This window comes from Photinus pyralis, unplaced genomic scaffold (assembly GCF_008802855.1).
Source record: "Photinus pyralis isolate 1611_PpyrPB1 unplaced genomic scaffold, Ppyr1.3 Ppyr1.4_LG8, whole genome shotgun sequence".
Lineage (NCBI taxonomy): Eukaryota > Metazoa > Arthropoda > Insecta > Coleoptera > Lampyridae > Photinus > Photinus pyralis.
This window is the reverse complement of record NW_022170819.1, coordinates 28758709-28830797: the sequence shown is the minus strand read 5'-3', so window position 1 is coordinate 28830797 and position 72089 is coordinate 28758709. Positions and strand designations below refer to the sequence as shown.

The 72089-nt window shown below is 36.5% G+C and overlaps 3 protein-coding genes across 3 annotated transcripts in view; all 3 read right to left on the bottom strand.

Annotated features, from left to right (window-relative positions):
- LOC116179307 overlaps positions 1-309 on the bottom strand; it is a 596-nt gene extending 287 nt beyond the window's left edge. Inside the window, exons 1-2 of the mRNA XM_031499064.1 lie at positions 131-309; positions 1-85 (exon numbers count right to left, since the gene is read on the bottom strand). The exon at positions 1-85 is cut by the window's left edge and continues 44 nt beyond it. Of these exons, the coding sequence (XP_031354924.1) occupies positions 1-85; positions 131-197 (152 nt within the window). The 5' untranslated portion in view covers positions 198-309. The remainder of the gene's footprint in view (positions 86-130) is intronic.
- A 30955-nt stretch (positions 310-31264) lies between these two features.
- On the bottom strand, positions 31265-31933 carry LOC116179513. Its single transcript, XM_031499310.1, has 2 exons — positions 31916-31933; positions 31265-31864 (listed from the first exon to the last, which is right to left on the bottom strand). The coding sequence occupies exons 1-2, from the start codon at positions 31931-31933 to the stop codon at positions 31265-31267; spliced, it is 618 nt and encodes a 205-aa protein (XP_031355170.1).
- Positions 31934-36890: 4957 nt separating this feature from the next.
- Positions 36891-37558, bottom strand: LOC116179512. Its single transcript, XM_031499308.1, has 2 exons — positions 37541-37558; positions 36891-37484 (listed from the first exon to the last, which is right to left on the bottom strand). Exons 1-2 carry the CDS (start codon positions 37556-37558, stop codon positions 36891-36893), a joined length of 612 nt encoding a protein of 203 aa, XP_031355168.1.
- Positions 37559-72089: the final 34531 nt, after the last annotated feature.

The following is a 72089-nucleotide window of genomic DNA, read 5'->3' as shown; positions in this document are numbered from 1 at the left end:
CATTGCTCAACTTCCATCTTTTCGGGAACACCCTTGGCGCAATCGCTATCTGGCGTACCCTTGCATGTGTAGCACTTTACGGCATCTGAAAGACATATTTTAATTTAAATTAATTTGCAAAAAGTGCTACCTGTTACGAATACTGATGCCATCATCAGAGTGCCAACCAAAACAATTTTGTAGTGTTCCATCGCCATCACTTGACCATTTGGATGGGACGTTGGAGTTTATATAGTTTTGTAGCAAAAAAACTGATCTCGTTTCAAGGAATAAAACCGTATGCGTGTTATTTATCTATAGATAGATATTTCTTAGTAAACCATTGTAAGTAATATACATTTTCCAGGAGGTGCTTGTAATTCAGAGCCGGGTAATGTTTTATACTATAAATTGTCAAATTGGGGATAACGGTTTGACCTCGGATTTGACGAGTTGTTTTTTCGCCCTTCGTAAGTTTATACCTGAAAGTTTGTAGGTTGTGTAGGCCACAGAAAGATAAATTGGTTCAGTAATTCTATTTGGGAGACCAAGTAAAATTCCTGAACCAATTTATCTTTATTTGACCAGAAGTACACACCCTACAAACTTTCAGGTCTAATTAAGAATAACAATCGATTGTTTCCATTAGTACCTAATAATAACCCTACAACTGGGATCGAGGTACCCCCCATAGAATGAAAAATCATCTGCAGGCCGAGGAAGGGGCTCCTGTATCTGCTCGACCCACTATTCTTTTATATGTTTTCAGCATGCATTTCATTATTGTTAACGTCAAAAGTTGGCTGTAATTTGAGATTGGACACAAGATTCGGTCATATTTGTTGTATTAGAGGACAATGTTAATTTTGTCTCCGATTTATTTGATTTTGAATAATTGTTTTGGCGATTGTGAATTTAAATGACGTGTAAAAAGACTAGATGTATTCAGTTAGGAATTATGTACGTAGTATTCGTAAAAGTTTATCTCATGTTTTTCTCCTGTCGTAGATAAGATTTTTTTATCGCTGCGTAAGCCAACTAGTTTCTAGAGAAGCACGTATTATCGCCGAAGTTTTTAAATAAGCGAATGGACGTTACTCGTGGCTCTTTTTTGGCGGATGACGTGAACCGAGTTTTTTGGACCTTGAAACGTAGCTGTATCTGAGCGTAGCAAGTTGTGGTAATCGAAACTGTCGGTCTTGTTCAATGGTGAAGTTTACGAAGAAGTTGGTTGTAGTGCAAGAAGAAATGTATCTAAATACGTCGTTATTTAAGTGAACGTTAAAAGTCGAGTTAAGCGGATGCGTGTTTAACGTTTACGAAGAAGTTTCCCAGTACCCGTTAAAGGGAGAAAGATAAATTATACAGTCCTCCAACAGTGCGTCGGTCTTTCCTAGTTCATACCTGGTAAAAAATATCGAAAACCTTTTGTGCAAATGTCAACTATAGATGGTTGCGCATCTACAGAAATTATTTTTGAATGCACAGGGTGTCCCATTTTTACGGTGTCAATACACAGCGGATTGTTTTAAATGGAACACTATATTTTTAGCTGATTCGAGGTCATTTTTTAACCTCCGCATGGAAACCTATTCACTATTTGGTTTTGTATCAATTTTGCCAAATTATGAATTTTTTTCCGAATAATTCTCTATGCGACCTTGATTTTAAACCTAAGAAATACATTTGATTAATAATGTGAATCTGAATAAAAGGCAACCTTTTTGGTAGTGATTGAGATGAATTTAGTGATGTAGGGTGTTAAAAAAAAGTAAAATTTCCACATTTCAAAGTGCCATAACTATTTTTTTTCAAACGGGTCTACCAACTACCTGGTAACATTGACAAAAAAAAACAAAAAGTGAATAGGTGTCCATGTAGAGTTTAAAAAATGACAATCGAAACAACTAAAAATATACAGGGTGTTCCATTAAAAAAATCAGTTGTCTATTGACACCGTACAAATGGGACACTGCACATTCAAAAATAATTTCTGTAGATGCGCAACCATCCATGGCTGACATTTGGTTTTTTGATATTTTTTACTAGGTATGAGCTAGGAAAGACCGATGCACTGTTGCAGGACCCTGTATAATACCGACTGAAAAATTTTTAAATCACTTTTACAGAATCTCCTAATAGCTTTGGGGGGTGTTAGGAATCTGCGAGAAATTCTACCATCAATTCTTGAAGAATTTCATATTGGTTTCACTTAGGAATCACGTAGGAAAGGTTACCTATTCATTTTTTTAGCGCATTTTTGTAACAATTAAATAATTGTGCCATTGCTTGCGTTTTGCCCGTTCGTCCGGACCCACTTCTGCGGTTTTGAACTATTCTTAGGGGAATTGTCCTATAGTCCTCGAATTTGTTGCAATAGGTAGCCTTGATTCAATGCTGTGCCTTACCTTACTGCATGTATTCAATTCTTTTTTGGTTTTGGTCTCCATTATTCTTCTTGTAAGTCTACATGGTTCCATCTTTACTATATGCGCGATCCAGTTCAGTTGTTTCTTTTTTATTTTTTCGGTTATTGGTTCTTGTTCTGCTATTTCTCTGATCGTGCCATTTCCTACCCTATCCCATTTGGTTCTTCCAGCAATTCTTGTGAGATGTTTCATTCCCATAGCATTTACTTTATACTTTCATCTTTTTTCCTTAGTGTCCAGTTTTCACGGGCGTATGTAATAGTTGGTGTTGTTATTACATTATGTATTTTTCTGTCCATACTCATGTACTTTTATGGTACTCGGTACTTTTTTTATAATGTACTCGTATTCAACACTGTATTTGAATTATTGTACTCGAGATTATACTGTACTTTTACTTATACTCGAGTACATTCAAAGTACTCCGAGTACATTGAGAGTACTTGGACACATTCACTAGAGTAGAGTACTTCTTCGTTACTCGAGAATATTTCTGCAATGCAGAATTACAGAGAATAGTTTACTTTGTTATTTGTTATGCAAGACTGGGAGAGGGGGATTTTTATCTTTCATGGTATTCTAATTACAAAAGGAACTGTTTTCTACCAACTATCGCAATTCTTTCTGTCTGTACCTAGGGAGTGCCACCCATACGATACGATACGATACGATCTGTACTCCAGAATTTGTGATACCGTCGCGTCGGTTTCTCTAAGGATGCCTACGCTAAACGCGTTAGTTTTACGTTAATGAAAACTTTATTATATTGTTTACTGACCGATCGTTAATTTGTTCTCTTTCCTATTAGCGAATATGTGAATCATTTCCAACAAAGGTTTTGGAAAAAACCTGTAGCACGATATAGCTCATAAATACAGGGTGAACCAGCGAAATATGTTCTTAATTTGGATCGGTGTTAAAACTCGGTTTCTTTAACTTCATGTTCAACGATACCCAGACAGCAAGTTTCATCGAGATTTAAATTTATATCGCACTTCGATTTATGCAGGTGTGCTTCTATCCTGAGGCGAGAATTTTGCAAATTTTTTGTAAAATCAAGATGGGGAAATCTAAAAACCTAAAAAAATGCGTTAATTATATCCTCCTAAGTGCTCTGGTTGCTAAGAAAAAATTAAAGAAGAAATACGGACCTTTAGGGGGATGTTGCTAGTACATTTTTAAAATTGAGGTTACGATTCTTGAACACCCTTGGACCCAAAGAATTTTGTAATGGTGCACATTTTAAGATTTTTTGAAAATTGGTTCGATTTGATCGCGAATTTATTTTTTTTAATTTTAGAAATCTGACATGAGCGATGATGTCAGGCCTGTGACTTAATCTGTAAATTCATTTAATCTCAAAAGTGCTCAGGTCTATTTGGTATCCATCCATAGCTCAACAAAAAAACAATCTTCCTCGAAAGTACGAAACACATTGCCATAAATGCCGATTGATCAAATAAAGACAATAAAATAAAAGATAAAATATTTATGATCAATACTCAACTACGATTTATTACCAATTGTCAATAGCCTGTAATAAATATGTTTGCACAAGCACAATCAGTAAGACATTCAGTCAGTTTTTCGCGATTTTGTCGCTGTCATTCAAACATGTTTCGTAATTACCGAATCAATCAGCAGGGAAAGTTCCTTCAGTCTCAAATTGACAACGTGGATGATTCCCATTGTATTAATAAATTGATGGAGGTGGTCCGAACGAGCTAATCTCAAAGACCGTATCCGATTTATACTCGCTGTGACTAATTTTACGATTAATCTATTGTTAATCATGAAACATTATTTGCAGAATTTTTTTTCCGCTTTTACTACCTTCGTTTATGGATTAACGACCTTAAAAGTTAAACGGTGCGAATCTGCATATTTCTCCGAGGAAATATGTAGCAGACGTAGGTAAATCCTCTCAATTTTCCTTTTATTCTATTAAATCTTCTCATAAAGGATAATCTCCGAAAGTATGTAAATGTAGAAAAGGAAGATTCAAATTTCCTTATTACTTTGGTCGAGATGAATGAATACATTTTTTTAACATATCCGGTTCGTGATCTATTTATAAAACGATTTGAATTTCAGATTCGATATTGATTTCTAATATTCCTAATTGAATTATTCGAATTCCGGACGCAATATTATTTGTGGAACGTTCACATATTGATATCGAGCTATTAGCGTGACGTTACCATAATTAGGGGTGCGAATTTATTGCCGGGTAAATTCATTTAACGCCAGATTCGCGCTCTGAGGGGACACGGGGATTTATTATGTATGGATGTCAAGTTAATAAAGTAGTAAGTGAAATACGGTGGAAATTGTATAGGTCGACGTCGAACACACTTTTTAAGGATCGCACGATCTTCGAGAATGGCTTTCACGCGGAGTCGATTTCATGTTTGTAAAACATTCAGAATTAGATTTATGGAATTTGAAAGAAGTCTATAAAAATCTTTTTCGTTTCTCTCCGACATTTAGTTTGGCAATATGCATTTCCGATTCGTGCCTTCTATAAGTGCATTATGGAAAGTCTGGCCGAAGGAGGCGCAATTACCTCGCTAATTTCGTTAATGGTAAACGTAAATTGCAGACTTATTTATACTTAAGCGTGTAAATGGAGGTAAGCTGTAATATATTATTCCTGCTCGCTTTCCGTTCATATCTTAGGAACGCCTGATTATGGAAAGAAGTGAACGCTAATTTATAAATCCTTTTTTTTGTTCTTGGACGCCATTAATTCGTTAATTTCAATTTGTTAAAATTACGTGCTTGTCGGGTATTAAACTATGCTGGCAGTTGGTGTTAGACTTTTGACAGTAAAACGTCGTTTTAAATTGCACAATTCATTAATTAGTTCGTTCTGTATTTAAAATAATAGATATAATTGATTGTAGAATGATGATGCTTGAAATTTCATTTATGATTAAAATTGTCCTCTGTTAAAAGAAGTGAGCAGGTAAGCTACACTCGAGTTAGTTGTAATATTTTAAAGAAATCAAGTAACTATCTAGTAGATGTACCGATGATTTGGTTCTTTTTTCTTCAATTCACAGTTTCTTTGCTAATACAGCGAGAGTATGTACAGTGGGAGGCACCTGAGCAAACGATGCTGAATGCCTCCAATTTGATCCTGTCATAGGTACGAATCCAATGATTCTTGGTGACGTGGGGATTTTTCAACAATAATTAGTAATTGTATACAACTATGGAGTTAAAGTAGCCGAGCCGAGAGCCGAGCCTTAGACGGCGACGTTTTCTGTTTCTTGGGAAAAGTGGTGGTTCATCTTCAAGGATCTGATCGGGTCACTGACAGATTGACGACTAAATAATGAATTAAGAACAGAAACTAAAAGGTCGCGAGCGCAATAGCTGCTAAATAAATGCAAGGAGATAGAAGAGCTCGATGGAATAGCAGGACACGACATCGTGTTTTGAGAAACACGGTGTGGGATAAAGGAAAAACTCAAAGCAGGATAGCTATTAGCATCGAAAGCGACGATGGAAAGGTGCTAACAGAGGATAACGCAGGTACTAAAGATGGAAAGTTTCATAAAGTAGCAAATGAGAAACTTGAACGAATAAATATCGAATATCGAAGAATCAGAAATATCAGAGGAAGACAAGGGTGGGAGTATTTTGATATCAGAAATAAGAGATAGGAAAAATGGTAAGACTGCTGGAAGAGACGGGATGCCGATATCGTGTTTAGAAGAGGATGTCGAGAAAGAAGGAGTGATGATACCGAGGGATTTGTGTAATGAGATTTACGGGAGTGAAGTGTGGCCCGCAGACTTCTTTAGAACCGTTATGACAAAGAAGGAAACAGAAATCCGCGAAACACAGAAACGACTGTAAGAAATGGAAGAAACGTATGGATTGAGAATTAACCACAAGATGTCGAAGGTAATGAGAGTTGGAGCAGAACGTAAGTAATGGATGTAAGGGTAAGGGGAGAGAAATTGGAACAAGTAAAAACAAGTAAATATTTAGCCAGAGACGATTGGTTGAGTGAAGTGAAGAGGAGAGAAAGGGAATGGCTGAGACAGCGTATATGAGGAAGATAGTGGTGCTTAACAGTAAGATGGATGTAGAATTGAGAAAAACGCTGGTGAAATGTTTAGTTTTGTTGATGGTATTAAATTGAATAAGTAATTATTATTAACATTAAATTATTAAACATCAATATGAACAACGTTTTTTATTGTATCGGTTTCTAATGACAAACTCTAAATTATTTATATAGCAACAAACTACTACCTTAGATCAAACATAAATGAATTATTTAGTTTAAAAATTTTAGTACAACACTTCCCCTCAAACTTTAAACTTTCATTTATGTTGCAATGACAATTCAACTCATGTATAAAAAATCGCATAAGCCGCAGTGCAATTGTCACTTTGACAGCGGCAAAAGTTACCTGCATCTTTTCCAGCGACAAATGCACTATAGCGCGTCCAAACCTCCAAATTCAGTATGGGCTCTTATGGAGTATACACCTCCTTTACTATCTTTAGCGATTCCCAAATAACACTATCCTTGTCCTACAAGGCAACGTTGTCAATTTCATCAGTCGTATGTCACCTGTCACATTTATATTGCTCTTGTTTTTCTCCGTGATTTCTTAAATTCTCGTACCGCATTTATTAAAAAATCGTTCTTTTCAGAACGCATAAATCATTTACATTTTACAAGCGTTTTTAAGGTAATGATGGGTTTTCCTATGATTTTGTCATTGAGGTTAACTTTGTAGAGTTTCCAATAATATGGAAGTATTTGTACAAGGAGATGAAGCTGGACCTAGGCAATATTTCAGCCGTAAAGAGAAACGACTCATCGTTAATGTTCTGAATTATTTCTCCTCAACAATGAACACCATATTAAGATGAATAACACGACATTTAAGGTAAAGAACATGCAAGAGTTAATCAAACTTGGTTATGAAAAAGTCACGATTGAAAACTTGCAACATTATATAAATCACGTAAAGGGCATTGAAAACAACATGTGGATAGCAGATAATCTTCAAGACGATATTCAACCTTTTGTAATTAACGTTACGGAATCTGAATGATCCAGATCCAGAATACGAGTCCAGTGACAACTGATGAACAGATATAATATAAATTGTATTGGCAATGTTAAATTGTGATATAAACCATTAAATTTTCGTAAAATTTTGTTTTCTATAATCTTTACCAGAGATATGGAGTAAGCATGCATAATTTGTATTTTGAGATTGAGGTTAGGAAATGTGGTTGTTATACCGTAAAAATCATCTACGGTAATATAAAACTACAGGCACTACATCAGTAACATATGTTTGGCAACCATGTACTGTTTTCCCATAAGCTCCATACTGAATTTGGAGGTTTGGACGCACTATAGTGGTTTTTTCACTATTCATTTTCGAACCAATTATCGCATTATCCTTTCCCATATGACTAGTTTGACATCTGTCAATAATTTATTAGTTTCGTGAATTTCTTGTTCGTTAAATTGTCCTGCCGAATTACACTCGAGGTTTGTATTTAAACCGAGTAAATTTGGGTTGTTGCAACTCAAATCTGTTTCCTTTTAGCAATTCAACTCGAAAAACTGTCAACCTAAAAATGCTCCACCTGCGGTGTCGCATTTTTATTAGTTGACAGTTTTTCTCGTCTAATTGCTAGGCAACAGATTTTCATTACCTAAACAACTTAGTTAAAATATCCGCAACTTGATCTTCACTTGCAATTTACAAACACGCCAACTTCCATCTTGATAACCTTCTGATTGATCCATGTAAATTTCTTCATCAATTTTTCCATATAAAAATGCAGTCTTGACGTCAAATTGAGCAAACTTCAATTTTTCTTTCGCTGCAATACTCAAAACTATCCGAATTGAATCAAGTCGTGCCACAGGACTAAATGTCTCATTATAATCAATACCTTCTCGCTGACTGAATCCTCTGACAACTAAACGTGCCTTAAACCGAGAAACATTCCCGTCAGAATCCCGTTTCACACGATATAGCCAGCGATTAGAAATAGTTTTTCGCTTTTCCGGCAGTTCAACAATTTTCCACGTCGAATTTTCTTTCAATGATGCCATTTCTTCGTTCATGGCGGTCACCCAATTCTGCTTTTCTGCCGATTTTATGGCCTCGTTATAACTTTTTGGTTCTACAACTTCCGAAAGCATTGCATATAACAACCTGTTTGGTACTTTGAGATCGTTCCGATTTCTGAGATGTCGTTTTTCCAACATTTCTTCCGATGCTTTACACTCCAATTCCTCTTCTTGAGTTGGTGTGCTCATCTCTTGATCGACCAAAATCTTCTTCATGACCTTGCAAATTCCCTTGATGGATATAATCTACGATGCAAAATTCAAGGTTTGGGACAGGGGAGATCGTGCAGCAAATCAGATAATTATTAAATCTCTAGAATCAAAGGTTATGGCGTTGTTGGTTTCATGTGAAACGGCACGGGAAATTTGGCTCAAATTGCATTCTATTTTTGAGCAACAAACCAAACAAGCTGCGCATACTGTTCAAACTGAATTTTTTAATTTTAGGAAAAATCCTGCTGAAAATATGGTGACTCACATTGCTCGTTATGAGGAGCTGGTTCTGCGCATGCAGCAGCTGAATGTGAAACCGGACGAGTCTTCACTCGTAGTAAAGATGCTCGATTCTCTCTCAGATGACTATGAGGGCCTTCAACAAGCTTGGTGGGCGAGATCTGAACAACAGCAAACATTTGCGAATCTGGTTGAAGTGTTGACATCGGAAGAAAAACGTCAGCAGCAGAAAACAGGAAAACATGAGGAGTTAGTCGCACTTTTTTCTAGTAAGGCCTACATAAAAAAGAATCGGAACCACGCTCTGCTACCATGTTGATGGTATTAAATTGAATAAGAACTGCTATTAAACATCAATAAGTTTGAAGTGTTCTGTTTTATGAGTGTGAGCTATGGACATTGAATAAAAGATGACTGGGAGCATGCGGGATGTGGACTTGGAGGACGTTGTTAAAAGTAACATGGAGTGATGAGGTTTGAAATGAGGAAGTATTAAGAAGAGCAGGAAAATAAAGACAACTGTTAAGCAATATTAAACAGAAAGAGAAACTGGGTGGGCCACGTGTTGAGAGGACATGTGATGTTGAGACACGGAAGGTGGCGAGAAACGAGGAAGAAGGAAAAGGAAATGGATTGATGATTTGAAGAAGAGAACTAGCTATGAGGGGTTGCAGAGAGAGGCAATAGACTGGCAGTGGTGGCCGAGAGATGTCACCGAAGAACCTACCAACTGGCAGAAAACTTAAAAAAATCAAGGATGCTGGAATCCAAGACTGTTCTGGAACTAAATTGGCAGGGTTTGCGGAAAGTTGGAAATTAAACAAATACATTTTGTAAAGTAAAAGGAGGAGTCTAATACTTTAAGAGGTGTTGGATTCTAAAGGTTTCCTGTTCCAGTCTAATGGAGGATACTTCTGAGTTGCAAATTTAAACAAAATAAAGGAATCTTAGTGTTTTGAGAGAGCCTACATTTAAAAGCTTCACTGTTCCAGCGTAATCAAGAACGTTACAATGGAAGACTATTTTGGAACGAAAATTGGTGAGAAATTCATCTGGGGCAGGGATGGGAATTTCCTTAGATAAGTTTCGAGCATGCTGCCGGCTACTCCGAATTAGGTCTTCCTGCAATTTTCGTAATTCGTATGGTAAATACCGGAGAAGTATATAACAATTAAAGACCCTCTGGGGCATCCCAAAAAGCATTATGCGGCCCAGAACAAGAGGGACAAACAAATAAATAAATCTAAGGCTGTTCTGGGTCTAAATTGGTTTAGATTCTTCCAAGTTAGATAATAGATAAATATTTAGGTAAATTCTGTGAAGTAAAGGGAAGGGAGAAGATCCTGAATGTTAAAGGGACCCTGTTCGAGATTAATCAAGGATCTAAGATCTAAGACTATTCTGAAACTCAGTTCGGATATGACTAGAGTAATGGATTGCTGCATGCAATGGCAAATGGTCACTAAACCATCACAAAACACCTGTCGAACTAGCTCAATTAAATAAAGTTGATAATAAATTTCCCAAGATACGTCCGCCCTCCGCTATAATGAAAAAAAATCTCGATGATGTCTCTTAATTTTATTCATTTAGGAATCTCGACAGCCTTGATCACATTCAACAATATTCCAAGGGAGGAAATGTTCACCATCACCGAATATAATTCCCGTGCCAACAGAAAAAATTAACACGAAAACTCCAATTTGGGTCGCACTTTCGGTTTGATTAAACACACAGATACTTGATCGGCAAAGACATACAAATTAAACACATAAGTTGAATTAAAGATAGCCTTTAAGAGCCAGATTTACAAATCCCCCACATGCAAGCGATCGATAGAAAGTTAATTAAAGAAACTTCAATTACAGTTTTTAAATAATCCCATAAACTGGCCATTCAGTGCGATTTCCCGGGGCGCAAAGAAACAAAACACTCGCTAACAAACTCATAATTTTCTCCTTCTTCTTTTATTACTTTTACTACTAGATCTTGATAACACGAACTGGCTTGTGGCTTTTCGGATGACGGTGGAATTTAGTTTTAACGAAAAGAGAACCTTGTAGAAAAGCTTAGCTGTGCTGCTTGGTCGACACACACTCGTTTTCCGAATACAAATGGAACGCTTTAAATCTCTCACGAACTTCATTAACTGACTATGTGACGTTGTAAATTAAATCTCTTAGAAAAATTGATTAAACTTCCTTCTACAACACTTTATTAAGATGACGAAATTCGTCTCCACATCCCAACGGTGGCGATTGTGAAAAACGCGCACACTCTTGGATCACTAACAAAAAAGAAACTCGGATATGCGGCAAAACATCGCGCCAAGGACTCTTTTTTCGTTAAGTACACGTATTCAAAGGATCTTCTTTCTTCAATCTTAAAATTCTCCTTTAAGATTCCGTAAACAAACCGCGAATTATCATATCACCAAATGTGAATTACGCCAGCTTCAAAATTATCTGCACACCTGTTGTTTTCTTATCGGCGATAACACACGCTTATCTTGAAACTAATTCAATTGCACCTTACGCAACGCGATAACAAAATAATGGTCTTATCGCATGGGCCAGATGAACCTTCAAAACCAAAAATACTGAAGTTCAAATTCAAAATAAAACGATGTGTAACCCACCAGATGTAACTTAAAGAATTGAAATTAGTGGACGCGAACTCGACTCGGCTCGAAAGCTCAACTGGAAAACGATCCGAGCTTTCGAGTCGAGCTCGACTTATTTCATTCGCAGTACCGAGCCGGCCTCTGTCTTTTTCAAGTCGAGTCAATCTTCCCGATTCGAGCAGCTCGACTATTTATTTTACCTATACGAGTATGTGTAATCTTTATCCTATCAAATATGATGTAGTCTGTCGTCTCCACTTAGGGTCATGTTTTGAACGGTGCGGTCATTACAGCGGCCAAGAAGATACATATTTTGAAATGATGGAAGTATCATGAACAAAAATCCAGTGCCCAGTTTAATGGATAAAAACTTTTGGATTCTAACATTAGCAAATCCACCCCCGAGCGATTGTTTTCGAGAGCTGATTTGGTGTTACGGAAGCTATTATTTCCTCCTCTCGAATTTGCCTTAAAATTAGCAACAAAATGTTAAAAGGACCTAAAAAGTCTTTGGAATTGTAGATACTACACTGAGTTCAACTTTGAAGGTTTCTGAAATTGCGAAGGATTCAATTTCTAGGGGTGCTCTCGGAATTGCTGTGAAATTAAAAGAATTCAGTCTTAAATGACAAAGCAGGTTCTCCTTTTTCCATTTCCATGTCGCATTTGCATCTATAGTACGTTAGTCAAACTGAATTGTATACACATTTCTTAATTGGTATCCACGTATGCGGTGTTTTTTTGTTTAAAAATACTATAAAACAGGACCGTTAAAAAAATTGGCGAGACAAAGTAATTATTACCTCTAGACAAGTGCTAAACAACTTTGCCGATTCATGATATGGAAGTCGACACATATCCCGATTGAATTAATTATGATACGTAATTTACGCACTGCAGTGAAACTAGCAGCTTTGGTTCATAAATGAGTTGAGATAGATTCGTTTTCTACGGTGCGAGTTCACCGGTTCAAACATGTGAAATAGGAGTGATCCCTATGGTGGCCCCTGAGGAACACCGTCTAATGGAATTCTTTGCACAGTTTTGTTTGTATTAAAGCAGTAAGTATGCGATACTTTTTAACCTTTACGTAAACACAGGTGGACGTTACATAAATACATTATTATGATTGTACTGTTATGTCCTCTCTGTAACACGAACACGTATTGTGTTAAACATTATTTTATCCGTATATGGATATCCATCACACGCATTATGACGACTTTTACAATTAACTTCAGGCGGAGATGTGGAGCAGCACGCCCGCCAAAAATGCCGCCTTCGTCGGCCGTAAATCGAAGGTGCCCATTTTAACAATTTAAAACGTTCATTAAACTCGCGCGGTTATTATTATTGCAAGACTCGTTTCTGTAACAGTAAAGGTACAATTTTCTATCATGAAGCTTTGTATTAAGTTAAAAGTTCGTAAATCAAAATGTAAGAAGAATTTTATAATAGCTTTAGTAACCTCCCTTTTAAAGACGTTCAATCTTACGAAATCAAATGAAGCAAAATCGATGGAGCATCCGCGCGCTAAAAGGGAAATCGGAAGACGTCTAGAGGAAACCGGAAGAAAAATCGAAGAACGAATTTGGCTGCGGTAGATTAGGTCGTGACTTGTGCATTTTGTGGTTTCAGATTCAAATTGCACTTGTCCCGGCCTGCCTTGCTTGCAGCAGCGGCGATGCACTTATTCGATGGCAATAACCTTAAGAAGTGTATTTTCGATAAGTTTAATTGCTGAATACCAGGAAATGTTAAAACACGTTCATCTAATAATTGTCAATTGAATACTGATCGTTTATGTCACACTTTTAGTGCGTATATGCTGTGCGTAGGTGATATTAATAATAGACGTATCAGTCCATCTACTTTACACCAGCCATCTATTAATTTTTATAACTGTTCAAAACTTACGTACGTTGACCTCTAACTGTGAGTACACATACCTCTGATGAATCGTATATACGAATACTATATAAACTGTTAATAACACCATATAATTCTGTCAATCAAACGGAAATTAATGCACGAAGGCAAATAAACTATTCGAGAGGATCGCCCATCGCACGTCTTACCAAACTAATTAGTCTACGGAAGATTTTTTTCTGGGAGAATTAATACATCAAAATGTTCACGAGAAAAACAATTGTCGGAACATTAAAATTCTCAGCATGATCACCAAAAAATGTCTTGTGAAATTTTAATCATCTTTGCGGCAAAAATCGTCATAACCTAGGTATTTGCTTACAGTTTAATTATTATTTGCAGTGGTCACGAAGGCGGACTGTGAAATTAGGTGGAGTTGATGGACTGTCGAGTATCCTAATCTTATTATTAGTACCATTTATTTAACTACTTTTTTATACTTTTTACTGTTAGCTACCATTGTGCTTTTGTATGTTTCTTTATTCTACACTTTGTTGTCTGTAATTTATACTTTTATTGTTGTTATTTGTTGCTATTTATTATTTGTACGTATACGTACTTAACATATCCTGGTTGTGCTGTACTGTTTTACTGTGGGATTATTGTTACAAGAAAGACATATTAAAAAATTTGAAAATTCGCCTTGTCTTTTTTGCCTTGTTGAGGTTCATTTGTTTAATGCAGATCCGAGTGCAGATCCCCGCGAGAACAGCAACCAATTACTATAAATTATGTATATTTTACGCCAAATGGCACAAAGAAATAAATCAATCAATCAATCAAGGGTAGCAAGCCATTTTGCCGAAGTTGGCCAAAGATCACGGAGTTTATAAGAAATGCAATGTTAATTTTGTTGCTAAAAGTGCAGAAGTGCAGTTTTAAAAAAGAACGCTGGGAACCCTCTGTAGTTTTTAGGAAAAATACATGGAAATGTTTTCATTGTTTGGTATGCGCCTGGTAGTTTCCTTGGACCAGGTGTCATGATAAGGATTTCTAAAAGTGTTCCTCAATTGTAAGATTTCTCATACCTAATCCCTTTATATCCCTTATGGAATGAGGAGATGGTTAAATACGAATGGAACGTGGCTGTCTCTCGGAGTGAGATAAAGACAAAAGTTATGGGATACATTTTGTGTACCGCGTGTTCCACAACTCGACTGACAAACTTATGCCATACATTCAGCGATAAAAAATGTTACATGACCCTATAGGTTTCTTCTTTGTTTCCGAAATATCGAAGGAAAATGTTCGTATATTAAATTCCGAGTTAAATTCCTTTGGTGTTTCCTTCAAGCTTCGCATAAGTTTCTGTTAAGCCAAGTTCCCACCCATTCTTTCCACGTTTCTATCAAATTCTTCAAGTTTTGTTCAAATTATTCTCACGTTCACTTCCTAGTTTCTCCTGCAATTGCTCCCTAAGCGAAGTTCATTTCAATCTCTTTAATTTTCCCTTCAAACTCCCATAACATTCTTCTCTGTCCCTTTCAAGTTCAAGTTCGTTCTACAATTCGTCTCGAGCCTTTCGCCTTCACCTTCTTAAGCTGAATTCAGATTTCCTTGAAACTTCCTCCAATTTCTTCTCTGAAGTGGCTTTCAACTTCCTCTCATATTAGTAGTAAATTTTTTTCATGCTCTCTTAAAGAGCATCAAAAGTTCATCTTCGTAAGTACGTCTGAGGTTTTGCAATTCCCTTCAGAATGCACTGCTTGAGGCACTGCTCAAATTCTTCCCAAGCACTTCTTAAGTTCCTCCGAGATTCTTTTCTCACGCGGCTCGCAAATTTCCGTCAATATCCCTCGCCCATTCCGGTCAAATTCCTCTCCAAGTACAACTACCTTCAAACCAGGTTTCCATAAAATGTTCTCTATTTAAAGTTTCTCTCCTACAGGAAGAGCAAGTTTTTATCAAATTCTTTTTATGTTCTACTCAAATTCGTTTCGTGCTCTCAAGCTTCTATCAATTTCCCTAAAAACCACTCACATGTCCCAGGTTCTCTCAATTTCTCGCCCAGTTTTTCTCTATTTCCATTTAGGTTTTCTTTGAAATTCACACAATATCAATTCCACCAAATTCCTCTCAAGCTCCCCAACCGTTTATTGCTCTTTTCATATTTATTTCAAGTTACCTTTTAGTATTCCTCAAGTTTCATGTAAGCTCTTTTCCACCAGCATAGTTCGTACTAGAGAACTGCGAGTTATTCGGTACCTACCCGACAACAAATCCTGAGGAAATTGAGGGTATATTCATGTAGGTTTGTTGAAAAATGTAGAACATTTACAAAGCTTGCGCTAGTATGAATAAGCAAGAAGAAAGGTACTTAGGAAGCTTTAAGCTATGGCTGTGGCGAAAAATGGCACAAGTAAAGTGGGCAGAAAGAGTAAAGAATGGGGATGTTTTGTGAAGGGCGAGAAACGAAGTTTTTTAAGATCAATGCGAAGATCGAAAGGAGTGTGAATAGGTCATATTTTGAGGCGAGAAGCAATTAATTTAAAACTCCAAATAAATTTGTTAGCCTTCCCAAAAGAAAAAAATAGCATTGTTTTTAAGTTGGGCACAAATAAGCAATTTTGAGGTTTCATTAGTTAATAAATTGATTGGTTAAAATTAATCAAAAAGTCATCGAAATTAAATGGTGTATAATTGGAATGTACATGGCGAAGGCTACACAATTTTATCTTACCATCTTTCGAGTAAAGCAATTCATAGATAGTAAATGCGTTATCACCAGGTGGCGCTACCTAACTTAATTCTTTAGAACACCCTACTTTTGATTACATTTTTGAAATTTACAACATATTTGTGATAACTTTACTTATAAGTGCTACCAACCTCTCGTCTACTTTTCGTATTTTTTGTAAATTTAACATCTACCTAGTTGCCTATACAAATGCTTAAACAAAATCTAATGGATGACGATAACTCAATCAAACGTTATGGGCAAAAAACCAATTTCGACAAAAAATTCAAAGGGCTGTAACTTTTGATCTAGTAGCCCGATCTTGGAACTGTTCGAAATTATGGATTCTACAGGCCAGATTCTATAAGAAAATGTTTTTTCCCGGTCGATCTGAGACAATTTTTTTTTCGGGCCTCAAAAAAAGGCAGTGTATAACCTTCTCTTTTTACCAAAAATCGACTTCACCAAAATTTCTCGGGAAAAAACTTTTTCATATTAATTTTGGTGCGTAGAATCCACAACGATTCGTACTTTTTCGATTAGACTCAATCAAAAGTTATGGGCAAAAAACCAATTTCGACAAAAAATTCAAAGGGCTGTAACTTTTGATCTAGTAGCCCGATCTTGGAACTGTTTGAAATTATGCATTCTACAGGTCACATTCTATAAGAAAATGATTTTTTTCGGATGGATCTGAGACAATTTTTTTTCCGGGCTCAAAAAAAGGCAGTGTTCCTTTTTTATCAAAAATTCGACTACACCAAAATTTTTCGGGAAAACACGTTTTCTTATTAATTTTGGTGCGTAGAATCCAAAACGATTCGTACATTTTCGATTAGACGTCTCAATCAAAAGTTATGGACTAGAAACAAATTTCCAAAGAAAAATCAAAAAGCTGTAACTTTTGATCTAGTAGCCCAATCTTGGAACTGTTTGAAATTGTGGATTCTACAGGCCACATTCTATAAGAAAATGTTTTTTCCCGGTCGATCTGAGACAATTTTTTTTTCGGGCCTCAAAAAAGGCAGTGTATAATCTTTCCTTTTTTACCAAAAATTCGACTACACCAAAATTTTTCGGGAAAACACTTTTTCTTATTAATTTTTGTTCGTAGAATCCAAAACAATTCGTACTTTTTCGATTAGACTTCCCAATCAAAAGTTATGGACTAGAAACAAATTTCGAAAGAAAATTCAAAAGGCTGTAACTTTTGATCTAGTAGCCCGATCTTGGAACTGTTTGAAATTATGGATTCTACGGGCCACATTCTATAAGAAAATGTCGATAAATTTTATATCAAGTCAATGATAAAACATTGTATTCTGTAAATATAATACAGATACAGGTATTTATGGGGGCACCTAGGTAATGTTAAATTTAGAAGAATTGTCATTTTTCCGAAAAGTAAACGAGATAGGTTGGTAGCACTTACAAGTAAAGTTACCACAAATATGCTGTAAATTTCAAATGTGGGGTATTCCGTTTTAACAGAATTAAGTTAGGTAGCGCCATCTGGCTGAAACGCATTTAATTAAAACAACTTTTTATCACAATATACGGCCCTAGATTACATTTATAACCAAATTTAAGAATTTTAGAATCTGCATTCGTTTCCGAGATATCGCGCTGCCCCCCATTCCTCGCTGAATAAAAAGACATATTTATGGAATCCGTACAAAATTGAAGGAATTTCACTAGAAATCTTTCAGCAATCTTGTTAGTCAGAATCTTCTTGTAAACCTTTTTAATAATTTTAGGAAATTGTTACATGCCACACAGCCTCTTTACGAATTTTTTTGAAAGCTAGAAATAGGAATTTTTGCTCGAATTTTGATAAATATTTTACAGAATCTGCTTAGTGATCTTTCACAGTTTAGGGTTCTACCTAGAAATCTTGAAAAATATGCAGCCTTTTCAGTCTCAGAAATTGTACAAATTTCGTTAGAAACCCTTTTTGGAAGTATTATTAGGAATTTCGATGGAAAAGGTCTTGGAATAAATCTTTTTTCGAATTTATTTTTGGGGTTGGATATTACCGTTGAGTGAAGGACTCATATTTATTACTCAATGATATTACCCAAACCCAAAGACAAATTCGAACCCCTATCTTGCAAACGCGTTATTATATATTTTATTTTTATTTTTGATTTCTATTTTACTTGTTGTCCTGATGAAATAGATGAAATCTCAAATGCCATCGGGGTGGACTGTTTCTATTATATCGAAGGTGGATTAGCCGAATATTGGTCCCGTGTGAAGTTAGCGATTGAAAAGAAGAAAAACCACCCCTAAATTAAATTTCCCTGTCCTCATTGGTGTTATTTAGGGGATCATGATTTATTCTTGTGAATGCCACTCGCAATTCGCGTTTGAAGTTTTAACTTCACCATCATTAAAATCTTGTAGGGGGCAACCGCATTCTCTTGGTCGGTACCCAATTCCGACGTCCCGTTCACCCGTAATTCGCATTTTGGTGGATTTCGGTAAAAATCATCCTCAAAATTGTACTCAATTTTTGGCGCACTAGCGTCTATTGGCGACACGAGAAAGAGAGACCGTGAGTTGGGCTTTAGAAAACGCGTGCCAAAATTCACATGCGAAAGCAACTTTTGGGCGGTCGAAGTCGACTACTCCTGGAAAAAGGTGTGTAAGGTATAATAAGTTAAAGCAATCACACTGTATTGCAACCTAATTTAAGTAATAGTAACTACTATTATATTGGGTAAGAATGCTGACAGATTGATTGCGCCCTAGGAAAGATCTGTGTAAAGTAGGGTGTAAAGTAGATTATTTTTGAGGTGCTGCGCCACTCATGCTAGTTACGCTTTATAATACCATTCGCGCATACCTAATTTCAAGTTTTCCTCAAGAAAATTTCAAGCATTTGTCAAATGTTCTTTCCATTTGTAGTTTGTAGTTAAGTAAAAGATCAATTGTTTTCCTGCACAATAATGTTACATTTTTCCGTTTACTGGGCTAATAAATTCTATACGCTAAGATATTTTCGCCATTCAATTCAGTGCTATCGCAAACTCCTGTGTAAGTTTTCCTTTAACTTCCCCTTAAGCTCGTCGAAAATTTCCTCCAAAGCTCCTCTCATTTCTGCAGGTTTCCATAAAATAAATAACGTGTTCCTCTTATTTTGCTTTTTAAATTACCTCGAGTTTCGTATTCATGTATCCTTCAATTTCCCTCACATTCCCGTCATCTATCAATTTCCTCACTTTCCCCGCTACCATGACGTTCGCATCACATTCTTCTCCAAATTGTGGCGAAATTTATAATGCGGTTCATTTTTTTACACTGGTGGAAATGGTTCAGCCCGCACTTGAACTAAGAAAAATAGTGTGGTTGATTTGGGAGCATGGAGTTTTTATTTAGACAAATGAAAAACACTTAATACACCTGCCATCAAGCGTACTTTCACTCATTGAAGATAATCCAGATTGGTTTTTCTTTGTTTCTGATTTACTTCAATAAACATGTATAACTCAATTCAATAGATTTTCCACATCCACCGGAAAATCTTCATGAGCTTAATTTAGTGTCACTATCAAAATATAGCCAAAGTAGATGTATTTCGTTGTTGTAATAGAAACTCAACTCTTTCCGCTCCTAAGCCCATCATATGGATGATAATCCGCCCCTGACTATTCGTGTTACTAGGGAATTAAGGGCGGTAGACAGTTACGCGATGGATGACGAACAAACACCTGCAGTAAATCAAGGGCGTAACAGCAGGGGTGTGATAATTTAATTATCCCTCTAATACAGCGACTTTCCCACAGAATTGTAGTACTTTTCCACTTCGTCAGCTTCAAAAGATGAATGCGGAAAATGTCAAAAGTAGCGATACGCTGAGAGACTTGATTAGTTTAATATCTACCTGAACGGGTTATTACCGAAGGTATACAGAGGATTAAACTATTAATTTCAGTGTACTCGACCACATTAGATAAGTCGTTATTAATTATGCGAGTCGTGTAGCGAAACTAATGATCCAACGTACAGAATCCAACGGGGCGTATGGAAATAGTTTAATTTATTAATAAAAAGCGAAAACCGTTAGATAAAACACCTGGATAAACAAATTTGTGTAGTCGGAACACAGTGGAGTCCCTATGAAAAATTCCTGTCGTTTATTATTGCTATGGTGTTGATAAGATATGTAGTCCGATTGCGTAGGAGTCGAGAGCCGTGACCGCTCAAGGTGTTTACACATTTGATTATCCTTTCATCTTTTATGAATTGTTTGCGGAGGCGTTCACGATTCATTCTTTGAGGGCGAAGTTCATCTTATGAAAAAAATGATGCCATTCATTTCATTCCGTTTGCGTGATTTGGACGACGGCTTCGGCCGTTAGCAAATTTATTCAAGGATAATTGACCGTTTTCCCTAATAACAACAAAACTCAAGTTCATCAAATTACTAGCACACCTGCCCCAGTTATGTAAACGACAAAAAAATAGACTTCCGAATTACAAGCAGGTGGGAGCCAACATGAAAAAACTATTTTCGACAGTTGGCAAGCTGGACTTCAATGCCACGGAGAAATTTTCCTTCTAATTCATAAAAAACATGTAAGCTTGTACGTATCTTTGTTTCTCATTTATAAAATTTTTATAAAGCGTTCCGACAATGAAGTAAAATAAATCAATTTTGAAAATATGAGGATCAACTTTGCCCAGTTCCCCATTGCGTCGAAACTGACCCCTTTTCTGAAAATGTCCACCAACGGTTCTGGTTACAGTTTTGGATATCCCCTCATGTGTTCTAAAACATACCGTAATAGAGGTTTATGGCAAACCTTATATAAAAATTCGTATTTTCGTATCCCAAGTGCGAAAGGAATATTTTTGACCATTTTTGGTAGAATTTTTCAGTTCTGATTCCGGTTTTGGATGTTTCTCTCAGTTTTGGGTGAAAGAAATTTTCTTGAGCAGCGGGGGAATTTTTTAAATAGAATTCTGCACAGTCCCTGAACAGTTCTAAAGCTTTGACTAGTAAAGCTCTGGCACTTTCTTCGTGTTTCAAGTGCTAAAGGAATCTTCAGGACTGTTCCTAGTCTGAATTTTTGAGTTAGGTTAGAATTCCGGATTCACCTGAATATTCAGAAAATTTCTCTAATATGGTTTTGGCTGGAAACTAATATACAACAGTAAATCTATATTGCTGTGTGAACTATAAGGGGGTGCCGTTTCGTTGGGTTGAAATAATGCCAAAGATGAGAGCGAGCCACCTTTTAGTGTAAAAATACGCGTTGTTAACGTAATTTCGGTCTGAATATCGGAAATAGCAGGCAGGACCGCATGTATGTAACATAATTGAAGTTATTTCATATGATTTGGGGAATTTGTTTTTCAAATAGACAGAATTGTCATTTTAATGTTGGTTTTTTTTATTGAAAATTTAGTCGGTAATTGTTTAATTCATTGAATTCTATTCGTTGTATTTAGTTTGTATGATAAATTTTGTTTTATCTGGTCAGGAGAATCGTGTACAATTTTCAGTTTATGACGTTGAATATTGCAAGCGTTTTCACTTCCATAAGAAATATGGTCGCAAATTGGTGGAATTTTGCTGTAAAACGTATTTTTGGTAAACCATAATTAATATTGGGAATTTCTATGAGAACATTTTGCATTGATTTTTCATGACTTGGAACATACATTTTTTTTAAAATCTATGCTTTTAAGGAACTTTAGAAACTATTGATGATCTGTGCAAAACAAAATGAAAAAAGTTTACTTTTGACCCAATGGAGGGATGTGTGTAGATGGCGACTCATATTTTCAAAATTGATTTGTTATTACTTAAGTAATTGTCGGAACTCGATTGCAGTGTTTCATAAATGACCACATGCGTCACTTCCAACCGCGCAAACACAGTAAAATCCATTTTTTGAATAATAAAGAAGCCACAAATGCAAAAAAATAAGATAGTGCTGTGTAAACAATGTAAGGTTGGACGTTGAGATCCAAGTGAATACGGGTCGCTTAATTTCTAATCAAATGTTCATTTCAATTCATTTAGTTCATCTGGTGGGTTTCCTTACGGTTAATCACATAACGATTTTGCGTATATAGTGAAAAAAAGCATCGACAATTGGTAAAACACGGTATTTTAATAGTGCTTTATTTATCAATGAATTAAACGAATTCACAAAACAAATACGTAGGTACAATACGTTACTACGCTAATATCAATACTTCTCGATCTTCCTATTTTTCCCACCTGCTTCTTTTTTGCTACCCTTGATTATTCACGCGATTTTCAACATATAGACTGTGTCCATTTGTTTATTTCTTTTGTATTTTTGTAGTTCTTTAAAAAAACTATTTCCTAGAATTATTAAGGACAGGAAAATTTTATCTCATTTTCTTTACCTATATATACATTTTGTTCTGTTTATTCATTTATGTGACAGTTCCGATGTCAGTCGTTTATTTTTATAAAAGATTGATGTAATTATCCAGAGAAAAGGATGCCTTTTAATCGGGTTTGTTTTCGTAGAAAATTGTTTACTTATTGTAGATAATTCCCCATAAAATCTGAGTAGGTGACTGTAGCCACGCTGAAGTAATTGGATGAAAAATTTCGATTTGTTTAAGAAGATAAGCCCATTTACATACCGTAGTTAACGTTTAAAAGAAGATTTTTTGCCAATTTCGAGGCCGAGTTGCTGTCCTTTGAAAATTTAAAAGACGCGCGTTTCTACGAAAGTTTGGTGGAAAAGTTTTTGTCTTTCGTCTTATAGCTATTTTTGTTGATCAAATCCAATTCAATACGTGGTAATCAAGAGTCCAGCTAGGTTTGAGTTAAAGTTTTGAAGAAATTGTTAATCACAGTTTGGGATATCTGCTTTCATTGAAGTTGTCCACGTTAAACGGACAGTCATCGATTCATCGGCCGTGTATTTGCGTTCATCCAGTTGCTTCAGATTTGAATACAATCAACGTGCAACCTGTCTGGAAAAGAATTTAAGAAGAGCAAGTTTAATTGCGTTGTTTTCCTTTCGCAATTAGTGTTCTGTGTGTCCGGATTTCTATTGAGATTTGTAACCGAAAACTGTAAGTAGCCTAAGTTTTCTTGATTTTGTAATTAAATTAAAATTCATGTAAATCGTGTGTTTATTCGATCCCTTTAATGATCCAGATAAATGTCTCATGCTTAATCTTGACTAATTTTGTGGATTTGTACCCAAAGCTTCCTTCAGATGTCTTCAAAATGTTTGTAAGTGATCCTTTTGGAATTGAAAGCATTTGATTGTGGCCATTGTTTGCGATTATTTAAAAATTTTTATTGTGCCGTCATTCGGATGTTTTCTGGGAGTTTTAATTCGAAAGGATTGAGATGTTTTGTGCGTGGTTCATTTTGGCCGGGCAATTCGCACAGCAATATAAATAAGACGATGGAAATTCACGTTTCCAACTATTTCTTAGCCGCCTGTCCCAATGGAAATGTTTTATGATACATTTTGTTACCCTCTTGGGCGTATATGATCACTATACCCCCTTTAAGAGAGTTTGCCCAGTAGTTCTTCAAAAGTTCTTCGGCGATCCTTAATAATCTTCCCACTTTCTTCCCAACTGTTTTAGAGATTACTAAATTCTTAAGAGTTCAAGGATATTTTAGAGATTCCTCAGTGATTCTTAGCAGATTTTTACAGAATTCTTGCGGGTATTTATAATTAGGTGTCTATTAAGTACCTACTGAAGTGGGTCACTTAAAAAATAAATAACGAGTACCTAGGTATACAGAGTGAATTCCTGTTTAAACCATCGGTTTCACAAAGTAATTACTAATTAAAGCAATTTTTCTAAGAAACGGTATTGTTTTTATACGGTTTCTAATTGCCCATAAATTATAATAATGACTATTAGACCAAGACTACAGGATTCGGCTATGCGACTAAAGCAGTAAAAACGAAAAAAATTACGTTTTGAGCGTGTCTAATTACTTCTTAAAGGAATGGATATTTGAACTTGTAAAGGGAGCGGACGGACAGTTAATAATACTCAATCTATCATAAAGTAAATGTGCAATATTGTTGGCACTGTTAATGAACTTCGAATCTCACAGTATGTACTTCAAGGTAATATCTTTGTATTCACAATTGATTAACTGAATAGGAATACACATAAATCAAGGGTCAGGGTCAAGGGTGTGGTTTGAGGACAAGACTTAATTAAAGTTAAGATTGTGTGTTGCGCTTTATTATTATTAATTACATTTTTTGCGAAATTATGCGTCCGACTCACGTCAGTTATATGTAATTGGAATTAAGTTTGCCCGAATATGCGAGCAGCTAACGTAAGTATACCTGAAAGTATTAATTATTTCCTTTCACTTGCTTCTACCCTTTGTTTGTATCATGTTTTTTAAAAATCTCCAATCAGAGAAATATGTGCTGGTTAGGGTAGTTGAAAAGGGTTTACTGCGGCTGTCTGAGAGGCCAAAAAAGAGCCTTAAATTTTGGTTCTGTAAACCACAGACCATCATACTGCAGCTGTGGGGCCAAGATTGAGATCTTCAACTTTGTTTCTGTAAATCGCAGGCCATTTCTAAAAGGACATTTTTCCAAAATCAGGTTCATTAGACAGAACATTGGTATTATTGGTATAACTTCGGTCTACTCCTTATAAAGTTACACGTAGTTCAATAAATAACGATTTGATTGCCAAAAAGGAAATCAGGTCTCAGAGGTTCTTCGGAGATCTCTTTTCACATTTTTATCTCGTTTGTTTTAGAGATTTTGAAATCTTCAGACACTTTGGGGATATTTTCGATATTCCGTACAGGTTGTTAGTAGATTTTTAGGGACATAATTAGGTCTCTCCTAGAGAATCTTCAAATTTTCATTAGGTAGTTTATAGATATTTTTTTGGAAGAATGCACCTTGGTTTGCAGGTGAGTTTTTAGTGGGTTAGATCCTTGATTGTAATCAAGAGGGTTCCAAAGGTTCGCCCAAAGCAATTTTGTGAGTCGAGTTTTTCAAAAATTGTTAATTCCTTTTTTATAAATTTCTTTTTTACAACATTTTAGATTTTTTGAAGAACTTATAGGCATTTTTGAGTGATTTTTAGAGATCTCCAAAAAATTCTACACATTTTTTTGGTGTCAAGGGATTTTTTAAAAAGAATTTTTGAGAAGCTCGCTAAGCTCATAGGTATTTCAGAGTATGGTACATATTCAAAAATTCTTTGTAGACCCTTACAGAATCTTCAAGTGTTTCCGAGACTTTTCTGTCGAAATATATTTCATTCAGAATTTTAGATTCTTCAAAAACCGTTTGCTTGCCCAGAGCTCCGTTGGTTTTTCAGGGATTATTAGCAGATTTCCTTCACAATCATTAACAATAAGATCAAAAGCAGTAATTTCTGTTAGACTTCTATCCTTAGAGAATGTGCCAAAGATGTCGGGAAGTGTCCTAAAGAATATACGAAATGAAAAATGCTACTAAGTGGACAGGGACATAACCGACGAATCTGTATTTGAACATGCAACCCTCTTGTAGCCAAGTGTCAAACCCGCTAAATAGAGAATCATTCTAAAACCGATAAACCATAAGAACTATGGTTTGTTTACAGTTTTCCTCCGAATACATTAAGTTTCCGTACATGAATGAAAGGGTTAAAATGTCGATCAATACAAATCAGCTGCCACGCTCTACGCGAAGAAAATTTGTTTTATTACATTTTCGAATAGGATGTTGGCAAATCCACGAGCGTTAACTTTATGTACCATTCATCTTGTGTAATGGACGATCGGAGACGGGAATTCACTCTAAACAGAATTAGAATATAGATTTAACGCCCCCGCGTAAAAACTTACGTTCCCTTTCCACGACGAGAACAAACATAATTGAACGTCGATTTGGGAAAGAAGGTTCTTAATTAAATGATTGAGTATACGACCCTTTTTTCGAAGCTGACGATTGTCAATTAGAATTTACCATCTTATAGATCTAATAGGGTTATAATCTTGGGGCTAAATATGCACTGAAAGTTTGCGGTGAAATTAAGGAATCAAATGTAGTAACATTACGGTTCCAATACTAGAAAAAAGTTATCAAAATCATGGTACGATTTGCGGTGAAATTAATGACTCTTTATATAATAACATTACGGTTTCGATGTCAGAAAAAAGTAATCAAATCATGCAAATCGTATAGTAATAGCGTTCAATTAATAAAGCTCTTCACGTACGTTGTTTGTGGAACTATTTTTTGTGCTTTGTCAAATAAGTCTCATCCCTCCGCTCAAGAAATTAGTAGAAAAACGTAATTCATTCTAATATACTTATTTAGTCTTTACACTGCCTAATGGAACTGCCTAAACGATGTTAAAATAGCATGGTCTTATTTAACCGATGTTGATGGGTGTCGAGGATCTTCGAAAAAGCATTATGTTGGGCACAAGCCTGTTAAGGGCCCAGAACAAGAGAGGGACAATAAATAAATAAATAAATCTGCAAGGAATTTCTGAAAATTCCTCGAAGAAAATCTTTTGTCTATGATGGTTAACCGAAACGGAAGCCTTTGGTATTTTGTGAATTGCATTTGTTGTAAGCTTTTTGTTACCTTCTGTTCCATTAATTACAGGAGGAGAATATTGTTTCGCGTTCCTGCATTTGTTTTCCCGTAGATACCGCTAATTAATTTGTCTTTTGTCGCTTTACTCCCGCTAGGGAGTTTGTTGTACGGACCGTGTGCCGTAATTTTGTTAGTGACCGAAAGTGACCGCCGCCATTTGCCGTCCTGTTCCAATTCTTTGAGCTGCCGTTTATTCTGATTGAGTTTACTAGAGGTTTCCGAGACCCTCCCGTAAACCGCTACTATCGCCGACTTTGACCAGGAGCAAGGCCGTAACCCTTGGTGGCGCTCAACTCCGTCCGTCCGTTCTGCCGACATCACATCCAGGTTGCCGCCGATTGCCGCTACTTTCGTCCGTTGGCGTGCATGGTACAATAATTTGTAAATTTAATTATTTTTCTTTTAATTCTACAACAACTCAATACAAAATGTTGAATAAGTTCGCGAACAACAAATGATTTTGTGAATTAGTTTAATGTTTAAATAAATATAAATCAATTTGTTTGATTTTAAAGTGAAATCGTTTGAACATGAATATGTAATTCGCTACATCTCTCGCCACGTTTTTATACGAAATATTGCGAATCTCTCATGCCAAGCCAATTAAATTTTTGCGAAACATTTTCTGCAAGGTTTTTTTGCCGCCGCGAGTTAGTATCGGTTCCGCAAAAAAAGCACTATTTGTCTTTCCAAACATTGTTATTCTAGAAAAGTAAACAATAACGTTTATTTTGTGAAATAACTTCCGCAAAAGGGATAAATAAAACTCTACGAAATAACTTTGAACCGAAAAGGTCTGGCGCTTCTCATTTTTTCCTTTTTAATTAAAGAGACTGACCAGAAGCTTTGAGCTTTGGATTTGCGAAGGGAAAAGTTGAGAAAAGATCGAGTGTGTGCATCAATTACATAAATCACGGATAATCTGTGAGATCGAGACAGCTTTATTCGTATCAAATACTTGTTCGGATTTAATTGTCAGTTCACGTATTACAATTACGACGAGATTTGCAAAAAAAAAAAGCAGAATTGGAGATGATAAATGTGGATGTGGGGTAGTATAAAGTTCGTTTATTTACTTGATGGCCGTCAATATCTTGGACGAATTTTACGACCATCCCTGATGAGGACTGCAGCAAGTAAACTGGTTTACTTAATTTTATCTAACAGATGTAACATCCACCATTTCGATTCTTCGGGAAAAGAGGGAACGAACGTGGAGAATTGAAACTCGTAAAACGCAAGTTTGTAATTCGGTTAAAGGAAAAGGAAGACGGTTTTGGTAATGGTAAGTGAGGGTATATTTAGAAATTGGTATGGCTGCAGATCAAACGTTAAAGGATATTGATCAGTTTGGAGGCACGTTAAAACGCTTTTATTTCGTGTTTTCGGGAAGATTTTGTAAATTGTTTTCTGCACACGTGTAGCTCTGACGTTATAGGATTTACTGCATTAGTAAAGTCGTAACGTAGGGCGTTACTTCTTTTTATGGTTTTGCAAGCGTGCGCGCACACTTTTAGTTGGATCTGGTTTATGAAAAAAGTCTCATAAATCACTACAAAACAAATTAGTAGGTGCCATAATATTATGAGCATAGTATAATGATGGTTACTACAGAAAGTGTTGAGCGAAGTATAATAATTAGAATCATGTAATCAACTAAACTAAAGGTAACATAAAGGGAAGCAAGGGTCAGTTTATTTTCGTAGACTCCTAAGACGTTATTGCCATTATTTGGAAAGAAAACCGATCTTTAATTGCCTTAGATATTCCACTCCTTTGAAGACTACAATGCGTGTTTTAGTCATAAAAAGGGGCAACTTTGCCCCAATTTAACCTACACTGTACCTCTCACTGTTACGGAGATTCTGATGGTGAGCCACGAATTTGAACCACTCTATACATGTGTTTCTTTTTTTACACTTTACACTTAAACATATTATAACTAATAGTTTAAGACGAAACAGAATTCGGTTATGAGACTCGAAAAATTGAGGTTTCTAGCATGCCTAATGGATTTATGTTGCTTTTAAGGAATGGCTATTTAACTTGTAAAGAAAGCGTTCAGGTGGTAGTCACGCATACCCATGACCGGGGAAAGATGTAAAAAGGGGCAACTGAAACGAGCAACTTTGTTACTAGAAAGAGACGTGGAATGTCAAATGTCAGGCATTTTGTTAATTACTCGGTTAATTATATTCAGTTCCAATCCATCATAGTAAGAAACAGTAATACCTTTTCATTTATATTGAATAATAGAATTGAATACGCAAATTAATATGGTTTTTGTTTATGTCACAAAAGTTATTGCTTGGAAATGGGGGCACAAATGCCGCTTTCCGAGGAGTGACCCGAAGACAAACTTAATTACTAATTACAGATTTAGCCCTTGTGAAAGTATACGATCCGCCGTCAATTACATATTTGTAATTGGAATTAAGTTTGCTAATTACGTAAGCTGCTAGTAAATTTCAACTTAGCTGAAATGAGTAATTAATTCCTCCTCTTGAGCCATATTTTAATTTAAGTGATACTTCATGAATATGCAATTCAAGTGTGTCAAAGAAAGTTCTACTGGTTTAGGTGAGTTTTGGAATGTTTATTACGCATGATAGACCGTAGAACATTCGGGCCCTGATATCAGTCCGCGATTTCGTGGCCAATCGGTGCCGAGTACTGTCTTTCATGCGCTCGCTGGTAAGTAGATTGAAAACGAAGGGACTAAAACTTATGAATGCTCGTATTTTAGCCATATCTCTGCTTAAGGTCGCTTGACATGGAGCAATACAACGCGCAAGAACTTGCAGAAAGAAATTGCAAGGTCAAATCCTTGCATGCAATAAGCATTGCATGGTATTTGACATGGTGCAATTCTATTTCAATTGTCTGCCAACAGAAGAAAAATATGGATTTGTCAACAAAGTTGCTAACCCCAAATAAAAATGAAATTTTGATTGCTTGAAGAAACATGAAAATTACAAGAAAAATAAGATTAATAAAAACAAGTAATGAGTGCGTCTCTCAGCATCATAGTTGCCGCCGCTGTATTTTACTAGGTTGGTGACACAAAAATAACTAGATCTATCTCTAGAATTGCGCGATTTATGCAAGAAAAATAGCACGAGTCCTATAAAAACTGCATGCAAGTCTCTTGCAGCAATTGATCAGCTGGCTTTGAACTGCGCATGCCTTTCGCAATTTTTCTTGCAACTTGCATGCAAGTGCAATTTTTATTGCTCCATGTCAAGCGGGCTTTAGAAAACAGATATCAAAATGCGGTTTTCACTGATATTATCACTTTTTCAACTTATTTGATAATATATAATAATTATATCGTTCCATTTGAAATTTTCAAATATAACTGCAAAGTTTATGTTAATGTCACATGGCGCCCTCTACCACTCATCACATTTACTAAAAAGATTCTATTCATGTAATCCGAAGTTACATTCAATTCCTTACAAATTCCTTAAAGAGATGTTTCCCTTCCCCCACCCCTCATATTTTATGAGCTAGAGCAATTTGTGCTGCATTAAAATGATGCAAAATTGATACAAGATTGCTATGCCTGTATTTTTTATGCATGTTTGTTGGGTATATTTTAGGAAAAAAGTCATTTTTATACTATACCATGAATCGTACGCTCCCTAGCGGCAAAGTTAGAAACTTGAAAATAATTTCTAGTGATTTCTCTTGGTCCCTTTTTTTCCCGAAGATGCGCAATTAACGGTTCCATAGATACGACCTGTGACCATTATTAATGGGACACCCTGTACAGGTCCAATTTCTTGAAGTTTAAGGGTGCCTCTCAAGGAGTTGCCACGGTGTACGTTGGTATTTTATACATCCTTGATATGTTACCTGCCAAAGCCAAGATGACCTAAAGTACCTACATAGTAGCCCATCGTACCTAGGTCTGGCAGTCACGAGCTCTTGCTCTATTACACTTCAAGATAAGATTGGTTGGAGAAACGAACCTACGTCTATCCTTGAATAATAATGGAGTCGAAAAAGCAAGCAGATGGATCAAGACCACCACGCTGTTTTGGCGCTCAATCCAGAAATCGACTAATGTTTCTAAAGCGATCGAAAGGTGATTAATCTCAGAATTGGAACTTTTCTAATATTCACCTGGATAATCCAAAATGGTTCTATGGCTCTATTGAAGGCCCTAAGGTCATTATCGCTTTGCAGCAAAGGTAATGAAAGGAAGCAACTACCATTGTTGGTCTAATTGTCTCCTATATAATTAGAAGAATCTTGTCGGTTACTCCGCAAATCTATCTTTTCCCCCTTTTTGGGGGCATAAATTTTATTTCTTTGTGTACGATTAGGTATTACTGTAGCTTCTTGATCTCGATGACCATTTGGCTTCAAAAGTAAAAAGTCAGATTTCAATTGCGCGATATATTACATTTGCTAGATACAACTTTATTTAATACTGTCCGAATTTCGATATTAATAAGGACCACTTCCTCCGCTTGGTCCATGACTTGGATATCCTGCGTGACCGTTAGCGCCTCCGTTGCCCAAAATGCCCACAAAAGCATCTTCGCTTCCAACGTCCGGGACGCCGCTTCCGACCTGCTGGCCTTGTGCGCCCGCGCTGACTTGAGGGGCGGCATCTTGCTTGTTGTTATACTTGATAAAGAAGACTTCTGGTTTGGCCTGTTTCACACCGAGTCCCGTTGGTATGGTAATGGATCCATCTTGTGGTTTCTTCACTAGTACATAGACCAAAGTTTTGTCTTCGGCTTGTGACGGTGGTGCGACTACTTCAGGAACGACTTTGTATCCCGGCGCTTTCACGAAGATGATCTTGGTGTTTTTGTGAGATGCAGGTACAACGTTAACCTTCAATTTCGCCTGTAGGTCTTCCCCAGCCGAGCCATAGAAGAAAACGTGCATCTCATCTTTACCTGCAGAATCGACCGGTAGGTAGCTACCAGAAGGTGGCGGATAGCCGCCAAAGGAACTACCAGGTGGCAAATAGCTGCCAGTAGGCAAGTGAGATACGTCAGGCCAACACTTGACGGCGGCGATGAGCGATAATGCAACCTTAAGAGAGATTCCAAATACACCCAGTTATAAAAGCTTTACACTACTCACCACAATTTGTACCTTCATTGTGTGGAAGACTCAGAAGAAACTGTATCGAAAAATGAACTTCTAAGACCTTATATACAAATCATTCCCCACAAAGTGAACAGTAAAATACAATTATTCGTCCATTGCTAATGTATGTCTTTCTCAACATTACTTAACATACTTTACAGTTACCGAAAAGAGAAATGCGAGCGCATAATAAATAAGTGTATCACATCAAGATGTAATTCCGGAAAGATGAACACGAAAAAATTGCATCTGCAATGATATTGCGACAGAAATCGCCCCGTTGAAGGAGAATAATCGAAAATCTTCAATGACGAAATGGTTCGATGTTTGGGTTTTCAAGGTTGAGGAATTTCATTTTCATACGATTCCAATTACTGATTTGATCAAGCAGCGCAAGTCTCTCCGGCGTAAAGAACTAATCTCACTTCTCCAAGTTACTGTATTTGGGATATAATTGAGGGACATCTTAGAAGTTTAGTTAGGCCATTTTTTTTAAGAAACTTTTTTGAAATCGCCGCTAACTTCTAACCTAAAAGGCACATAGCATCTACAGCCAGTTGGATGCCAATATTGTACAATTGTTGTATTTTTGAAAACTGGACAATTCCCCTAAAAAGTTTTTTTAATTAAAAAGATGTGCTACTTGTTTGCGTTTTGTCTGTCCGTCCCAACTCCCGTCTGTGTTTTTGAACTCCTGTTTTATATTTCTGCAATTTTCGCAATAGGCAACCTGTACCTTGAAAGTGTGCAAGACCTCTTGGGGAGGAGGCATGAGTTATTTCCCGAATTGCAGTTTCTGTAAGTACCAAGTAAAACTTTTTGTTTTTGGTTTTCTTAATGAATGAGCAATTTAAACTTGCCGCGTTTTTGTTACTTTCGTTTCAATGCTTTCAAATACAATTTTAGTTACCTGCGCATAACTAATGCGTGCACAGAAAGATAGATAATTTTTTGATTTCAATTATTCGCATAGAGAGTTAAGTAAAAGCAAGCAGAACAATTAAAACGTTTAGTTCTTTTAGGTGATTGGAGTGAGTTTTCCTTGTGTCCTTTCCTTCGCCACCCCATTCACAATTTCAAACAAGTTTACGCTGATTCGCCGAAAAACTAAAGGTAAGATTTACTTAAGATACAGTCCGCTCATTTACACTGACCAGATAAAACTTTTAACTACATGATTAAATGATCCATATTTAAATTTATCATACAAAATAAATACATGAAATAGAATTAAATGAATTAAGCAGTTACCGACTAAATTTACAATAAGAAACTAACAATGACAAATTCAAAAAATCTTTCCTATTCTGTGTCTCGGCCAGGTCTTATGAAATGGCATGAATTATGTTACATACAGGATGTCCCAGCTACTATTTCCGATATTCCGACCGAAATTACGTTAACAGCACGTATTTTTACACCACAATGTGGCTCGCTCTCATTTTTGGCTTTGGGTTATGCATTTTTGATCAATTTACTAAAAACAATTCCCTAATCAATTACTAAGATCTTGCATTATATCGTTCACCAGACTTGCTAGAGGAAAAATCCTAGCATCCCTAAACTTTTTCCACCCTTGTTTTAATTTATCCCTTTACCTAATTTACCTAAGGTTTTTCTGGAAAAATTCCATAAATTAAATAGACTCGTAGTTTCTCAGTACCTAAAATTTGTTTACTCCTTTCTCTTCTAATTAAATTACTCACATATCAATTCCTACTCGTATAATCTGTAACGGTTCACTAATCCTAATAAATTTAATCCTGAAATTCTCATCCTGTCCTAAACTAAACAAATACCCTTTATTCACAATCGCTTTTACCACTTCTAAATTCCTTTAGGTATAAAATTTCTGCTTCCTCTGCTTACCTAAAATCTCATAATCTTTTCCTATCTCTTTCCCCCCCTATTCCTTTCTTTGATAAACACATCCACAATTACTTCAACTAATTCTCCTTTTCATGTACTTGAGTTCAAAGAAATTCTCCTGCAAAATTTCACCCCTACAATAAATTCTATTCCTGAAAGACGCGTTAAATCCCTAAACTCGAGATTACATCCGTTATATGAGAATTATCTCGCTTTCCTGCAATCGCTTTCCCATAGAAACCGCTACCGAATCCGGTTATTTAGTGTTCTTGCTTAGGGAAATTGCTGTGCGCTTTAAGTTTGTTTTAGCATTAACCAGTAGCGAGACCAGTAGTCACCCACCGCTTGCCCTTCCGAATTCCTGGAATAGCAATTCGAGGTACCAGGAGCGCTCCATCGTCGACCGCATTTTGTCCAGAAACAAGAGAGACCGAAAACTTCTGGTGGCGCCCGAACCACTCCCGTTCCGCCGTTTCCTGCCGTCGTTATGCCACCTTTCGCCGACTATAGCCGCCGTCGCCGCTGGATTTTCCTTTTTCTTACGTTCTTTAAATTTCGTTTTGGTATTACACCGTTTTTTGTGTAAAGAAGAACCGAAGCCACCGTCGGTGCGCCAGATTTCGGCGAAAGTTCGTCGCATAACTCTACCACTACCTACCCCTGTAATTAATGCGGTAATAAACATCCTCATCAAATCTAAATAGCAAAAACACACCCTACAAACTTTTCCTCGACACAACTTGGCAAATGTCTACGCCTACCCTACAAATTCCTATAACCCCTAACAATGCAAATTTCTTTTCCCTATAAAATAACATGTCTGGGTACCAAAATAATTTTACCGTACGACAAAAACTTCCCTAACCTGAATTTAAATTAGCAAATTTGATTTAAGTTTCAATTTCTCCGATTAAATAAATTAAACAATTACCGACTAAATTTACAATACGAAACTAACGTTAAAAATGACAATTTAACACATTTTTCCCATTCTCTTGAATTATGTTACATACAGTATGTCCCAACTATCATTTCCGACCGAAATATCGTTAACAACACGTATTTTTATACTACAAGGTCGTGCGCTCTCATCTTCGGCATTGTTTTAATTTTAACCCAGAAAAACGAGACTCCGATGTAGCTTATGAGTAATGATCCCCAAGAAGCTAAACATCCATAAATGTAGCACTACTACCTTATAATGCAATTATTTGTTAAGCTATTTGCGTGCTAGTTTTCTTTTCCATTTCTTCCTTTCGAGCACGTTTTAAGACTAGTTGTGTTAATTGCAAAAATGTCAATACCGGTGTAATTGCAAGATTTTGACGTATTATTACTATTTTATGGCGATTAACCGGATGTTGTGTAATTCGCTAAGTAATTTTGGATCGAGTCTAAATTGTCTCATTGTGAAGGCTTTAAATGAACTTATAATTAATGACTAATGAATGATTTGACACGTAATATCTTTTAGGGTTCCAGTTCTAGTTTTGGGTTTCAAATTCTACTTAGATTTATTTTCAAGTTATAATTTCACATCCACGTTTACGTACGAGTCGAGATTTAATTATCATTGATACCTGTCCATTGCACGATAACCGATCCGGCGTATATTAATTTGAAGAATGCAGAAATGTTTACAAGAGCAACACCTTATATGAGATAACCGACAGCAACGAAATTGCCCATTTACGTTTAAAAAAACGGTTTTAAAGAACTTTTTATATATTGCTGTGTAAACAATGACGTTGAGTCAACTGAAGTGAATACGGTTCGTTTAATTACTAATCAAATGTTCATTTCAACTCATTTAATTATTCTTGTGGGTTTACTTACGGTTAAACACAATGATTTTGAGTAACTAGCCTGTATCTAAGCTATTTGTGTGTGTGTGTTTGGTTATAAAAAATTCGAGACCGAGTTGCGGCTCGTTAAAAGAAGCCTTTTGCCAATTTCTAGTCCCAGTTGCAGGTCTTTAGAAGACGCGCGTTTCTACGTTAAAGTTTGGTGGAAACGTTTTTGCCTTTCGTCGTTTAAACGTCCAGCCAAGTTCTACATTGATAATAAGTATATAAATAAACGTTTTTTAGCTCTAGTTTAATTAACGTATATAACACTACTTTAAGGATAAATAATATAAATATAAACGCGTTATAGACGGAATTGCGTCCCTTGGATGTGCCAATGGCTCATTTATGTTAACTTTTCTTTTCTTTAATTAATCAAGTGGGTAATTAGTGGGTAATTCTACTTCGATGGCCTATACCAATGTTAATTTTCTTTAAATTTTGAGGGTCATTATTGAGTACTTTGCTTCACTGACCTATTTCTGCATTCTGTGAGTGCAGTAGATCGTCAATCGGAAGTATTTTGGCTCCTCAAGCAATCGTCATTTCAATTACCTAGTGGATTAACTCGGATTCTTTGTTTCTTTTCTCTGTTTTAGAGTGAATTGCTGGAAGCTGGAGCCAAACTCTTCCTATGCTGGCGATTTTGCATAATAAAAGGTAAGCAGGTAAGGTTGACTGGTATTTATTGTTGAATTTTTGTGAATTTCACTAATTTTATATAAATCACTGGATTATTTTGTTGCGGGAAATTGCAACTATCGCTTTCCTGTTTCATAAGAGGAAGCTACAATCCTTTAAAGAAAATGAGTGGCACTCAACTTTATGGTAAACTAGGAGGAAAATTTTTAAATGCTTTACCGAACTAACAACTGTGGAGTAGCTCATGCGGCTGGTTGGAGAAAAGTCAATGCCACTAGCAGTGCCATCTTAACTCTCGCCACCAAAAATAGAAAATTAAAACTTTGCTAATACAAATTCATGAAGTGGACATAAAGATATCGAAAACGATACTCTCAGTTCGACTGATAGATTGGAGAATCCAAAACTGTTACATTAAAGATCAAATAAGATTTCATGCCTATACAGATACCGAAAAACGGCATCTCAGATTGACCGAGAAGTGAATTTTTCCCATCCCTGAAGACCGTTTGGCCAGAAAAGAAAGTAAGTGTTGGGGTCCGAAAAAGTGATAAAATTGATTTCACTTGCACTATATTTACATTTCCTAGTAGAAGATACAACTTAATGGATTAATAAGGACCACTTCCTCCGTTTGGTCCATGGCTTGGATATCCTGCGTGACCGTTAGCGCCGCCGTTACCCAAGATGCCCACAAAAGCATCTTCGCTTCCAACTTCAGGGACGCCGTTCCCGACCTGCTGGCCTTGTGCGCCTGCACTGACTTGAGGAGCGGCATCTTGTTTGCTGTTATACTTGATAAAGAAGACTTCGGGTTTGCCCTGTTTCACACCAAGTCCCGTTGGTATCGTTATGGATCCATCTTGTGGTTTCTTCACTAGTACATAGACCAAAGTTTTGTCTTCGGCTTGCGACGGGGGCGCGACCACTTCCGGAACGACGGTGTATCCCGGCGTTTTCACGAAGATGATCTTGGTGTTCTTGTGAGATGCTGGCACAACGTTAACCTTGAATCTCGCCTGCAGGTCTTCCTCGGAGCCGTAGAAGAAGACGTGCGTCTCGTCTTTACCTGAATCGGCCGGTAGGTAACTACCAGAAGGTGGTAAATAGCTGCCAGAGGAACTACCAGGAGGCAAATAGCTGCCGGTGGGAAAGTGAGATACGTCAGGCCTACACTTGACGGCGGCTATGAGGGACAAGGTAACCTTAAGGGACAGATTATTTTAATTAAACCACATCATAAAAGCTGTGGAGTACTCACCAGAATTTGTACCTTCATTGTACTAGAAGACCAAGAAGCAACTGTATCGAATACTGAGCTTCTAAGACCTTATATACAAATCATTCCCCACGAAGTGAACAGAGAAATACAATTACAGGTCCAGTGCTAATGTATATCTTTCTCAACATTACTTAACATACCTCAAAATTACTGAAAAGAGAAATACGAGCACATAACAAATAAATGACCACGAAAAATAGCATCTGCAATGATGAGTGGTAATGCTGTACTTAAAGAATATGTAAAATTTGAAATATATATTCATAAGGCGTTTTTTAAAATGTATTATTGCATTATATGGACGCATTAGAAAGTTCTTTATAGTTTTTTTATGCGTAACGATATTGTGTATCAACGAAATGCTTTAATTCTAAAGGTATTGAAGGTAACTTAAATTAATTTCGCAGCTACTCGATTTGGTTTCTGTGTAGAAAAAAGTTCCGATCCCCATGGCAAATAATTGCTACGGCTCTTTTCTGGGTGCCGAAAGAGAAAGAATTTGATTGTATCAAATTCCGTTTCTAAGTTTGTTTTGTTTTTATTGGGTGAAGGAAGATGATTTACCAGTTTAGTTAATTATATCCTTCTTAGCGATTAAAAGAGTAATTTATGGAAATTAAAGGCATTAATTTGAATAAAATGCCAAAAGTTGCAGCTGCTGATTTTTCTTTAAATTTGAAAGTTGTTGCGATGTAATCGAATTAGAACACAAAATCTTCGCGTAACGTAATTTATCTGCATATTTCCAGAATTCAAGGAGATTGATAGTTTATGCCCCCAAACGGTAGAAAGGCTTTACCAAAGAGCTCTAAAAACCGACGGATAATCTGTCGGTATGTGGTGTTTACACTATAAATGCAATCAACTCGCCACTTTTCTTCTAATTGACAAACTACCTTTTACCTTTAGAGGTTGTCAGATGGTCAGTTGTAAATTGCATTTAATTATACTATATTAGGTATGGTATACCTGTATTGACATTTTTAATCTTGTAAGAACATTTAAATTAGTCACTCATGAACACTAAGAATATTTCCGATGCGCATGCCATGCATCGAAATAATTCCAAAGCATAAATCACTCGCTGAATATTGTAACTTCACGAGTAATTTTAGTGTAAAATTTCCTATTTTGTTTATTTGGAAAATACGAGTATATGGCAATTTCTACTTATATATGTCGTGCAGGATTTCTTGTAATGAAGAAGCGAATTGGAGCATACGGTTTTAATTCCTTTTTTGTACAAAACGCCAGTTGAGGTTTTTCTTCGATAAATAATGATTTTTTGTATTTCTTCTACTACCCAACCATTGGGTTTCTAAAAAGAGAATTAAAAAATTGTTCTCCGCTCTAGAGTTAATAAACGCTTCTTAGTAAAGTATCCCGGTTATAAACTTCATTTGAAAATTCAAAAAATTTCCGAATATGAAACTGGGACTGAACTAAAAATGCTCCCAGGCCGCTTTCATCAAATTTAAAAGATGTCCTCGGCTTGCATCCTTTTTGGAAGTTTTCACAAACGCACATGATTTAGGGTATGCTCCCAAATCTGTTCTACTTTTTAATCGCAGCACTGAGCACTAGCACAATATGTTTAAATACCTTTGATATTTCCTTCATATATGCTTCCCATTCGTCCACGAAGGTAACTTTTCATATTTTTATAATAGATTTACAGGTGGCACCTTTTCTTCTACTTTTGCAACAAGCCACCGATGGAAGGCGTATTATCTTTTTCAACGAAGTCATTTTATTTCCATATGCGGTGATTTTTATAAGCAAACGTTGCGTAATTTTTTAAACTCAAGTGCTATTTCCATGGCAATCGCGGATCAGCACTTCTGCGGTATTTAATATACGTATTTAGCTCGTTTGCGCTTTGGTACATAAGTCAAGAAAATTCTAAGCAATTGTACCCATAGGAGATCTTAAAAGCATTTATCGCTCCCTAAGAAAAGTTCAAAAGTATTTAAGGGCGCTTAAAGGATCTTTCAAGGAACGTGCAAGGAACTCTATAACCTTTTAAATGTTTTAGAATCCTTACTAGCCTTTTAAAGAATTTAACAGTTTAATAAGAAAGTCTACAAAAAGTCACCAACAGCTATTGAGACCCGCAAAGAGCTTTTTTGACTGTTAACAGTCTTTTAGTCTGTTACAGCCTTTAAGTGTCCTTTACAGCTGTGTCTTTAAGCAGTGTATTGAGTGTTTAACAGCTTACAGTCTCTATAGAGCAGCCATTGAGACTATCCATGAGCATTGTGGTTTTCTTTAGGGCCTTCTACTTTTTGATAGTCCGTAAGCTAAGATCCATTTGCGTTTTTAAGGGTGTCTAACAACTTTTATGAACTTTTAAGAGTCTTCTATAGTCCCAAAAATGTTCAAGGACCCTTGAGAGCCTCCAAGAGCCTTTCGTTTGTTTTATAATCATTACAGTGTTTATTAGTTTATAAGAGATCTTTGTCATGATCTGACCCCCCCCCCTCTCCCCATTCTACTGTTCCCTATCTAACCAACCTAATATCTTTTAATATACCCCGCCGTTTTGCCGTTTACGCTGCTCTTGAAATACATATAAAGAATTATAACCGACCATGATAAGGGGTCGAGGAGGAGGACTATGGTAGGTAGAAATTGATTGCCTCTGCCTCCATTTTGAAATTTGATAAGGGATACGAGAGAAGGGGGGTAGTTGGTAGAAAGCAGTTCCCTAGGCAGTTCCTTTTGTTGGGACTTCTAATTAGAGTACTACTATGAAAGGTCAAACCAATTTCTGTTTCTTTAATTGACAATGTTTATTGAACCCACACCTGATATGAGGACTCTATTTCAGTGTTTCTTAAACTTATTTTTCTAGCGGCACACTAAAATTATTAAACAAAATTTGCGGCACCCCTAAGTATTATTATTTTTTGCTTTTTTTCAGTTAGTAAAGATATGCAGGATGAGAAATGTTTAAAAAATAATTTTTGTAAGTAAGTTTATTTCTATTTCTCTCCTGTTTGTTATGGTGACTTGTTTTGGACGAGAGTAAAATCATCTCATGCGTAAAACTCGGCAGCCGAAGGAGAACTCGCCCTTCTCGCCTGGCCCACAATTGTTTAAAGCGCATTTGTCCATTTGAAAGGAAATAAGGCATTAAAATTTTTTTCTAATATTTACGTGACACCACGTACCGAGCCAGTGAGAGACTGAGAAGTGAAGGGATAATGTACTTAACAAAATTAGTTGACCAGACATATTGAAAGTGGGAGTGATAAAAACGTAATACCAGCATATGATTAATTAATGAATTATAATAAATAAAATAGAAACTTAAAAACATAGAATTGTAATAAAAAACGAATATTAATTTTTTATAATTGTTTTAATTCCATTTTTAAGTTAATTATGTATTTAAAAATTTCACGGCACTCCTATGAAGTACTTGCAGCACCCTAAGGTGCCGCGGCACCAACTTTGCGAACCACTGCTCTATTTGGATCACACAAAGGATTCGAATAAACACACAATTAATTGATTGACAATGACAAAAAATTATTCCGAAACACATGAAACAATTAAAACAAAATGCCTGCAAGAAAGAAAAGCTTGTTTGGAAATAATACACCGCACGCAGACGGTCGATAATTTAAAAAAAATTTAAAATTGCTTACAGGGGCACTCAGCAACTCAGGAGTGGTTTAAACACTAAACTGTACATGTAAAGGTAACCAGTAATTATTAAATTGTGTCATCTCAATATATACTGTCACTTGTCCCTCGTCGTGCTTTTCTCTCTCCAAGGGAAAAACTGACACCTTAGTCCCTTAAATGAAAGATGAAACACGTTAACTTAGTCCACGGAGTACAAAAATTGAAGTACCGCAAGAATTAACCCGCACAATAGACACATCTGGGGCCTTCCCGGCGAAAAAGACATTTGTTCCCGTGCTAGAATGTTATGAGTTATTCCGGATGGTTTTAAACAAGTGAATTTTTCGTAACAATTTTCGAATTTAATTTAATTTTTTACAGTTAAAGCTATCTCAAAATAAAAGAAGATAGAAAGGCATAAAATTAAATTAATTGGAAATTGGATGATGATCCTTGTACCACTTCTTAGGAACTTGTAAAATCATAGGAAGATATTTTAATTTTCGAAATACTTGTCAGAACTTGCAAAAATTGTCTAGTTTAATTTTATTCTTCAGATACCCTAAATTAAAAAAATCTCAACTCTCGAAGCTACCATTTCACATTATGTAGGTGAACTTTTGTTCCATAACAAAATTGAGGAGAAATCAAATGAATGTAAAGTGAACTCAACGTAAAGATGGTGAGTTTATACAATCATTATCATTAGTTCACTATCAAAAATCATTAAGAAATATCCAATAGAAGCAAAGGTTTATTTCGCGTTGCTAACTAACAAAACCACTCTTTGCTTAGTGAACTAATGATAATGATAGTACAAACCCTCCAATAGATTGAAATTTTCTCCATTACGGCTTGAGCAAAATTTGTATTGTACGGCAAAAATAGAGAGAAAACGAGCACAATTATAACGTGTTGATGCCTTGAATCTACATCTCGTGCCTCCAACTTCATGGATCGTATGAAATATTCTATATTTGAATCCAGGAACTGTTTTTTGAAGGCAGGATCTCTGTTACATCAATTCAAGTCAGATATACCCTTTTCTCTGGAGGTGTAGATCCGATCCTTCGGCAGAACAATTTTAATTGTGCGCCTAATGCGCTCAGAAACTTAGTTCTCTTTTCTGTTGCTTTTCAATTAATAAAATACTGTCTCGTGCCTAAATATTAAAATATGTTCAGTAATCAGTAGAAGTTAACAGAAAACCACTTGAAGAGTTTACCATTGCGACAATACTTCTAATGAAAATAAAGAAAAAAACACAAAATAGCCACCTCATCAACCGCTAGTTATTGTTTTCGCTCGATTGATATTTGGGAATGTAATACGTTGAACAACGTTAATGGTGGGCTAGAATTTTTTGCCCGTTAATTCAATTTTATTAAAGCGTACAAGTAATTATGTAAGTTTGAACATGTCAGGCACAGAAAAAGAAATCGCTCGAGTTTTTTGAAAGTCAGCGTATACACCATCCTTCAACCGAGATTCTTCTTCTCATTTCGTATTAATTACTGCTATTAATTCTAGGTACACAACTGTAATGAGCCCCAGAAAGGTTGTAATATCTCGTTCCACCAAATTCATTGAAAGTGTACACAATTGTCTTTTAAATGTATAGATTTTATTCAACAATTTTAGTTAAGAAAAGTGCAGTTCAATTATTTATTAAATCATAGCGCACCACCCCTCTGCGACAGGTGCACGGTACCAATAACCGTAAAACACGTTTTAACAGAGTGTGCTAAAGGTCGTGAACACCGACAAAAACATAACATAAACAATAACTTAAATACACTATTAAAAGGTTCAAAAAACGTTATTCAAATTATGAACTACTTAAAAGACATTAAGGTTACCTCACAGATCTAAGGATATCTACATGTACCAAATTGTACCTAAATTTCCGCTGCTAATAACCGAAAGGTGGATGCAGGTTTAAATAAAAAAAAAGTGCAGTTTACTAATTTTTTTTCTACAGGTTCAGTCAATGTGCACTTTTATTTAATTCACATTCTAGAACTCTCATCGATGGATAGAAAAGAGGAAATATAATGAATACTACGAGGATTGTGGAATGAGGGACAGTAAAGGCCATGCGGCGATCGAATGTGTAAGGTGGAAATCTCAAAGAGAAACAGTGAAGGAAGAACTTGGACAAGCGAACATATACAGATGGAACAAATTTATTACACAAAATCAAACAAATAAAGCTGAAATAAAAGTGGACACTCGGAGTAAAATACATATGCCACGCAACAAACGATCAACTGAAACAATTAATCAAATAAATCATAATTATCTTAACGTGTTAATTATCACCAAACGATGACATTGCTGCGAAACTTCACTTTTTTATTTCAATTATTGCACTTGAATCTAGATTTAGACAATACTGGGTTCATTGTAACTACTGATTTAAAATTGCTCCTTAATAGTAGAAAAACTCTCTTTAACTAGGCTTTACAAAAGAGAAAAACACTCGAACGACAACACTCCATTAACTTCTTCCTAAACTTCACATCTTTAATTCGAGTTAAACATTCACTTTAACCAGCACGCAGCGTAACAAAAAATCTCTTAAAGCATTCTCTAACTTTCTTCTACAAATACGCTCAAACGTCCACCACCAAACAAGACACGATTAACGCTCGTCTCTTCTATTTAAAACAATTTCCCTTTTCACCTTTCTGAACCATCTCCTTCTTATCAACCTTACTGCGTCGTCGAATAACTGCCATCTGTGTTTAAGTCGGCAAAAATGCACTTATTTTGAAACTAATTAGCCTACGTAGCGATATCGCTCTTATCGCAATGACATGAGATTGCAAAATTCGTTGGAAGCCCGAAGCAGATGCTTGAAAAACCTATAACTTAAGATTTGGAAGCTTACACGTTTTGATTTCACTTTAAATCCGGAAACTTCAATATTAACCTCGAAACAAAGACTAATCCTTACAATGTTAAACTGGAAGATTGAAAAATAAAGATTAAACTTGATTGAAGGTTATACTTTGATCGTTTTGGACTTTTTCTTCAAAATGGGTTTTTAGTGTAAACCTTTAAAAGTGAAATTTTTAGCATGAAACTGAAACATTAAATATGGACGTCTAAAGGCGACAATCGTGCTATTTAATTTAAACTGTAAGCTCATCTTGAGTCTTAGATGATCTTAGATGCTTTCAATAATATTTTATGCAACCTAAATGTTTAGTGCATTTTGAAGAGATTTCTCCAAGATCACCTTTTTAATTTTTGTTTTTTCGTTACACACATTCACCACAAGATTAACGTGAGTAAAGCGTAGTCGCTTCAAATTCCTTACCGTTAAATGGCTCATTACGGGTAAACAAATTAACGAGATATGATAATTAAAAAAGAAACGGGAACAGGCATAAACTTTGAGAATTACTTACGCTTTCGATCTCCACAATACTGCACTTACCTGAAACAAAAAGAACAGTGACATTAGGCAATGAATTTAAAATGGAAGTAATAGCGAATAGATTTGTAAATGATGTGTAATGTATGTTGAGAGGATCGGGTATAAAGAGTGGCAGCTGCTGCTGGGTCCAGTGACACGTTGTGGACGCCGGCTCGGCCACGCTAGTGCATTGAACCACAAACCGCGAACTGCACCACCTAATCATTCCGTGAAGATGATCTTCATATATCAAAATTGTAAGGTACGCGTTGCATTATTCATTAGTATAGGTCGTTTACTGTCAGATGTACGTATTGCCAAAATTTGTCATTCGCGCGAGTGCTGCGACATGCATTTATACTTATTGGTCATGCTTGTGGATGACTGGCGTTACACTCGCATCTCGTGTTGCATTTGCATCGCACTGCAATAACTAGTAGTACCGATATGGTGGAAATAGGGACCGTTCCTTTGTTGCTGATCACTGAGAGAAGTGAAAGTACATAGTTGGATTTCATTCATGGGTGTAATTACTGAAAATTGGTGGAAATCTTCCCTAGATAACAATTTAAAATAAATGCGCGGTATTTTAGACCATTTCACATTTTTAAGTAATGCTAATGAGTATCAATAGAGAAGCAGTAGTAAAAATCTCTCCAAGTAAAATGTAGAAAAGTTTTTCCCTGAACTCGTCCCTGAAGCATGCAAGTGGATACTAATCCTTAAAAAAAACTCCACGCCCCTTGCAGAGATGTAACGGCTTAGTAAAGGGACGAAATAGGTAATCGAAGAACGTGGGCGCCCCAGATTCGGAAAAAAAGTTGGTAATGGTTGGAAAATGGGAAATGGGTACATATCTCGCATACCGGCCTGCTGCTAACGTAGTTTCTCTACAAAGAGATCTTCAGAGTGAAGGAAATTTACTTAGCGCCAATTTAAAATGCGAAAAAATCGCATTACTTAAGTTAAAGAAACTAAACCTTTAAAGCGGGCCTAAAAAAGCGACAGAGTCATTGGATCTGAAAGCGTTTGGCAGTTATCATGTTCATGGACGCTGCCGACTCCCCTATAAAGCTTTCATCGCTTTGCTCTGCCCCTTACTAAAGCTTGAACGCGGGCTGTCGGTAAAACGAATCTCAACTATGGCGATGGAATACGCCGCAAGTGATTGATGGAAGTTTTTGAGAATTTCTCAAAATTTAGCTTTTGGATTGGAGGGGTCACCTTAGCTACTGAAACTTTGCCTCTAGGTCATTTGCTCTTAAGAAAATTCGTTGTAATTGGTAATATTGTCTGATTACAATTTTTTATAAAATAAAAAATACAAATTTTATATAAAGCAGATCAAATTTCGATTAAATGTTTCCTTACTTAACTAAATACACAAATAGACTTAAATGAATTAAACAACAATTCAACAAATGTTTTCAATTCTGTGCCATTAAAAAAGTCTTGGATCTAGTAGTAACTTGAAATATTTTACATACAGGCTGTCCAGACTGCTATTTCTGATATTTAGACCGAAGTGATGTTAACAGCGCGTATTTTTTACACTACAAGGTGGTTCGCTCTCATCTTCGGCATTGTTTCAACTTAAAAAAACGACACCCCCATGTAGTTGACACAACATTTCCCCCTATAAATTAAACACAAAACATACTTACATAATCGCCCCACTATAAGACAAAATAAAATCATTGGAATTATGGATTTTGTATAAAACTACCAACTTAATCTCCTCCGGTCAACTACCAAAATCTCGCATTATACCGTCAACCTGACATGTCAGAGGAAAAATCCCATCATCCCTAATCTTTTTCTTAGCCTTTTTCCATTCTTGTTTTAATTTTCCTCCCCCTTATCTAACTTTACCTAAGGTCTTTTTGAAAAAATCCCACACATTACACAAGCTCGTAATTACTCAGTTACTAAAATGTATTTACTATTTTCATTTTCAATGAAATTACTCACATAATTAATCGCTCACTCATTCTAATGGATCAAATTTTCTTCAAATTTATAAAAATCCTATCCTTTCCTAAGCTACACAAATGACCTTCATTTACCATTACTTTTACAATAGACGTTCTGTCTCATTCGGTTCTATTTTATTCATAAGGGGAGCCCGACCAGGAAGCACTTAGGCACACCAAAGGCTCATTGTGTCTATCCCTAGGTCTACCCATTTTCCTTCGCAATCCGGTTGATTGTTGCCACTGAGCCTTGAATTGACTGGTCACCCAGCTCAATTCCTAGGGTAGGCTCGGGACCGACGAATATCCCACCACTACCTTCGCGAGCCAGCCTTTTCGTTGCCCCCTACATTTGGTATTCAATATTTACCGAGATATATACTATATATTCCATACATAATGGGCACCCTGTATATGCTTATTACGGTAATCTTTCCTGTGCACAGGTCATGATGGCTAACATCTCTGCTGGAAACACGATGCTATGCTAGCCAATAGAGAAGCTGATGTCGATGACCATAATTATAGAACAATGCCCGCTCTGCTTTCCGGTAGTGACCTGTTGGTAAACCACACGAGTCCCTCAGGTTTGAGGAACGAACGATCTTCAGTTCAGCCACTCCTCCCTGTCCGGGAGAGTGACCTTATAACTCTGTGGTCTTGGTAAGACCAACCCGGACACATCCCTTCTCGCAAGAAGGCTATCGGAAATGAGTGTTTGCTCCCAGTTCCCACCGTGCCCAAGGCTGCCTTGATTTTTCCACTCGTCCCAATCATTTACCCGTATGGAAGCCTCCACAGCTATATGTAAAGGCTGTAGTTCCATGGCCAAAGTTGGCATATTTTTAATGGCGCCAGTGCCTCCCAGGCAGGCCAATCTCTGTTCCTGCCCAGATGCTCCCTGTAGGTTGCTCCGCCTTCATACACGTGCACCGTACAGTATTATGTAGGAGAATAGTCTTTGGTATTATTGACCTTTTCACTACAGTGTAAAGTCAATATACCAGTCGCTTATTCGCTCAATGTACCCTTCCCAGGTCAGGCGCGAGTCTATGATAACTGGTCAGAAACCACTTGAAGTCCTCGGAGAGTGAGCCCATCAATGTCTGCCCTCCTTTTATTCGTAAATGGAACAACCTCGGTCTTTTCCTGGGTAACGAAGAGGCCATGGCGACTGCAGCACGTATCCACCTGTTTAAGAGCACTATATCTGCTTGAACTCTTTCACGGCGTTTGAAAATTGTCCAGTTATGACGATCGCGAGATCACCGTGTACCCCTGGTTCACAGTGCGGAAGAGCACCAGGCACCATAGCGTTGGAGAGAACTTCTTACGATTGACCCTTCAATGAAGCCTTCAGCGGCTTCACTAATGGAATCGAACGTGGTGTTGTTAAACGCACCCTCGATATCTAGAAACGCCCCCAGGGCTACCACCCCGGCAGACATTCCCCTCTCCAGTCTGAACACGAGGTTATGAAGAGCCGTCTCCGTGGACATAGAAGCCCTGTAACCAGGTTGGAATGGATGTAGTGGTCAAAGGACAAGTACGCCATTCCTTATGTATGAATCCACCAGCTTCTCCACCGTTCGTTGAAGAAACCATGATAGGATGACGGGCCCGAAATCCTTCGTCATGCCATAGATGTATATCCTGCCCCCGATCTTTCAAAAGACATTGCCAAGTTTTTGAACTTCAGAAGGTCCTCCTAGACGTCCTCCATGATCCTCGTTTAGACGAATATGGTCCTTATGAGTTCCACCAAGGTGTTCTCTTCGTTCCTCGAATGGTGCGCAGTTTGCAGTTGTCCTCATATGACGTTGTGATGGCGTTGCTCACTAATGCGGCAACTTCTTCCACCTTACCCGCTTTCCGATAGGGCAAAGGTGGCCCATCCAACCGCTCCGACCTTTTCGCCACATAGTAGTCCCAGTGAGTGGATCGGGATAATTTACAAACTTCCTATAATTCAACGAATACAATGTTCAATTCCGGCCGCCTTAAAATTCATGCAATAAAACAACTACCCTTTCTCTACTATAACCCTTTTATCTTCTTTCTTCTGTATTTCAACTTGATTTTCTTCTTCGTTATAAATTTCAACTTCTTCTTTCCTGTAAACTTCTTTAATCTTTTTTGACTTGTTTGTCTACTTCAACTTCAACTTCTTTTTTCTGTTTTCCAATCTCTAGCTGCTTAACTTGAACTTCTACTTTGTCTTGTGCAGAATCGATAACTGCTTCCTTCCAATTTGATTGTCTTCAACCTTTTATTTATAATTCTCAACTTCTACTTCTCCTTCGACTTCTAATGGAACATTCACTTCCGGAGCGACATCCGGTACCTTTACATCAACAACAGATTTCGCTACCATCATGACAGGTTCCACTTCGGCGGAGTAGTTTCAACTACTCTGTCACATTCTACATCAACTTTCATTTCCACTTCCTATGGTTTATCAACAGACCCTTCTCAACTAACCAACCCTTTGTTTACCATCTCCACTAGTAATTCCCTTCCTCTCTTATTCAATTCCCGAATGACTTTCATAATCGCGTCATCTCTTCTAAGAGTTCTTTAATAAAATAGTTTTTATTTGCCCCTACCTCTAATTCACACCCCTATAAGACATTCTAATTAAATTTAAAAGGCAAAACTCATCCTAGAAACTTTTTCTCGACTTAACCTCTTATGCTTTTTTTAAATTACATAACCGGTTGGTTTACCAGTACCAAAATTAGCATTTACGTTCTCTTTCAAAATAACAGGAGACAGCCTGAGTTATTCTTCATATTTAAGCACAAACCACTTCCTCTAACAAATTCAATACCGTTATTTACCCGGCGACACTCGAAATTCCTCTACGTTGCCAGAACTGATAAACACTTGCATCGCTTATCTCGCACGTGACATTGTTTGTCGAAAAATATCAATTAATTCTTGTCCGATAACAATTTTTGTCAGCAAGATCAAAGTTTAAACTCACGTACAATTTTCCATTACATTTTCCCTTAGTTACCAGTTATCAATTACAACAAATAGAATTAAAGGAACTTAGTTTATAAAAAAAAATTACACAACACTCTTGATCTTATGACATAACTTGAATTATGTTACATTCAGGCTGTCTTGACTGCTATTGCAGACTGAAATGACGTTAACACGTATTTTTACAGTAGAGGGTGGCAACTTACATGCAAATAAACCGCTATAACCGACTTACTAACCTCTGGTAATAATACACAGCTTATTAGTAGGGGAAATATTAGGGTATGGGACGGTTTTCCTCCAAGGCACTCGTTATGTTGCCAAAGGACTCCGCATCTATTCTCAACCAATAAAAAATATCGACCCTGAGCGCCATTAGTTTCCATAAAATCCATACTACCAAGTTTTGTGTACAGTTTATGCCCCCTAATTTTTTTTGTTTCTAATACCGTCTCATAAAGCGGAAGTAATATCTCTGATGGAAATTATTCTCAAATTGAGTTTATCTTTCTAAAAGCAGTCGGTAATCAATTTAATCTTTGATAAGCGTTTCGAGTGTTTAATAATTGCCTTCTGAGATCCCGAGGGATTTTGATTAGTGTAAGAAAAGTAAACTTAAAATTTTCGATGGATTTAAATTTACCTCCTAATCAATATCATTCGAAATGGCTAATCCGATTTAAAAACAATTCCCTTGTGCATTTAATACCTTTCCTATCCTTGTACTTCCTCGATGTAGTTCGCAGCAAGAAAACCGTTACCTTTACTTTATAAGGTGATCCTAACTACTATCGTGCTTGTATTTATCTAACGCAAATTTTGAACGTGGAATAAAACGACGAATAGAGATTGCGTAAAAAGCTATGTCACACCACATAATAGGACCGCTAGCAGGGCAATAAAAGTAGTAAAAAGTTATTTATTGGAATTTCCCAGCAATGCGAATAGAATTTTTTCAGGATTTATTTCTACCCTAGATCTAGATTTGTTTCGTCATTATTTTTCTTCACATTTCCCCGCTACCTAGCTCTATGCATTTTTAGTAGCAGTCGTTTGTCGTATTTTACTCTGCTGCATTTGCTCCGAACAAAATTCTCTGGTCGTTTATCTTCCGTATTTCAGATTACTTTTTACTTTTGCCATGAATTCGTTACAATGAATGCACTGACAGTCAAAAAAACATCCCTCGGCGACATTAAGGATCATGTACTGAATTTTGAAGCTAATTTTATTCTTTATATATAAGCATAATAATAATAATAATAATAATAATAATAATAATATCTATTTCTTTAACAATTGTTTTACAATTATAGAAGCGTCAGGTACAATACATATCACAGATTAAATAGGATCAAATGAGTTATGGGACTCTTGTATAAATTCTTTAATGTTGTAAAATGCCCTCTTTTGTAAGGAACACTTGACTAGTTTCTTAAATTTTTGTATTCCAATTCTCGTAATATTTAATGGAAGTAAATTAAATAACTTAGTTCCCATATAATAGGGAGATTTTTCAAAGAAGGCATGGCAATGCTTCATCGGCAGAATCTTGTGCTTTTCTCTTGTATCGTGGCTATGTGTATCGCCGCATTTTGGCAAGTTATGTTTGTACTGGTGGATAAAGCATAGAATTTTGTATATGTAAATACATGGTAGTGGCAAGATTTTATTTACAACAAAGATATTTTTACATGACTCTGTTGGTTTGAGTTTAAAAATTAAACGTATAACTCGTTTTTGCAAAACAAAGAGTCTGTGGGTCTTCGAACTCGCTCCCCAGCATGCTTCGGATCTTAGGCTATGACATTCGCCCGAGTCGTTAATTCAAATGTAATTTTACATTAAACCGAATTGGATTTTGTAGTTTTCATAAAATCGTGGCTTGTTCGCCAATGTCGTTATTAAACAAAATTGTTTATCCATGGGTAGGTACTTCGTCACACGTCTACAGATTTAGATGAAGTGTTGGTTCAAAGCAACTAGGAGTGACCTTGTTTGTGGTGCAAGGTCGTGTCCGTAGAAATAGCAAAGCGTTCAAGCAAAACAAAATGGTCAAACGATGAAACACATGGGTGTTTGGAATTTTGGACATATTCTTTTGATTTTTTATTTGTTAAATCGATAGATACCGAAAGATTTAAATTGATTAGAAATGATGACTGACGGATGACTGTTATGACTGATGACCAGTTATCAGTATTTAATTCTAGGAAGATATTTGATTATTGTGGTTTATTGATGTGATATAAATAGCATGTAAACGCTTATAATAAATATTATTAGTTAATAATCTTCAAACTCTCGGTAACGCACCGGGTTGAGTTATAAGATAATCCCCGACCGAATTTACTTTGTGTAAGTTTGCTTGGGTGACCATTAGGATTTACAACCCTAACGCTACAGGTGTTTTCGCCAAGCCACAAGTAGTGCTTACAAGATATTTGAAATACGTTTCAGAACAATTTTAGAGTTTGATTTTATGGTTGGAGAAAAAAACACTAATTCTAAATAGTAGGGCATCTTCTGTGAATTAACTTCATAATTGAGCCATTTGGCAATCGAATTTTCAAGAAACTTAGAATCTTGGAACATTGGAAAACACCCAACATATGAAAAAGTAACTTCCGAATTCGGAGAAGCTGCGACAAGATTCTACACCAAAAAGCAACAATTCGTTGCGAATATGTGAATCAGTTAACTAAAAACACAAAGAAAGAGGTTTAGAATGTTTTGCCTTTAATCCTTGGGAATGTTCTGTTAAACGTGATTAATGGGTATTGTTCTTTCCATTTTAGATCTGGTTGCCATAGTTAAAATGTCTTAATCCGTTTGACAACTAAATTCATCTTGCAAAATACCCCCAACCTGGGCTAATGGAAATCCCTTTGACGCCGTTTGTGCTCCTTAATTTAAATTACATTTAAGGTAAATAGTTATTCCTTAAAGTAATTACCATCCAACTCGATAATTCATACAATTTAAGTACCTCACCTCAAGAGTTGAGATATTAATAATCTAATAAAATCACAATAGCTCAAGAAGTGAACCCTGCCAGAAGGGAAAAAACGTTCTACGAGTTCCATTAAATTAGAATGTAATTACAACGGATCCATGTACAAAGAGCTACCTTCTCTAGAATTGAGGTAACGAAAACTGGTAAAAGCGAGACGAAACACCTACAAAGCCACAATAGAATTAACATTTCTGTCCCATCCAGAGTTGACAACGTTTACACGCTCCCTGAGCATTAACAATTGAAGTAATCGAATTTTCATGTAACGCATCGCGTAAAGAATGGCAATTTCATTTAATTAACTCCCGATTAAACGGAAGTCAACAATTTTATTATGCTCTTTTTCGTAGTAATTGCTGTTACACAACGTTTCATATTTTAGTTTGCGAATAATGAGCGGCTGAGACCCCTACAGTTTGAGGCCGGGGTGGGTCTTGAATGAAATTTTTAGATGGCTGTAACAAAATAAACAAAAACGTTATAAATTACCTTTCAAAAACTAATGAAGAAAAGTGAGTATGAAAATTCAATCTCGTTTAAATTTTTCGGGGTGAAAGTTGCCGCATTATTTAACGTTTTCTTAACTCATTAACGACCTACTGCATCCAGAACCTTAAATAAGCTACACAGGTGATCGTAGGTTTTAGAAAGACAAAATTCAGTCATCTTCCTTTACATACGACGTGGTGGTATAGGTCTTGTGTTAAGGGTGGATCCCTTTGGCAAAATAAATAGTAGCTATCGTAATGGAAAATTGTTTCTAAGCGAACTAAAGTTTTCATAAGTGGCGCAGTGTTATCAAAGCCACAATGCTTTTAAGGGCCTAATAGAAAAATGGTTAAATATAATTTTTGTTCATGAAGTTGACAGTAAGCAATACTCAAAAATTTGTTGCGGATTAAGAACGGCACTAAATTACAGATGAAGTGGTTGGGACAAGCTATCCAAATGTATAAGCACAGTTTTGAAATGTTAATACACATAATAATTATTTATATAAAAGTCAAGAAAATGACACATTACTGGTGAGGAAATTTTGAAGCACGAGGCCCCTGGGCTGAGTACTTTAATTTCCGAGTCAGGTAATGTGTCATTTTATTGACGAGTTTTGTATTAAATTTTACCCAAAATCGTATCTTAATATAAAATTTCAATTTTTATATAGAACTTTTGATTAATGTCAATCTGTCACTGTTGACAGGAGTCATTTTATCTCGTGCTTCGTTGTCGTCTCCCTCCCGGCTATTATGATCTTTCCTCCTGTCTATGTATTGGGTGTTGCTTCCTGGGCCTTTTATAATCATGTAGCTTTTTTTGTTGTTCATTTCCAGGTATACCTAGCTGGTTTGGCCGAAGTCCTCGAGGTCTTCTATCTTGTCCGCGATTACGAGTAGTTCGTCCGCATAAGCCAATAGTGTCGGTAGTTGTAATTGGCCATCTGTGCTGAAGTTCCACACCACCCTCCTTGTTTTCTCTATGACGTTATCCAGTGCTATCGTGAAGAGCCTTGGGGAAAGTGGACTTCCTTTTTTGATTTCTCTGGTTTTCATTTGGTGCTCGGTCTTCTTCCTAAACCATTGTATACTAGTATGCTCCGTTAGACACGCCTTTATAATTCTATTGGTTAGGAATTTGGCCAGTCCTAGCAGCGTCAGAGAAGTGGCTATTGCTTCATGCTTCACTTGGTCGATCTATTTATAGAAGCCATATTTTGGTTCTTACCCTCCAGTGTTCGTCGGTCGTGAATATATGGTCGTCCGTTGGTCTGACTTTTATGATATCCGGATGCGTATAGACCTGGACCTGGTGTCTTACCCTTTTTCAGTCTTCCTAGTATCTTCTATCGTGGGGGTGGCCGGAGTGGTCAGTAATCGTTCTCCTCCATTAGCTGGACCTGTGCTTCTTGTTTCTCCTTCAGGAGCTTCCCCCATGCTGTCATTGGTGCATTTTTTTTAGTTTCCCCTTGTTTCATTTTTCATCATTTGCGCATGTCTCTGATTTTCTCTTCTGTGGCCTCGCTTAGCTCTTTCTTCGTTTCAGATTTGTGTTGGTTTTTCCCAAACCTCTTCAGTGCTCTGCTGTGGTTGTCGATGGCTTGCTTCCTGTTCGATGACATGAGCGGTTTATCTCCCCCAAGTGTTTTCCCTGCTGCTTCCTTGAGCGTTTCGGCGATCCTGTTCCAAGATGGTCTTCCTTCCCCCTTTTTGTTCCTGATCTCGTCCTGCTCCTTTCTATACACCTCCATCCCACCACTCAGTTCTCCCACTCTTTGCTCCCTGTATTTTCCTTCTTCTTCGCCCTCCCCCTCCCCCATTACTTTCCCCATCCATACTCCTACTGTGTTCGTGATGCTTATTTTCTTTGATTTGGTTCCGACTATGTGGTCGATGTTAATTTAAAACTAGCATTTTGTAGAGGGAAAAAAATGTCCATAATAATGTGTTATTTATTTTGAAAAAATTGTTTAAATCACTTCGGTAAAAAATAAAACGATTTTGCAAAATTTCTCCGAAAGTAGTCGGAATTTTTTCAGTTTCAAAACTACATTTTGTTAAGCATCAAAATACGTAACTTTGCCAAATTTAAACTACCTAATTACCTATCTTTTACAGTTCTCGAGATCCCCATGGTGGCCCTTGAATTTGAATCGGCTTGTATATCGTTAGATTTATAAAAAGCGCCCGAACGAACGGCCGTTGTGACTTGACAGATCGGTACCTATTAGACTAAGCGATGCAGGAATAACAGGATAGTACGAATATAATGCCGAAACCCCCACAGTTCTACATTATTCCGTTGCCGAGGTTTCGATAGATTTATAATAAGCTTAAAAGGCGCTCGAACAGACGACAGTTAGTGAAACTACAAGCTTCTTTTTGAGAATCAAACATGCACTACGAATCGGGTTATAGAGGAGACCAAAACAAACATGGTTCCACGTATTTCGCTTGGAAGCTGCTGTTAAAAAGGCCAGAACGACATTTCTTGTTCATTTTTTTCCTCAAGAACCATAACGTTCATTTCATTTATTTAATCGACAAATCTTAATTTGTTCAGATAGAAAACAAAAACAAACGAAAATATCACTTATTTGTTGCTATGGGAAAGAATGAATTTAATTTGCTGTCAGTTACGTTTGTGACAATCTTGAGATAGTGAAAATTCATTTATTGATTCAGATTTTACTTAATAAATAAAAAATTTTCTAATTCTCTCGAAAACGAATTGACCGATTTTAAAAAATCAAAAAATAAAGGACTTCGAAGCTTGATATCACTTGTTGTTTAAAGCTTTTAAGGGAATGGTCCTGGGTGGCAGAGGGTGAAAGGGGGTGAACTAGTTTTTCCTTTAATCAGTGGTTTTCGATAAATCCGTGGTGGTAAGTTTTCAAATGAACACCCTGTATAAGTACACGCTCAGTAGAGAACTCCCCGAAAAAGGTACTTCAACTAAAAAAGGCTTAGTGAATCAACTTACCCCTAATACTTGCATCTAAAAACAAAACGCACCACTCACTTCGCACTCGGATATCAAACTGCAGTAATAAATTTCTATCTTCGGGCAACAACTGCATTCCCCTGATAACTGATGACCCTGACTAATATAACGTAAAACGGGTCTATTTATTTTTAATTGTATTTAAATATTACTCACTCGCTAACTCAGAAGCTAAATTTGCCACCAGCATCGAGCTTCCGCAGTACGCATGGTGAGGGTTTTCAACATGCGGGTTGATATCGAGAAGGGGTGGCTGACAAGGGTTTGGTTTTTACGTAAGAAATTTGCACCGAAGTTCATGTAATTTTTTTATGGTCTTAATATCAAATGACCAACCTATGCTCGTTGGAGGATCTTCCTTGAACTATACAACTATTGCAAGTACAATTCGAAATAGCAACACAAATTCACTGTTGTTTAGGTTCCGTGTAAATTCTCCACGGGAACTGTCATTATTTCAAATAAATAATTAATCAAATTCGTTTAGAACTTCGTTAACCATGTGCCAATTTCACAGGCACCTGGACACCGGACACAGGGGACACCGCGCGTGTGGACATTTATTTATCTCATACTCGTGGAACTCATGGACAGGAAAATAAACAAAAAACCCAAAAAACTACACCCAGAGCACTTGGTACTGGAGAGCCTAAACATTTTCCTGCTCCGGGGCAGCGCGTCGGAAGCTAAAAACGATGATATGGGGCTCTAAGTAACCTGATATCCCAGATACTAAAGTAGGGAGACCTGGGAGCTCTAAGCAACCAGGTAACGCACTTACCGAGACCGCACGGAAGAGTGGGGCGCAATGATGGCAGCACTCCCAAGGGAAGTAGTTCGAAAAAGGCAAAATCTGGGGGCGTAAAGGATACCAGACTTTTAGCGAAGCAGTTACAGGCTTCAGAATGGGTTTTCCCATGAACGAACGCTGTCGGAAGAGGAGAATCAAAGCCTGGATCCTTGACTTAGCCGGCGCTTTGTCCATTGGAGCCGTTACGCCCAAATTCACGAAGTGTCGCCCTTGTGCAGCAAAAAACATGGGGGAGTGGAGTTCACACCGAACTACACTTATCGAATACAATAAGCCTATAAGAAACATGACTCGTTGAGGACGTTCTGCGAGGAAATTGAACAAATTCTAGAAGGTGCCAGAGTCCAAAGAGTCTTACAAAAAAGAACAGAGGGTAGAATCGGTTCCTTGAAGAAAACTGAGGGGTGTTATACAGAGACAACAAAGGAGACCTTGGAGCTTTCACTTCAACTACACTTTGCGGGATCAAAGACCGTCGCTCAAAATGACGCGGACTATGGAACCACTTCTCAGGGGGAATAGAGGAGATTGGGTTTTATCTCGACGGATAGTGAACCTAACCAGGGATAGCTGGCAAAAGGAAGTATTATACAGGAGTAAAAAAAAGGGATAACGGAATGAGGAACAAAGAAAAGAAAAGTGGAAGTGCAAGGGAAGCATATGGTAGTGCTCACTATTTATAACAGAGAGGAGGATGAATGACTTAAAAAATAAAACAGAAAACATGCTTGAGGAAAGTGTGGAAATGAAGGACGAGGAAGGAATAAAGAAAAGAAAAGTGGAAGTGCAAGGGAAGCTAATGGGAGTGATAACTATTTATAACAGCGAGGAGGTGAATGACTTAAAAAATAAAATAGAAAACATGGTAGGGAAAAGGGGGAGATTTTAATGTCAGAACAACGAATAAAGCGGAATAGGTAGCGATGGGAATAGAACCATAGGAAAACATATTAAGAGATAAAGAAGTTTTATGAGTTATCAGTAAAGAGAAGATGGAGAATTCTAAAGGGAAATGTGGAGAGACGGATAATTCACACACATGGGAGGAAGTGGAAGATCGGTAATTGATTTTATTTTAGTAAATGGATAAAATACTAGAAGAGGAACAAGGGTAAAAACGGATCACCAACCGATAGAAGTGAGCTTAAATGTAAAGATTAGAAGGTCAAGAAAAGACGCAAAGAGTTATGGACAGGAGACACTGTGGAGTTGTATAGAAGAAAACTAGAGAAACAAGGAGAAAATATACTCGTAGGAGGAAGTACATAGGAGGAGTGGAATATTTTGAAGGAGAGTATAGCAATAACGGAGAAACAAATATTTGAAGAAGAGGGGATTAATGGCAAGCCCCCCTTGCTGATCTTTGATGAAATCTCTAAAGATAAAATCCTCAATATGATAACTGAGAGGGTAACCAAAACAGTTTGTCTTATAAAACTGTTTCAGACGATAAACCCCTCTCGATACGACTGGGAGGACAAATCCAATAAGGTAAAGCTGAATGGAATCGTGTACGGACTCCCGAATCGGCGAGTCCTCGTATGCTCTACCGAGTCTTTACTTTTTAGTGAGTCCTATAGAACGCTTGCGTACTGATGATTGGCAGTAAAAGCCGAAAAAGTGTGTGTTGTCTCTCTCTATTCTCCTATGTTCTGCTAAATTATATTGTTGAATTATGTGTAGGTATATGGGTTACCTACACTTGACAAGACACGGCGCTTTTATCGAAACTCACAGCAAATTGTATAAAGGGGTAGCATTTCTTCCCATTTGAATGATTCTTTCCCAATAATAAACATTCGAGAACGGTTACATTGTTTTACTAACAATATTTCAATTCAATTAATAATCGTCGTATGCCGTATTTCACTGTTATAGCTTTCACATTAAAATTTGAACCCGCCGTGCAAACCATTTATGGAAACGCGACCATTAACATTATTAACGGTGTCGTAGAAATGACTCTTCAGTTTTATTATAAATTATCCAACTCGGGCGTACAGCATAAACAAATATTTGCGATCGAATTGATACCTCGCGATCGCGCATATTTACAGTAGTTCGTTAATGGCGGCTCGCATTTCAAAAAAGTTAGTAATTAATCACACGCGCTTTTGTAAATAAATAACGGTTGTTGAGATGATGATGAATGCCATTATGAAAGTGATTCTAACCGCTCGCGATGTCGTTAACTTTTGCATTGATGTCAAGAGGCAGAAAATGGTCGAGTGAAAAATTATCGAGAGTAATAGAAATAAACTACATGAAAGAAGGCATTTTTATGTTCTCACAAGGAGGTGCGATGATGATAAATGAGGAAGTATCAATAAACAATTTTTTATTCGGCGGACAGCTGATCGAAACCGGCTATTAATGAAAGAGAAGTACTAATTAATTTAATCCTTTCGGTAACAGGGTACGCACTAATTTCGAGGTATGCGAAACGGAATTAAAGTTTTACATTTACAGCGACCGTAAACCCGAAGTTCTCGTGTACCGACAGATGAATAAGTTTAATTAGAAACTAATTAAATAATCAGGTAGGTAATTTTAATGAGTGGCCATTAAATGTTTTAGTCTTAAGAGTTCATGTAATTTTACTTTTAATGGAAACGATTCGCGCGGTAATTACGATCGTTACTTCTGGAATTGTTTTAATAATTTCTGACATTTATTTCATTCCTTTTACACGTTATAACGTAAAGCAAGTAATTTCAGTGTATTGTAAGAGAAATGAGGATGAGCGCAAAAATAGGATCAAGTCGCTTGATAGACGTGTATAATAATATAGTCGGTGATTACATTGCAGCTATTCAATCCAAATTGCTTCCTTGTATGCATAATTGCACTTGTCAACGTTTATAATGCACCTAAGTTGTGAGTACAGTTTATTAATTACACGCTCTGGATAGTGTACTTATAGGGTAATCCGGACTACATTGTTGTAACGTCTCTTTCTTTACAAGTTTATAAAGTGCATTGCAAATTTGCAACCACTGTATCTCCCATAATCACACCTCCACCAAAACCGCATCAGAAAGTGTGCCTACTCAGAAATCATCTTCGACCATTTACTACTCAATGGTCGAAGGAAATAACCATGGTAGTGTAGTTTCCGTACCGTACACTGCCAGTCGAAATTCGCATTTTCGACTTGAAATTCGAAATTCTGTCGGAATTCACATTTTGTAATCACTGTTTGGAACTCGGAGATGTGCCTTCCAGCGAAAAGATAACAGGACGCAAACTCAGCGAAATTCTGCCCGAAGAGTAATTCGCTAAGTAATTGTATAATTCCAACGAATTATCCAGGAATTGCTAGGAGTTAACTATTAAGAAATAAAGGGATTAGTGGGAAATAACGGAATTATTAAGAGTTACAGGGGAGGGTTATTGGGAATTACCACAGATAAAAGGGGAATTACTAAGAATTATTAAGGGGGATATACTAATATTCTTTTGAAAATTCTGGTATTATCTTTCGGAAATTGTAAAAACCGGGGTAAAAACCCTTGACGACGTCTTCAAATAAACATTAAGCTTATAGAGGAAGATTCCGCGATATTCCTTAGGAATTTGACTTTTGAGTAAAATGATTAATCCTATTCCTATTCCCTAAAAGAACAAACCCTTTACATGTTATTATAGATATCCTTTGTTTTGAAATTTTTCCTCAGAAATTTGCATTTTGGGTAAAATTATTCCAAAAAATGTCAAAAATTAGTCATCGACAATAAAGAGCGAAGGTGGATGTGACGCTATCCTTCCGCGAAAAATGACGTGTTTATTCTAGAACATTCCGAATCGTTCGAAGAACACTCTAGAACAATTGTCGTTTACTATATAAGCAAATTGTAAGGTATTTCAGTTCAGTTCTAACTTCGCCGTACTTGTCTTATATTGTAAATTGTAAGTGATAAATAATGTAATGTAAATTTAATTACTTGCTTTATTTATTACAACCAATTATAATAAACTTATGCCAGTCTTAAAATTGATTAATTTAGAACATGCATGCATACACAATTTATAACAGTGCGAGTTTTTTATTACTTCGCGTCGAAATTGGAACTGTCGTGTAACGCAATCCAACGTGCTCATATAATAAAGTCGAGTGTTCCCGAGTGGTCGCGAACATGCTACAAAAAGGTCGTGTTTCCTGGAAAGATTACGTCACACCTGCCTTCGTTCTTTATCACGGATGACTAATCTTTCATGGCGCCTCGATGACTATCGGGATTTCTGGAATATTTGCTACACTGCGTCTCGCAACACGGACAACGGTTGTAGCGAAGACATAGTCCAAGCAACCTTGAACTAATTTCGAAGGTCACTGGCAAGGGACACGCCGAAGGTCGACACCCGTTGGCGAACGGACTTGAACGGTACAGGATCGGCTTTGTTTATCTTCCTTTTTTGAATCCAAAACCGATATCGACCGTTAGCTCTCCCAGTACAAGAGCTTGATTATCAGTTGCAGTCTTCAGCCTCAATTTTGATAATTGTAGCCTTTTGAGTTCTTGCAAAGTTTCGCCCGATTTTTTGGGTTCGGTTAATTGGGCGTAATACACCTGCTGCAAATGTTTATCTCCATTCCGAGCTTCTAACCTTGACTTTGCTCAAAATCTGGTTGCTGGTGTTCTGGAAGCAAAACCTACAACGCGCCTCCACGTAATGCAACGTTGAGGAACGTTACTGCCCATTTACTTGTGATGGCAGCGGGCTCCAACTGTCTCAAGTAGGTGAACCACGGTGATTTTCCATCGAATGTCGATGGCGTGTCGTACCCACACTTTCACACTGTTCGGAGGCTTCTTTGCGCCGGGACTGGGGACCGGCTGGTAGATTTTGTTATCACAGATGACATATCACTTTTTTTGCGTTCTTCAGACATCGTTTTCGTAGTTCATCCTTTCTTATCTGGACACCCTGTATCTCATCTTGAATCATAGCTCTCACTTCTAGTTAACCGGCTTCAATTTTAGCTTCCGTGGCTTGTAGACCCGCTTTTGTTTCAGCTGGACCCAGGGCTGGACCAGTTTCCAATTTAGCTTCATTGTTTCTTGACCGACTTTATCTCAGCATGAACGGGTTCGATTTTATCTTGATCGGCCTGTATTAATTGCAGAAGTTGTTCCTTTTTTTTCCGGCGATGTGTCACTATTGGCATAAACTTTCACTAATTGATTTAAACACCACCCAACACTAGGCTATTCACAATTTACTAACAATAAATATTTATGATAGTTTTAAAATGGATTAATGTATAACAGTAATTACTATTTATCACTTACAATTTATAACATAACACAAGCGCAAGTTGGAACGGGCTGCAACGCAACTCGACCTGCTTATATAGCAAACGACAATTGTTCTAGAACGCTACGGAATGCTCTAGAATAAGCAAGTCATTTTTCGCGGAAGGTTTGCGTCACCTCCGCCTTCGTTCTTTATCGCTGATTAGATACTAATCTTTCGTGGCGCCTCGATGTCTATCGAGATTTCTGGAATGGTCGCTATTTAAGCAAGGCTACTAAAACAGAATTTAATAATGAGAAATTACCCCAAACAGAGCACAAAACTTTCAAATTTTATCCAAAAAAATAAAACAAAATGGTAGTACTAAAGAAAATTAATGGCTATGACGTGACACCATTGAATGTCATGAGCTTTACTACAAGAATAGAAACATTAATTACGACAGAGACTCTAGCGCTATATTTATTTAATTGAAAATCTATAATGTCGGTGCTCAAAAACCCATCTAAGCTTATAAGATTCGAAAATTCGAGTAGTTATTTCAACTTTTCTAACGTAAGGCTTTATCTACAAATATTAATGCAAGGTAAAATACAGCATTCATTTTTATAACGAGTAAAATAGGTAAGATTACAAGATTCCTTTATGAAACTTGTTTGAAACAAGGTATAAACAATTCACTGTAATGCATCGCGGACGTTTTTATTATTTTAAAAGTAATCAAATCCTTATTTACAATAATGGTAGGTAAAGGTGCGCAAAATCGAACTTTCTCATAGTTCGTTAGACGATTATCATATTCGACAATAAATTGCGCATTAATCGTTAAAAATGGCGGTAGAAATATCGCACTAATGAATATGTAAATAGCGTTAGCTAATTTAACAAGTATAGCTTTGAAATGCAAAATAGTCTTGAGAAAATTCTTCGCGCTATTTAAATTTCAGGAGGATAGAGCTTCTTAAAAGTTGCGTAAACGAAAATAGGAACTAAGAGTTCGCGTCGTTAATAATATGCATACCGTATTTTCAAGTTTGGGGTTCAACAATTTTCTTCTTATCGAATACCGACGCATAATTAAAGCTTTAGCCTTTGGAACCTGACCATCGATAAATTTCCATAATTCATATTTGAATATGAAACTAAAGCTAACAGCAGACCCGTGAATCTGTTGTCTCAAGAAATTGATCTAAAAGTTTGCCGCTGGTACTTGTCCAACGAACACTGCATGCAAGCATAAGTACCTGTGATATTCATAAAAGTTTCTAAGAATATTTTTTTCTGAGAATACCTAAGACGTATCTAAATAATGTTAGATATCTTTGACAATTCCTTTATATATGCCAACATTATCGCAAGAGCTTGCCTCTTATTCACTCAATAACTTTTCATATTCTTTGTAATAGGTTATACTGAATTTTGTAGGTGCCGCCTTTTCTTCAGCTTCTGCAACAAACCACTGTATGAACGGTGTTTTTCAACTGAAGTCATTTCATTTGCAAAACAAACTCAAGTGACATTTCCATGGCAACTATGGAGTTACAAATAAGCAGCAGAAATGTATCTGTTACAGAAAAGGCTGAACGCCCCCCTTTGGAACTCAGGAGGTTGGGAGCCGAAGTTCAAAGGTAATTTTTATTTTCGTCGACTCCTTGATATAACGTCTGATTACATACCTACTGCTTTTTGCTACAATTGAATTTTAAGTATTATATTGGCTTGATATTCACTTATTGACTATAGCTTCGTTGTTTTTTTGCGGAAGCCTGTTTTGATATTAATACTTGTCCTGACTACGTGTTGATCCCCTTTTTTACTAAAAATTAATTTCCATTTAAATATTCACATAGTAGATCATATATTGGCAGTGTCCTATGTGTAATATTACTGAGATCATTTATCAACTATTTTATTTCATTTACTTTCCAGAACAATGATCTCTTAGTCTGCCTTGTTTTCCCCTTTGGTAAGTATTCTCTCGTCTATTTTGAATGTGACTAAAGACTAAGTGGTGCCTATCCGGTTTACTGTTACTACTTTGCCCTTTGCTTTTATTTTTGCTAGTGTACCACCCCTATATTCACCTCGGCCCATCTCTACTTTGCCTGAGCTTACCGAGTGCTTATCTCAAGGTAATTTCCTTACCCCCGACTTTTCTAAGCAGTTGTTCTCATGAAATGGATGTTTTAAGGGTTGCATTCAACAGCTATTTCTGAAAGAAGTTGAAAAACAACATTTAAATTGCCCGAGCATTTTACAAGTACTACCTATTCAAAGATGCATCAATACATCATACACCACCCGAAATGGGGAGAAAGGTCGATTACATTTGCATAATGTAATTATGAAGGATTTTGCATTGAACACTTGATCTGCACCTGAATTTACCGAAATGGAGGCCGTAACCGCATTTTTCTTTCCACAAATTTAGCACATTAAAATCATCAATCACGCCACACGAATAAAAACGAACAACAACCAAATTCCCTATCAGAATTTTTTTTAAATGACAAGATTAAGGCTAATTGAATTTAAATGTGTATTAATTTCAAATTGAAGTTTCTTAAGCTTCTAAGTCATTAAAAGGGGGACACCATCTCGAATTTGCATAATTTGATATGAAATTAACAAAGTTTTCAATTACACTCTACAATATTTCTAAATTGAAACGGTACTTCATTTTAAGCACCGGGAATTGCTCATGCATAATTGATGTCTAGTGAATGTCGATTATCGTCCACTACTTACTTAATATAGATGAATCTGAGAGAAAAAATGGCACTCACCTGCAAAAAAGGAACGAAATTAGTATATAACGGAATATTATGGCACTTAATAATTACAACTGCGTATATACAGGATAGCCCAATGAAAATAAAACTTCAGTATTTTTTTAGTTCCCTATCATACGCGTTCTAAGTTTTTTTTTTAGTACTTTTCGAACAGGGAATCGCTCATTTTCTCCGACTAATGAACTGAAGTAGCTAAATTTCAGTGTATACGAGTAGTAATTAATTCGGAAAAGCTTTCGTTCGCCTCCCAATGTTAACCAAAAAAGACGATATTTATACGAACGGAAATAACCTCTCTTCGACCACTTAAAATTAATCATCATGATTAACGTAGTAGAGCAAAATGGAATTAAAAACCTTATAATTGGATTAGTTAAAGTAATTATTATTCACGAAAATAGTTTTTGTGGAGTAATTGTGTTTGTGAAGTGGCCTCCCTTCAATGGAATAAGGAAGTTTGAGTCGCGAATGATTTTTATCTAAGTAGATTTTCTTTTGATCGAAAGCGAATTATGAATATTAAATGATTCGTGTACGAAGTGAATACAATGTGAGTTCAAGATGACGCCGTATAAGATATTGAATGGCGGAACCGCAACCGAGGACTAATATTAGCAATTGACAGAAATCTGTTGTAAACTTTTTGGGATTGTACTCTGGCTAAGAATTCTTTAGCCATAATGACAATTTATTTCACTTCCGCTTTGGCCAAAAGTTACCCAATCTTATATTTTTTTTAGTCTTCGGATACGTTGTTGTTAGTATTTTTGGACGTGGTTTTTTTATTGTGTATTCAAACAAAAAATATACAGGGTCTTCAATTTCAGAATATACTTTGGGAGTACTTCCGGTCAAACAGGAAGTGCAACACTATTTTTTAAAGTACCTCTGATGTACCCTTCAATTTCCTATTAATTTCTCTTCCAGTTCCTATCAAGTTCTCTTCCAACTCCTTTCAAATTTCAAGGTCTTCAAATTACCCACAAGTGTCTTAGGTTCCCATCACATTCACCTGAGGTTTGTTTCAAGTTCTCAAGTCCCTCTCAGGTTCTCCTCTAATTCCCACAACATCTACCCACCTTTCCATCAAATTCCTTTGAACTTTTCTAGAACAGTTCACTAATTCAAATCAAAGGAAGTTAGTAAACGAAACCGTTAGTAGAACAGAGTAATTAATAAACCCTATTTTCTACAGTAAAGTTGAGCATACGTTCTCCCACTTAACATCATTTATCATTATTAATTATTAATTTAGTAAAATCGGCCTAATTTAACAGATCATCAATTTTCGGAGAGGCACGCAATTTGTTGGGGGGGAAAACAAGTTTACGCTTTATTATTACAACGACATTCTTCCACTTCAGCTTGATGAAGGGCGCAATGGAAACCACGCGAGCTTTATTTCTCATAATGGGGGGGTTCAGTTTGCATTACACGTTGCTAATAATTCTAGTTCGTATTTTAAGCGACGAACTTAGAAAGCTGTCTAATGTACAGTGGAAAACAATGGGTTGATTATTGTTATGAGATTGAGCGCTTCTCTCAATCTCATCGCTTTCAGGTTCCTCAATTTACCAAGTTTCTTTTAAAACTTCTTTGGCATTCTATCACATTCTTCTGAGATTCCGCTCAGGTTCACTTCTCCCCAAGTTCATCTCAGATTTCCTTTCTCCAAGTTTACATCAAATTCCTCTCAAGCATTTATGCAGACAACGAAGGATTGTAGGAACAAGGGTCCGGTAAAAAAATGCACAAAGTCTACAATGCGTTTTACTTTTTTCACACTAGCGGAAAAGACTCAACCTGGAGTTCGACTAAGGGCCTATTGCATAGCGATAGTTCAAAATCAGGTCAGTTGACTGACATAATGATTGGAATTTTTTTTAACCAATTAAATTTATTGATTCGTTCAGTCAATTGAACCTATGATAGTGAAAATGAATACTGACGCTAAAAAAAGGGCGTGTCTGTCAAATGGTATGTACCGGTAGTTTGTCCTTGTTCCTTCAATTATATTTGTGAGACTCGGAGTCCTTTTTCTTTTGAACCTCAATCTGAAATGGATATAACCAATGAAAAAATGTTTGGCCGGTCAACTTGTCATCAGACGTACCCCTCCCTCATTAAATCGAAATAATCCAGGGCGCTTTCTCTTTTCTCTTTTATTTTCTGCCTGGAGGAGTTCATTTTCCAAATACATTTTCACAACGATTGAACTGAAGAGGTCGTTACAAACCTTCTTGGGCATCAAAACCCACCTCACTGGAGGTGATTGTAAATTTGATTGTCGTCACTAGATAGTATTTTTTGATATCTTGACAAAAACGCGAAATTTCTTAGAAAAAAACTAATAAGCTGTTGAAAACCGCGCTTCAATCGGCGACTTTACTGAAGAATCAAAGGACTTTGTAGCTTTTTTTCTCAAAAATGTTGTCGGGTCGATGATTAAAGGACTTATCACATATCTATAATTTTCTCGCTGAAGTATTTTAAAGAATCGTAGCGATGAAACTTACATAAAATTTAAAAGGTACAAAAACCCTGAGGGGGAAAAAGTCCTAGACAAGTTAAGGGTCTACAGCCCTGAAGGGGGGAGTCGACCGAAAGAGAAAAATTGGGGATTATTCCATAATGTTTCTAAAATGGGTAATTAAAATTAGCTTAAACGAGGCTTATCATTTGAAATACTTACAATAAACAATTGAAAAACCGCCCCGAAGACGCCATTACTATAAAAGCCGTCAATTAAATTGACTTACAAACGGCGATGGATTAAGAAGACAATCAAGTAGCAACCGACATCTTAGAACATGACAGATGCCATCAAATTTTAACGTGAAAGGTGGTAATACAGAATTAAATGGAAAAACCCTAAACTTGTACATGGTGTTACGATATACCTACAAGGTGAAGCAAATTAATTGAGAAAAAGTAAGCTTTTATCAAGTTGAATGATTTCATTGAGGGATGTATGAGGGTTAGATTTAAACCTCTTATGTATTTCTTTAATTTCCAAACAGTCGAGTCTCACTCCCTTGCTACAAAAATTAAGAAATGAAATGAAGAAAAGAAAAAAAATCTGGTAAGCAGCTCGAAGGACGTAGTGCTTTAGAAGGCGTCGTTGGTTTGGAATTGGAAGGATCCTCCATATTTCGTGGTTCTTCTTTATGAAGAGGACTTTTCTCATTTCGATGACATCAACAGTTTCCGATGATCTGTCGTACATTTTTACAATGAACTCAAAATCAATAGGGTGCATCTACGAGACACCGTGGACAATATTTAGTAATAAAACGTGCCAGAATTTGTATATTAGCATCATGCTAACAAGAAAATACTTGTTTTTTTTTTCAAATTTGGTTTCACCAACCAATAGTTTCCGTTGCGGAAAAGTACCGTAACGTAAATTTAGTCGCGTGCTTTATTTATTTAGAATTAATTAACAATATATTTTTAACAATCCATATAACAGCGCGAACAATTTATTACGCCGGCGTCGAAATTGGAACTGACTGAAACACAATTCGATTTGTTTATATCGCAAACGCTTCCTCTTGAACGATCTCGAATGCTTCCGAATGTACCCGACTATTCTAGAATGTTCTCGAACAAATTACTCATATTTCTCGAAAATATTACGTCACATCGGCGTTCGTTCTTTATTGCCGATGACTAATCTTTCATGGCGCCTCGATGTCTATCGATATTTCTTGAATGTTCGCCACAGCCATCAGAGATAATCAATGGATAACCGAATTATCTCCCATTGCTTCGATATGGCAGATAAGAGTAATTATTGCGGGCCATATTAAAGCTGTTATGTTTACGCAATGGGGTAGAATCATTCAGTAGGTTAAGAATACTAAAAACCTTCCCATGAATCATTTGTTTTATTGAAATTTAATTGAAGTTAAATGATTCATGGGGAGGTTTTGAGTATTCTTACCTGTTCAATGCAAATTTCAACAAATTAAATGTTTCAAGGGGAGGTTTCAGCATTGTTACCTAATGGCAGATAAGAATGCGTGGTTAGTACAAGCATTGTACTTATAAATACAATGGTACAAGTATACAGATTTGGTGGTGGGAAAAAGGATCCCACATTTAAATATTGACGTTAGGTGGTGTACGTTTTTAAGGGTCCTCAGATCCTTTATAATTTTGTATTGTTGTCCGTCCGTCCATCCGTCCGTGTGCGCTATAACTCTTTTAATTGTAGCGATTATGTTGAAATTTGGTGCACGGGTACTTTGGACACTTCAGGAAGCTGGTTCAACAGGAACAAAAGTTATAGGACTTCGAGTGAATCGGGAACAGGAAAAACTGCGGGCTCAATATAATAGAATTCAACATATTTCATTCCCTAGGTCATGTATCGCGTTCGGATTTTCACTAGATTATTCCCTATGGCTCTTAGATTTTGTAACAATTCAATATAACTCTTCTCTGTGGTTTAGGTCAAAAGTTTTAGAGAGAAAAATGTACCCAAAATTATTCTTTACACATGAATTTGGAGTTGTAATAGCTTTCAAACGCATTATCTTGATTATGAAAGAATACATCACATGCAAATTTGATGCATTTTTGGCGACCACGCGGATTTTGATCAAAACATGTCAAGATCGTTATTCATGCACCAAGATCGTTGGGAAAACGACTAAGAGCATTATCTCAATGCGCATGACATGAATTTGATGAATTTTTTGGTGACTATATGTGATTTGCAAGGTTAAAATAAATGGTCGTTAAAAATGATAGTAATACTGACATTGTTTAAATACTTTATAAACAATGATACCTTTCAATGTTTCGTTGTATCGGTTTATTTATAATGTTTTTGTGTACATGTATTTATGTGCAGGTGTTACCCGTTGAGATGTAAATCGACATGGTATTAGTCGTAAATAATGGCATTGTCCTTTTAAAAAGGACGCTATTGTTTGTGTTTTCCAGTTTATTTTTTAAAAATAAACATTTTAAAGACAAAACTACACATTACAAAAGAGCAAAAAGTGGTTTCGGCATTATGTGAGAAAAACATTTAGAACCCTTAAACGGTGTATCATCCAACACTCTATTTAAAAAATTAGGAGATACACGAAACGCTAATCAGGACCCAAAATTTGTATTAAAACATGTTGTCTTTGACACTTGAAATTCGACAAAACCTTCTAATTCTTTCACTATAAGGTTCAAAACTTCATTAGAGACAGACTTAGAAAAATACTGCATGGTTATTGTTTTTTATAATAATTTGTAGTTGCCCTATATCATACTGGTATACACTTCATTTGTCACTAGGTTCTAGGTACGTTAACTTGAAAAAGGGTTCAGGCCGTTCAGGGTGAATTATGAGACCTCGACCAAATACATAACTATTAATATACGAGTAGGCAACCCAGAGTCAATAGCACTTCATGGAAACCTAAATGAAAATAATAATTTGTAGGTACTTTGTATATAAATGAGACAAGGCCCACTTATGACGCTTTCTAAATGATGAAATGAAATGAACATATTCCGATACGTAGGACAAAAAGTCTTAGATTCATTCCGTATCTAATGTTCTCAAACTAATTACGAATGTTTGTTGACAATCCCCCCCTCGGTCAGTAGTCAATGCAAACATACAGTAACGTCGTACCCGTTCAACGTTTGAACAATATGAATGTCTTTCACTTATTGTATGAATGGATTAATCATACCGTCGGAATAATTACTGTGAAGTGCTTCCATTATTAGATTGAATAGCACTTCTATTAGCTATGCGCAATGTTTCTAAGGGTGGATGTCAGTTCCTTCCCTTGTTATTTGTCTATTCATAACTTGACGTTAGCCGATCATGTCCAAAATCAAAGCTATTCAAAGTGGCCGTGGATAATTTGTTGTGCTGTTTAGTGTAGCAGCTAGAAAATTACAACTTTATTGTTATCGTTGAGTAGGTATACGAGTTTAACTGTAAAACGGGCAATAAAATATTTACTTCGGCACTTGTAAAATTCGTTGTAAGCCGGCTATAAAATTTTGCTCAGCATGGATATACTTACCTTTTTACAATTCCAACTCAAGAATCCTTCGATTTATTTATTACCTAAAAAGATTTTCCAAAACGATTGTATAATTTACGACCTAAACGAAATTGAAATTTCTCCCTGTTGCCGTTTCATTTCGACTTACATATACGGGTACAGCAATGTTGCAAATTAAACTGCAAAAGAAGAGCAAAACAGGACTGAAGGAAATGTTAAAATAAATGGAAAAAATTCCGTATTAACGCCGGCAAAAAAGTAGTTAAAAGTAAAGTTAAATCTTCTCATTTCAGATTTTCTTTTCTAAACTTTTATAAAATTGCTTTTCTTGTTCCCATGCCAAAAATAACTGGATAATAATTTTCATTAGGTGCAAACTTACCCCTAGCTCTGTATAAATGTAGCAAAGTTCGAAATGAATCTCGTGACACAACAAGATATAAGAAAATTATATTGTCACAAAAGTTAGAGTGAGTTTAGAAAATAACATTTCGTTGGGGGTGAAATGTTACTAACTGAAACTGAAAATAAATTTCGCCACGTCTCATCAGATCGCGACCAATTGCTCAGGGGAATTCGCTGATAGCCGATCACAAACAATTTCATAATGGAAAATTCACTTAGATACAATTTTTCTTTTCAAGAATTGATAGCCCTCACTAATCCATTTTCGTGGCTTGAAGTATAAACATTTATGATATATCGCTTTTAGTCGATTGCTTTTTTCTATTTGACCTTTTACAATTGTCGACACTTCCGATTGATATCTTCATCAATAACCGAACTGCGGCAAAATTCAATTGAGGGAGTAGGCGAACTGTTTATTTTTATTAAAATAATCAAATTTGCAAAGTGCTTTATGAGATCAAACGTTTATAAATGTTTATTTAGTCAATTATTTGTTTATTTATTTTATCAATTCGGAGCAACTTCTCCCTGTTTGTATTTTGTCTGAAGCTTCATTTTACATCGTTTAAATGATATTGGGGTAAGCGGATGAAACATACACTACTCTGTAACAAAGAGAATAGGAAATTTCTTTTCCCACATTCGCTTCTCCGGTATCCACAATTTTAGCTTATTGTGCAAAATTATTCCAATTTAA